At 40.0% G+C, this 69,919-nt stretch overlaps 6 protein-coding genes across 7 annotated transcripts in view; 5 read left to right on the top strand and 1 right to left on the bottom strand.

Annotated features, from left to right (window-relative positions):
• zbtb3 (zinc finger and BTB domain containing 3) overlaps positions 1 to 4,918 on the top strand; it is an 8,488-nt gene extending 3,570 nt beyond the window's left edge. Inside the window, exons 3-4 of one of the 2 annotated variants that reach the window (XM_062426100.1) lie at positions 1 to 159; positions 1,362 to 4,918. The exon at positions 1 to 159 is cut by the window's left edge and continues 671 nt beyond it. In XM_062426100.1, the coding sequence (XP_062282084.1) occupies positions 1 to 159; positions 1,362 to 2,439 (1,237 nt within the window). In that variant the 3' untranslated portion in view covers positions 2,440 to 4,918. Of the gene's footprint in view, positions 160 to 1,355 lie in introns of both variants that reach the window. The other variant, XM_062426098.1, reaches the window with a different exon arrangement.
• A 182-nt stretch (positions 4,919 to 5,100) lies between these two features.
• rnaseh2c (ribonuclease H2, subunit C) lies at positions 5,101 to 7,560 on the bottom strand. The gene is made up of 5 exons (XM_062426101.1): positions 7,523 to 7,560; positions 6,701 to 6,855; positions 6,507 to 6,619; positions 6,208 to 6,327; positions 5,101 to 5,607 (listed from the first exon to the last, which is right to left on the bottom strand). Exons 2-5 carry the CDS (start codon positions 6,852 to 6,854, stop codon positions 5,584 to 5,586), a joined length of 411 nt encoding a protein of 136 aa, XP_062282085.1. The 5' UTR covers position 6,855; positions 7,523 to 7,560; the 3' UTR covers positions 5,101 to 5,583.
• A 3,399-nt stretch (positions 7,561 to 10,959) lies between these two features.
• On the top strand, positions 10,960 to 14,907 carry LOC133986063 (seipin-like). The gene is made up of 9 exons (XM_062425839.1): positions 10,960 to 11,217; positions 11,306 to 11,384; positions 11,524 to 11,667; positions 11,795 to 11,830; positions 12,638 to 12,772; positions 12,952 to 13,049; positions 13,424 to 13,553; positions 13,757 to 13,838; positions 13,927 to 14,907. Exons 1-9 carry the CDS (start codon positions 10,967 to 10,969, stop codon positions 14,070 to 14,072), a joined length of 1,101 nt encoding a protein of 366 aa, XP_062281823.1. The 5' UTR covers positions 10,960 to 10,966; the 3' UTR covers positions 14,073 to 14,907.
• An 11,947-nt stretch (positions 14,908 to 26,854) lies between these two features.
• On the top strand, positions 26,855 to 37,070 carry nxf1a (nuclear RNA export factor 1a). The gene is made up of 21 exons (XM_062425578.1): positions 26,855 to 27,090; positions 27,699 to 27,909; positions 28,619 to 28,772; positions 28,860 to 28,943; positions 29,135 to 29,239; positions 29,506 to 29,586; positions 29,994 to 30,063; positions 30,168 to 30,256; positions 30,446 to 30,553; positions 30,663 to 30,772; positions 33,248 to 33,284; positions 33,712 to 33,780; positions 33,930 to 33,985; positions 34,218 to 34,325; positions 34,803 to 34,861; positions 34,956 to 35,071; positions 35,163 to 35,205; positions 35,302 to 35,380; positions 36,298 to 36,480; positions 36,581 to 36,641; positions 36,724 to 37,070. Exons 1-21 carry the CDS (start codon positions 27,063 to 27,065, stop codon positions 36,760 to 36,762), a joined length of 1,890 nt encoding a protein of 629 aa, XP_062281562.1. The 5' UTR covers positions 26,855 to 27,062; the 3' UTR covers positions 36,763 to 37,070.
• A 1,331-nt stretch (positions 37,071 to 38,401) lies between these two features.
• atg2a (autophagy related 2A) lies at positions 38,402 to 63,682 on the top strand. Its single transcript, XM_062425330.1, has 42 exons — positions 38,402 to 38,917; positions 39,309 to 39,471; positions 40,664 to 40,813; positions 40,975 to 41,077; positions 43,827 to 43,971; positions 44,474 to 44,707; positions 44,976 to 45,075; positions 45,833 to 45,997; positions 46,483 to 46,625; positions 47,279 to 47,357; positions 47,600 to 47,849; positions 48,191 to 48,332; positions 48,816 to 48,914; positions 49,328 to 49,483; positions 50,387 to 50,660; positions 51,297 to 51,369; positions 51,588 to 51,762; positions 51,848 to 51,990; positions 52,273 to 52,394; positions 52,523 to 52,677; positions 52,859 to 52,991; positions 53,130 to 53,314; positions 53,410 to 53,490; positions 55,041 to 55,147; positions 55,242 to 55,334; positions 55,430 to 55,500; positions 55,583 to 55,659; positions 56,436 to 56,606; positions 56,954 to 57,080; positions 57,239 to 57,459; positions 57,610 to 57,839; positions 57,964 to 58,099; positions 58,353 to 58,580; positions 58,721 to 58,822; positions 59,035 to 59,119; positions 59,491 to 59,644; positions 59,794 to 59,863; positions 59,977 to 60,059; positions 60,195 to 60,316; positions 60,433 to 60,587; positions 60,862 to 61,020; positions 61,790 to 63,682. The coding sequence occupies exons 1-42, from the start codon at positions 38,747 to 38,749 to the stop codon at positions 62,024 to 62,026; spliced, it is 6,069 nt and encodes a 2,022-aa protein (XP_062281314.1). The 5' UTR covers positions 38,402 to 38,746; the 3' UTR covers positions 62,027 to 63,682.
• Positions 63,683 to 65,667: 1,985 nt separating this feature from the next.
• trmt112 (tRNA methyltransferase activator subunit 11-2) lies at positions 65,668 to 68,690 on the top strand. Its single transcript, XM_062425895.1, has 4 exons — positions 65,668 to 65,823; positions 66,870 to 66,971; positions 67,160 to 67,252; positions 68,287 to 68,690. Exons 1-4 carry the CDS (start codon positions 65,749 to 65,751, stop codon positions 68,386 to 68,388), a joined length of 372 nt encoding a protein of 123 aa, XP_062281879.1. The 5' UTR covers positions 65,668 to 65,748; the 3' UTR covers positions 68,389 to 68,690.
• Positions 68,691 to 69,919: the final 1,229 nt, after the last annotated feature.

Raw genomic sequence — 69,919 nt, 5'->3', positions numbered from 1 at the left:
CATGGACGGCCCTCCTCTGCTCCCAGCTAGAGAGCTGATGCAGGGCCACACCTCACGTCAGTCTGCCCCGGCCTCTGGAGGGCACGCCAGGTTGGGGACTAGCAGTCAGGGTGAGGGGTCAGCACTCTGCAGCCCTTGCAGCACCACTGAGACATACAGGTACAGGTCTGTTGTGAATTTCTAGACTATTGATAAAAATAAAAAGACAAACACTACAAACGTTTGCAGTGATTTGCTGGTACGGGAACCTCAGCATCACTAATAAAAATCAGCTGGGAAGTATTGTTAAACTTTGCCAAAAAATCATTGGCACTAGCTTGCAGCAGCTTGACAGTGTTTATCGAGCAAGAGCCATTCAGAGGGCAAAGGTCATCTTGGCAGACCCTAATCACCCTCTCCATGTTGAGTTTCGACTTTTGCTGTCGGGAAAGAGGTGTACCTTTTCTAAGAGGGCCAAATCAAATGGACACCTCAGATCATGTGTTCCCTCTGCTGTAGGGTTTTTAAATAAGCTTTAGGCTGGTGTTCCTGTACTATGCATCCATGGTCATTATAACTCACCTGATGAGTTATAATGACTGCTGTTGCAAATCAAATTGCCCTTCGGGGACAATAAAGACTTTCTATCTATCTATCAAAAACAGCAGTTTACTCTAAACATTAAATTGGTGGACTGTGGTTGTAATATTTGTTGGCAGCCTGAAATCTTTAGTCCATGTCTTAATGACGACAGTAACAGAACGTAAATAATTTGCTTTGAGCTTAAAGCAGAATTAAAGTCAAAAGAACAATAATTATCTGAATCAGAAACTTAATTCAATAATGAAGTGTTTGAACAATTCAAGAAAAAATTCAGAACAGAAAAAAAGATCAATATATGACCTAAGATAAGAATTAGGAAATGAAAACAATCAATCAATCTTTATTTATATAGCGCCAAATCACAACAAAAGTTATCTCAAGGCACTTTACACATAGAGCAGGTCTAGACTGTACTCTTTAATTTAATTTAAAGAGACCCAACATTCCCCCATGAGCAGCACTTGGCGACAAGTGGCAAGGAAAAAGTCCCTTTTAACAGGAAGAAACCTCAAGCAGAACTGGCCTCTAAGTGGGCGGCCATCTGCCTAGGCCGGTCGGGGATGAAAGAGAGAGGGGGGAGAGGGGGAGAGAAGGAAAAATAAATAGGAGAAAGGATTACTTTGCGGTCTTATGTGATAAACAACAACTCAACATGTGATCCAAGCAGATATTATGATATTCATTAATATGCTCCTATATGTACTGACAGACTTTTTCTTGATTTGACATTACTAAGACTAGTCATATCCTCCCTTTTGTCTCTCTTCTACCAGTCACAGCAGTAACCAGTTGCCCTCCTCCTCTTCCTCTCTGGTCCCAGTGAATCAGGCTGGTGGTCGGTCAGCAGTCGCCCTTCTCCAGTCAGAATCCTGCTTTTCCCCCAGCCCCCTTCATGACACATCCCGACTTCCCAGTAACAATAACTCTGTTAGAAAACCCTCAGAGACTGACCGCAGAGGTACATCAGACGACGAACAACAGATGGTCATGTTAATCCACGCATCAGCGCCACCCTCACACTTACAAACCAACCTGACGCAATCGTCGCCGCTGCATTCACATCCCCAGATCCAAATCCAGAGCGCTGTGTCACTCCAACTCCGAAGCCCAAACTTTGACTCTGCTTCCCAGACCCAAATGATGACAGGACACAGAAGGGAGACGGGAGTTTCACCAACAGTTAGGGATCGAAGATCTCACCCTCATATGGGCAGGGTGAGGATGGAGGACTATGACGGAGAGAACGTGAAAGTCAAAGTGGAGGCCATTGTTATCTCTGATGAAGAGCTAGAGGAAGAAAGAGATGAAGGTGGAAAGAGTGAACCAGTGATGGAAGTGGACAATGATTTTGACGATGACATGCAGGAAGAGGAGCTGAACAGCCCTCAGCATCTTTCCTCCCGCTCACAGGGCCTCTTACAAATGGCCTCCCATTCCAATGACTACTCCTTCCCACTCTCCCCTTCCTCCTCCTCCTCTGGTGCTGGTCCTTCCTCCCAGGACGCTTCCTCTTACACTGCCTCCCTCATTCCTCCATCCACAGCCCAGCAGCATTCAGACGCACCTGCCTACTTTCAGGATTTCCAGGACACCATGGGGAACTTTGTAGAGGATGTCCCGACGTGCGGCGTGTGCGGAAAGACTTTCTCATGCACATACACACTAAGACGCCACGCCATTGTGCACACAAGAGAGCGCCCTTACGAGTGCCGTTACTGCTACCGGAGCTACACACAGTCAGGCGACCTGTATCGACACATTCGCAAAGCTCATGACCACACCCTGCCAGCCAAACGCAGTAAGACGGATGTGGAGCACATCCTGCCACCACAACCACCACCACCACCTCTCAGCTAACATACAAACAGACACTTTATTGAATTTCTATACTTAAACACACACAGCTAAACTTTGAGGTGATATCCCAATAGTTCAAATTCTCACTTTACAGGACGGGTTCACAATTTTTCAAGTCTCTTAAAACAGTCAGGTGTCCAAATGAACATTGAAACTGGATTTGCTTGCTGTCCTCCTGTTTAACTGGCTAAAATTAGTGATGGAGGATAAAATCCACTGTCCTCCCTTTGCACAAAAGTGTATTTAATAGTTTATCTGAAACTAATATGAAGTTTTCATCATTTTAAGTTAGTCAAATGAGGTACATATCTTTCGCAGTTAGTCTTTTTAGTAAAAAATAAACCTTCTGTATGTCTTGACAGTGTTTTCCTGCTCAGCTGCAGTGGAAGTATACTGTAATAACAAAAATAGGGAATTTGGCACTAAAAATACTTTAAAGAGCCTATATGTAAGAATTTTAGCTTAAAACAAAACATAAATTAATGTAAATTACCAGAATGTGAAGAAATAAGTTTTGACATTATGTCAAAGACATCCATGTATTGTGTCTACTTAAAGCGATGGTTCGGCATAATTTCGAACTAGCGTCATATGCACCATGAGGTCTATCTAATCACAGCCTCAGCCCTTTTTTTTCATTTGGTCACAAAATAGTGGAGTTAGAGCCATCAGCCGAATGGCTTAGTACAGGCGCTAACGGAACCACCAGTGTATCTCGAAAATTACCCCACTAATAATGCCTGGATTGTTATCAAACTTCTACAGTAGTACCAATAGGGTCTTTACTCATAAATCGATTCATTAGAAAGTTTGTAAGTACACCGGGAGTTTATTAAAATAAACACTTACCTGATGGCTTTTACTCTGCTGCTACTGCTAAAGCTGTAAACATCTTGCGCGATCACTGAAATACTGTGTGGTTGCGCGAGATCCCGCACAGCACATCTAGAGATCTGTGACGCTAGGTCGAAATTACGCCGAACCATCGCTTTAAGTTATCATGCTAACCAGCTAACCTCGACCTGTCTGACCACTTTGTACCTCAAGAGGCAATTGTGAGTCACTCGGTGAGCGAGGATACAGGAGCAGCCTCCATGGAAGTCCTTTACTGGCCGACACACCTTTATTGATTGATTGGCTGTTGCAGCTGATCAGACTGATCTACAAATTACTGCAGTTTGACACTGAAGTGAAGACAGATTACAGAATAAACTCAAGTGTGTCACTCCAAATGATCTTATCACTTTGAAAAATGACCAGGGTATCTGCAAGTCTTCAAAGTATAAATTAGTTTCAGAAATATCAGACTATAATTTATGCCCTAAATTCAATGTAAACATTTTATCTTATGTTATTCATTCAGTTATTTTAAGTCTCTACCTAATGTCCCCCCCAATGCTTACCTCGATACTTACATACACTACAAACTTTATACTTGCTTGATAGCATAAGGTATAAAATGAAATGAAATGACTGAGATTACTGAATGTGAGCCCATCAACAAGTCTCACTCTCTATTTAAAAATGTGCTTATCGGCTCAAACCATCATGCTCAATTTGTGCAAATATATATACTTAATATTTTTATATTTTCAACCACAACACAGACACTCGTTTTATTCTACTGAGGACATTTGAGACCACAGGTACAGAAATACAAGAACACACACACGCACGCACACACACACACACAGAGTGAACACCAGGGGTGTGGCATCAGCATCAGCACTCATTTATCATACTTTATGTTAATGTTTGACTGTTTCCTCCAGTTTGTCTCCATAGAAACACTTAAACTGATCTCATATGTGTGCTGTTGTACTACTCTTTTTACATTTAGAGAGGCGTTTTTAAAAAATATCTTTATTATTCGTACATTTATACATTTAAACACTTTTAACACATTTCATGACTGTCAGAGGTGATCATCCAGGAGAATTATGTTTCACATTATACACAAAGGGAAAAATCTATTATCTATCCTGTTGTATGATGTTATTTTATCAAATACACCAATTTTAATTTGTTTGACTGTCTTATTGTGCCAGCAACGTTTGACTGATTGCAGTTGTTGTAGTACTGTACGGTTTAATGTTTTATTTAAAGGAAAAAAAATATGTAATTTTCCCTCATATTGTCAAATTAGATCCATTTTCTAGGGGCTTCACCCTTTTTACCATCAGTTTTATATCCGTTTTTATAAGGCCACGTCATCAATAGCGCACATATATTTTTGATGAAGTAGCGAGTTAATTGTACCAAACGGCCTCTGATTTGCCTTCTCAACTCCTAACAGGGGAGTCAAATCTGATTAGGAAGATTTCTTACTGAGACAAAAATATAAAAGTGGCAGCAATAGTATGATGCTAAATCCTAAGGAAAGGTGCTTCCTGTCTTTTTTAGAAAACAAAAAACAAAGGTTGCAATTTTACAATCCTTTGTTTCAGCAGTGACAAACTACTTCTATACATTAGCCTTACTTCATATGATTTCTTCCTCACATATTTCATTGAACATTGTTTACATTTTCAATCAAAAGTTGAGATTTAAAAAAAGTCAGTATCTTAACTACTTGACCTGTTATGACATCAGAGGAAGTTAAAGGAGGAAAAACAAAACGAGTATCTACCCTGTGTGATTCATTTTGCCTCTTGGTCATGTGACTTTTTCTGCTGCATGACAGGAGAACATTTTAACAGTAACGCAGTAATTCTGCCTTCTCTTAAAATGTTTTATTTCAAGCTTAAATTGTGCCTATATGACTGTTTGACACTTTTTTGTTGTTTCTACAGTTTTTTTCATCATGCTGAAAGTATCGGTGTTACCATACAAACCCAAGAGTTTTTCACTGCATACTCGTAATGGACAGCTGATCATTTAGTGGTTGTCATGGTAGCCCGTTTGCTAAATCTAAATGTTAAACTCTGTGAATAAACATTGTTCAGCTGTAACAAATTGTAAATGTTGTAATGTTTCAGTGATGGACACAATGCACAGATTCAACATTATCGTTTTTTTTAATTTCACTACAAAAGAATATATACAAATATATAAACACTACATCATCCGTTTTTGCTGTGAACATTTTACTCCAAAAAACACTGGAGGTGAAGCCAGTCTTCCTCCTCTGAGTTGTCTTTTTCTTCAGTCGTCTACTGGCCCGTGAATCTGTGAAGACACCAAATATCAACATCCACTTCTGTGTCCTTGTGTTTCCATCCAGATGATATTCAAATGAAACACTGTTGTCAATGTAGCTGTTTTTGTCATTTTTGACTGAAGAGAAACAATAAAAAAGGACAGTGCCACATCAGCAAATCACATTTTTCATTGAATCTTTTTCCCCATTCAGATCACTAACGATTATGACTAAAAGACACAAACAGAGTAAGTTTTTGATTTGGGTAATACATTTTTAGAGCATGAGAGAAATACATTATTCTGCTTGACTGAGCTTTATCTGTGTACCAAGAAACCAAGAAAATGAACTTACTTTTTAATTACAGTCTACATAATGTTAGTTAGAGTTTTTATCTTTGATCTTAGGTAATACTTTATAATTGCATCATATCACTAAAGGTGCTTCAGGATCTTTGTGATATTGTCTTGCCTGATGATAAGACCAACACAAAGTTACACTTACGATTTAGTTACAAAGAGTAATTATATAAAAACAAAAAACAAGTATTAAGTGACACAGATTAGCCTCATCTTTGAATAAATCTTTTTTTTTTTTTTTTTTTTAAAGTCAGCTGTAAAAGCGCTTACCGCCTCAGCCAGCTCAGGCCAGTCCATTGCCATCACAATTGTATCATCTGAGTTGGGAGCCGTCTCCAGGTTCCAGTAGGTCACCTTGTCAAACACGGAGGACACCTTCACTGTCCTGTCCTGGACACACACACAAATTAATTTGGCATTAACAGACATAGAAACCAAATCCTGTCCAACACAACTATTGTCCCGCTGCATGATTTTATTCCCCATTTGGCCACAGGCTCAACCCATCCATGATTAAAAAAGCCTTCTGGAGCTTCTGTGATGTGACAGACAACACTGGTGGTGTTTACCTCCTGGTCAGAGCCGGTCTTGTTGATCTCCTTCAGCACAAGGCCGGTGTAGCCCTGTGGACAGCTGAGCTCCTGCCCCTTCAGCCCACGCCCCCTGAATGACACTGTTTTCTCTGTAATGGGAATGGGCTGAATAAACAATCTGACTCTCTCTTTTCAAAATGACAGACATCATACAATATTACTGAGTGTACCATATTTGCGGTCTTTCATGGTAGCAGTGAGGTATTGTGAGACTTGGGCTGGTCCATTGTGTTCAATCTCACAGGGCATTAGATGGACTGGCACTCGAGGTGTCTGACCCACCGATGACACATGAACACGAGTCACACTGCTGTTACAGGACATCCTGCAGCCAAAAGACAGGAGAGGACAAAACAACAAATTACACTCTGATCCTGTGTTCACACTAGAGCTGCAACAATAAATCGATCAATCGATTAGTTAATCCACAGAAAATTAATCACCAGCTTTTTTGATAATCGATTTGAGTCTCTGATTTCACCTACTCAAATACATTTTCTGGTTTCTTTAGTAATCTGTGACAGTAAGCTGAATGGCTATGTGCTGTGGACTGTTTATTGAGACAAAAAATACATTTAAGGACGTTAGCTCGGGCTTTGTGAAACAGGCATTGACATTTGTATAGCACATTTTATGGACCAAACAAATAATTGATCAATTGAGAAAATAATCAACTGATTAGATGCAGCCCTAGTTGTGTCAGGAGTATCCACTAAAAAGTGATCACAGACAGATTCAGATTTTTCAGTTTACTTTAATGTAAGACGGCTATAAGTATCCTGAAACCATCAAATATTTTGCCTGAAAGTGGCCAACACAATTAATCAATCTGTCAATCGAGAGGATTTATACTAAAATAAACTAAATAGATAATATTCCTCCAAACTAAAGAGTTATGAACATTCACGTTTTTCCTGTCTTGTATTAAACAATATGAACCATGTCGTTAAGAGAGTTAAATGGCCATGTGAGGAGAAAAGGTTCAATATTACCTCGCAGTGAAAAGTGAAGCAAATTCAATTATTTCCGGTTTGCGCCAGTCGCGATGTGTGATTGGTTGAATCGGTCTTCTTCTACGCTTGAATACAGTTATGGCGGGTTCCTTATGTCCTGTGGGGAGATGTCGACCTCTGTCGGTGAGAGCCACGTTAATGTCAAATTTCTGCGTTTTCTCAGTTTAAGATGGGATTTTACACATTTGTCTTTTCAATTAATTTGTTTTCCTTTATATCTAAATGTATATATATATATATATATATATATATATATATATATATATATATATATATATATATATATATATATATATATATATGAATATTTTCTTTATTCTTTGTTTTGTCCTTCCTGAACTTGACCATTTGTGTCAGTGCTGTGGTCTGTTTTATTCACTTCCTTGTGATTGAAGTCATAATTATCTAATTTTGTATTGGAAAATGATTGTGTCCATGATATCTTGTTTTTGAGATTTGTTTATATATTTACCAAAATCTATTAAGAAATCGCTCACAAAAAGGTTCTGTATTTCCATCGATCTGCTGATTCTCCAAACATCATATCATTTAAGGGTCCTGAATTTCTTTTTTTTCTTTTTTTTCTTTGTTTTTGAAATGTATTTATTTATTTCCATTTAGAAAAGTAGTGTAGGTTGTTTCATTTTAAGAGATCTTCATGTAACATGGCAGCTAGCAGTTAAATTATGTGAATGAAATGCATAGTCACAGCTCAATTTAAACATCCAGATGTCATCCAGATGTTTTTGATGTGATAACACCTTTTAGTGTAGTCAGTGTCACTTTGAACATTGTAAGTTACTGGCATATCCTGTAATCTGCAACCTGGGTATTTATTGTGCAGTGGATACTTTTTCTATTAATGCGCCTTCTCACAAACCCTGTCTTGATATATCAAGATCATAAGCTTGGTGCATTCATTCATATAAGTCAATTCTGCACACAAAAAAACATTCTCCAAGTGATGTCAGTGACATGTAAGATTAATGTTGAAGATAGTTTCCACACATCAGTGATGAACATTTTTGGCACTTGGGAGTGCTTTTGTGCATTATTACACTGGTTAACAGGACAAAAAAACAAAACACAAAAACAGAATAAACAAGAGGTCGACAACTGAGGTTCATAAATGTAACCCTAACCCTAACTTGCAATTTCAACATTATAGCCGGCTTGGGTAAGAGTATTGATTAGTTAATATGATGAGTAAAAAGGCATCAGCTGCTTTTGAGGTAAAATTATCCTCACTTTGTATTAATCAATCTATCTGCATTTAACCTCAAAAACAAAATATCAAGCAGCTTATTGTATTAGATCATGGGTTATTCATGGGAAATACAGGAAACAAGTCCAGAGAGCCAGAGGGCCATCTGGTAGAGTACATGATAAGGATCTATGGAAGATATAGTGTTTGGTGGGTGTTCGTGTGGTCGAAAACATTTGAATTTCCATGTTTTTACTATTATTGGGTTTCATTTTTATTTCTCAAATTGCATGTTTTTTATTTCCAATTCTTACTGTTAAATGTTTGTTTTATGTAAAGCACATTGAGTTACCATTGTGTATGAAATGCGCTATATAAATAAAGCTGCCTTGCCTTGCCTTGCCTATTGTGTCTCTGTTCTATTTAATGGAATTTATTTTAGTAGTTCTGAACATTTCTTATAACTCCTGTAACTCCTGTTATGAGTTTGTAGTGATCTACATAAAGTAAAACACCTAAAGTACAGTAGTTTGTGGCCTAACCTGCCATTTGAAGCCTCCTAAATATCGCAAAGTGCTCAAGCCTTGTTGTCAGTGTCTTGTTCAACACCAAGAACTCTGCTCCAGTTGGCAGCAGCAGCTGTCCTCATGTGGGATGGACTAAACCCTGTCCAATGACAGCTTTTTCGGAGCCAGGGATAAATGATTGTGGGGGTGTTTCTGTTTCAGTTCATAACATTTCATCAAGACAGCGTCAAGCTGTGGACCAAGACACTTCAGGGAAAAAAGAAGTGGAAAAGTTGATTTCCTAAGAACTCAGCATTGGCCAACAGAAACCAGAGGTGAGTTTTATAAACAGATTACTGTTGGAGGCATGCTGCTGTTGGACACCACATGTATTTTATTGTCCCACTGCATTTTTAATGTCAAATATCACATTTGGAGTAACAAACTCTTTATCCTTCTTTGCAAGCATAACTCTTGAACTGAAAATCTTACCAAGTGTCCCCTACCTTCTGCTTTATTCTGTTGTATCACTAAATATGATAAAACTTTCGTCATATGAAATGAGAACAAAATATCCTCTCACGAGGTACAGGGAGGAAGAAGGGCTTTAACAATCGGGTGTTTTCATGAATAATTTATGTATTTGTTCACTTATTTATTTATTTATTTTTTTTCTATGTTTTTGTAAATATGTATAGGAAGACTGATTGTTAATTGAGTAGTGGAGAAGGGGTAGGTTTAAATAAGCATATGCTTCATCCTACTCCTTTTCGGACATGTTGGGTTCACATTAATATTGTTGTTTTGACTATTGACTTGTTTTGACTATTCTCATTGGTTTTGTTTGTTTGTTTGTTTCTTAGATTACTTTTTTTTTGTTACTCATACATGTTCAAAATAAATCAAATCAAATCAAAAATCTAAAAAATCCTAATTTTCCAGATATTAGGAGTTTAGTGTGGAGAACTAATAAATATCTTTAGTCCGCCTGTATTTTTACACAATGCACATTGAGTCAAAACAGGCTGTTACACATTTCTTGGTCACTTCTCTGCTTCTTGATAAAAACAGACAGAATGGAAGTTGACTATTGACACAGATTTTAGTCATCTGATGTGAAAGGTTTTTGCTTGTGACTGAGATTGGACTCGGTGGTTTCACAGCTCTCAGTGCTCTCAGTGATGGTTTGTGTTTTTGGGCCTTGTGTGATTAAAGTATCATCAACCTCAGGCTGTTACACATTTCTTGGTCACTTCTCTGCTTCTCGATAAAAACAGACAGAGTGGAAGTTGACTCTTGACACAGTTTGGAGTCATCTGATGTGAAAGGTTTTTGCTTGTGACTGAGATTGGACTCGGTGGTTTCACAGCTCTCAGTGCTCTCAGTGATGGCTTGTGTTTTTGGGCCTTGTGCAATTAAAGTATCATCAACCACAATGAGTGTTTATGACTTTACACAATGCTTAAAGTGTTTTTTTTTACAGGAAAATGTGGACCAGATAATTTCTTGGAAGACGTTTTAATCTCCACCACTGTGAACTAAGACAGTATGTTTCTGTTGCTTATCCTAACTCACACTCATAATGTGGTTGCATTTATCTTTCCAAGCTGTTATTTTGTTTTCTACTAATGAACCCTGTCCTGATTTGTTTTTCATTAAGTAGTTATCATTAACTTCACTATTTGTCATTTTATTTAAAGATTTTTAGATTCAATGGATCAAACAAGCCATCTGCACTCAGGAAATGATGAAGAACCATCAGTCCTCATAGGTCGGGCGCTGCTGAGGCTCCGGGATGCTGCTGCCATGGCAATGTCACGTGCCCAACAGAGAGTTTTACAGGCCTTCGTTGTGTTCTCTGTTGTGCTGCTGGTCCTCTGGGTCGCTGCCTTTTTATACGGGAGCTTCTACTACTCTTACATGCCCAAGGCAGCTTTTTCCACTTCTGTGCACTATCACTACAGGTGTGTATGTGACATACTGCATCAGGAAAATGTACACTGTAGTCACTATGTACTCTCTCTCACTCAGTCATTCCTTTTTTGTGTGTAGGACAGACTGTGAATCTCCAGCCTCTTTTTTGTGCTCTTATCCAATGGCTAACATCTCTCTGATGAGAAATAAGAAACATGTATGTATGTATGTATGTGTATATGCATCTATATATATATACAGATGCTGTATGTACAGTATCTGTCTCTGTCTGTTAAATGTGCATCCATTCATAGAAATTATCCCAGGAGTGTGACTTTTAATAAATGTATTTTCAGGTGTTGACATTCGGCCAGGCATATCGGATCTCTCTGCAGCTGGAGATGCCTGAATCCCCGACCAATCAGGATCTAGGGATGTTCATGATTAAGACAACCTGTTTCTCTCGGGATGGAGGGCAAATTGCCTCCTCTGCTCGCTCTGTGAGTTGCTCTGTGAGATTAACTCAGCTCCTATGGGTAGCCATGTGTAAATACAATCAAACTGTGCTTCATTACTAGTTCCTGCAAACTCCAGTGATTCACTGTTGCATTGCTGTGTGTTTCTCAGGCAAGACAACTGCTGTCCGCCTCCAGCTCTCGCTTTGTGAGTACAGCGCTGACGCACAATAACCTTTTAATCACAGAGCCAGATTAGGACTGCTTATGCTTTGCAATGGAGCTACACTGCAACAGAAGGTGATCTCAGTACTCAGTTTAAGTGAGGAAAGATTGTCCAGGAAATTTAGACATGGAAGGGATAACATCAGTGACTTTAATTACTTCATTAAACACTGAGTTATGAAGTCTGAGATTATATCAGAGAAGTGTTGATGTGGTTGTTTTTGAGTCTGGCTTTTGTGGTGTTTTTGTATCGGACTGCATTATATATTTTTTTACATATTTGTTAATTAGATGGCCAGACAATTTTCAGTGCACATTATCCTGTCTGATATAGCAACTCCACAAAGTGCAGCCTCAAAACACTCTAAAACTGAATCAACACAGACACAATGTAAATTTCAGGCTTGATAAAAACTGTACCTTGCAGGGCTGTTGTGTTGCACTGCATTAGATTGTACAGACGTTTCTAATTTTCTAATCACTCAATATCCGTCATTGAGGAGATGAACTGACTAAATTTGAGTAAAATCTGAATCAGAGTCCACTGAGATCAGCTCTTGTTGATTTAAAGCAGAGCACAGAGTTGCATCTTTGAGTCTTCAAGAAGATTAAACTTTTATATCCATTACATCATTTGCTCTCCCAAACATTCATCGTGACGTCACAGAAAACATCTTTTTAACCCTTATCTGTGTTTATAGCATCATCTACAGTATGTATGAGAGAGGTAATGTAATTCAGGTATTCAGGTGTGTAAGTCAGGCTGACTGTGATGTCCTGTTGTGGTCAGAGTATGCTGCGATACCGCTCAGACCTGCTCAGGACCATGGGAACATTGCTGTTTCTCCCGGCGTTCCTGACTGGAACAGTAGAGCAGAAACAAACACTGGAGGTGGAGCTCTTCCCAGACTACACCGACGACCCTGTGAGTTGTGACTGCTGTGTGCTGTGTGAGTGAGTGTGAGAGCATACTTGAGGCCAGAAGTGCAACCAGAAAGAGGCAGGTTTTACATCTATCATGAGTTAGACGTTCAAGTATGTGAGTTTGTGGCGTTGTGTTTGTGCAGGTTAAAACCTACCTAACATGTTTTTCCTCATGGATAGTATGACCCTTCAGTCACAGCCATCATTGAGATCATGTCTAACAGGGTGCAGATCTACTCATCTCACCTCTACGTTCACGCTCATTTCACTGGCATAAGGTAAGAGTCACCTACATGCTGCAGAAAAACCTGCACTAAAACTGATGTCTACACCACACTGAAACATAAAACAGATTATGTCACATTACATATCCCTGAAAAAAGAAGGAAAAATCCATATTTCAATGAGACTGCAATAGATAGTTTGTCTGATTTCTTTAGAAAGTTGTCCAAATTCCTATATTTGTAGCAGCAACTATCAAGAAAATGTGTTCGAAATCTCTTTAAGCATCAAAGTTTGGTGACAGTCCTTCATAAAGTTCAATAGCACATGTAAAGATCAGTCACAGAGGAGGAAGAGATGCTAACTTCTTCACCAGCAGTAGCCCCAGTAGATCACAAAACTGTTTTCTTTCTCTGTTTCCCTTCATCAGATACATCCTGTTCTACTACCCTCTCCTATCAGCCCTGGTGGGCGTGTCCAGTAACTTTATCTTCCTCAGTGTCCTCTTCGTCCTCAGCTACTTGAGACTGCTGTTGAAAGTGGAGTGGAGACCAGGGCAGGTGAGAGGAGAGACCCACAGTTTAGCGTTGGACATATCCTTGGTTGTACTCACTGCACACAGCATCCTGTTTCTAACCGCATGGCTGCACACTTACATAATTAGTTTGTGTTTAAGTGAGTGTGGATTATTACCTGGTTCCTCTTAGGTGTTACAGCTCAGACTAAACAAGCTCGGACTGCTTGTTTTCTTTGTTGTTTACAGCTCAGAACTGTTGGACCGCTATTGGAGAGGGAAAAAAACACGGACAACACCCAGGAAGCGAATGAAGAAGATGCTACTGCAAGTACAAAGACACACAGACACAGAGTTTTTCAGTGTTATTCAAGTTATATGCATTATGTGTCTGACTGCAGAAATATATTCTTTGGCAGGTCCTACCGAGCTGCTGGGTCCCCTCCAAATAACCCCCACAGAAAGGAGCCAGGAGAAACGTCATATTCACTTTGGTGACAGCGGAGAGCAGCAGAACAGACACACACTCAGTGAGAGTGAAATGAATGAGTCAGAGGCAGACTGAAGCCATTCATCAAGAGGAGGGAGAAAGTGTAAAGAGTTATCTTGTATGTGAGATGTAAGGATGAAGATTTAAGATAGATATATTGTTGAAAATGACCAGAAAGCACCTACTGACAAACATACTGGGTGCTTGTCTGTCCTGTTGGATCTGTAGAGCTTTAAGGTGACCATTTCCATTCCTACCTCTGTGTCCCGGTATTTCAGCATTAATTGTAACCCTGCAATTTATGAGATTGACATACTACCTTCATCACTCCAAAGAAATCTCACATTCACACACTCTATGTGCTGTACTGTCTTGATATGGGGATTGTTTCAGAAAAGTGATTTGCAAAAATCTTACAGCATTTCAAAAATGATCACTCGCAATTAGACTCACAAATTGTAGATACATTTGTGAGCTCTAAAGTCTTCTAGTATGGGGTTTCTTTTGATTTGTTAAACACGTCAAAATTAAAGCAAGAGAAAATAATCTCCTGTTGCAAGCTGTTGCTTTCATGTTGCACATTTGGTGAAACGGGTCCCTGGTGTTACTTATGTCAAATACCTGCACAAATACTGAAAAATGCTGCTGACTGTCAATTTCTTTCACTTAACAAATTAACTGTTCAAAAGCAACATAATAGTTAGAGAGAACATTAGGATGTTGTGTTTACTTTCTATTTCACAGGTTATAAAAATATGACAAACTTAAGTAAATACAATGAGATTTAGTAAATTAAACAATAACATAAACAAAACTTGAGAGTAAAAGTTTCATTTACATACTTTCTTCAAGGCAATCGGTTTACTTGTACAATAAAAGGAACATGTCATATTTTACAGGCAGATGTAATCTTGAGGAGTTGTTTTCATTGCCACTACGCTATGCTATGCTTACTGAAATGTTGTCAACACTTTCATCACTTGAAAAAAATTAAACATGATTAAAGCATGTGAGACAAAACTGTGTCTTTTTTTCAAAGTGCAAAAACATTTGGCATTGTCACATAATCAGGAGAAATGCCTTTGGGCTATTAACCCAAAAGGTTTATCACTGATGGAGGACGTGTGACTCCTGCTTCCATCTAGACATCAGACACAGACAGTGTCATTCCTGGATGTCGTCCTGCCCTGTGACACTGTTGGCAACAGTCCAGCAGCTGGCCCTGGTTGAAGCTTTGGAAACTGAATAACGTCACTGCATGCAAAATACGGCACCAGCGCAGATAATGCAGGAACAGAGAGGCATGTAGCTCATTGTCAGAGAGCTTTCTACGATATCTCTGGTGAGGTAAGGTAGGTTAGACGCATGTTTTTTTTAACCTTTATATCAAAATGTGTGAAAACTGCTTAACATTACTGATGCTTGATCAACTTGCATCAACAATGCATTTCCTCAAACGTTATCCAAACTTTGCATCTCTAAACATTTCCCTGTTTTGTATAAGCACATGCTGGGTCCAGAGTGGAGAAACATGAAGTAGATTCACAGCCTGCTCTACCCACTGGACACAAAGATGGACACTACAGATGGTCACTGCACGGAGGATGTTAAGATGGAAAAAAAGATGGATAATGACTTTTCTGCCAGACTATCAGATGCGACCCACCAGCATCTGTCGATCAGCGAAGGGCCTTCCAGCAGCTGCAGGAGGGTGAGAGGGAGATTGAGATCCAAACCCAGGCTCCAGACAACAAAAAGTTTTCCCCCTTACAGTCATTGTATAGGTGGTCTCGGAGAGGACAGTGACTCGGACAATGAGGTCAATTCAGAGTCAAACACTGCTCACCAGCCCAATCTCAGGAATAAAGAAACTCAAGGCACAGAAAGAAAAGAAGACACAAAGCTAGTTGCAAGGTGTGCAAGGGATGAACTGAAGGCAAAATGGACAATGAGGAGGAAGGAGAGGATGGGGGGAAGCTTTGAAATTGACACAGATGGATGGGAGAGAGGAAGATGGATTGGGAAAAGAAGAGTGGAGGCGTCCGGAAGAGAGAAGGAGAGTGACGATGAAGAAGGTGAGGAGAAACACAGGAGAGGTAGAAACCCAAATGCCGAGACAGAGATAAACGAAGAGGAGGGTAAAGAGAGGAAGAGCTCTGTTGTTTCAGACATTAAGGAAACATGTGAGGGGAGTGTTGAAACCCCAGGGGGGCAGAGCAAGAATGTTTTTGAGCCGCTGCAATTGAGAGAGGGCTCCACATCACGTCAGTGGTCCTCACCACATCCGATCCTCTCCAAGCTTTTGCACTCTTCCACCTCCAACTCCTCCTGCTCCTCCATCAACCTCTCCTCAACAGAGAGCGATGACGTCTTCACTGAAGGAGAGGATGCTGACTCCAAGAGGAAAGCATTCAGGAAGGTGAGATAAACACAAAGTGCATAGATGGAAGCAGCTACACATCACAGTTTATAATGCAGAATAACATTTTCACTTCCTAATCCAACAAGTTTCACACCTGTGCATTTCCACTGCTTTGGTTTTCCACAGAAGAGGCTACAAAACTATCTTTCTCAACTGTTCTTTGCGCCTGTGGTCTTGGTGATTTGCATGGGTTTCAAAGAGGACTTTGATATTGTCAAATTTGAATGGCATTTGCATGCCTGGCTGCTACAGATATGAGAGTAGAGGAGAGCAGACAGTGGGAGGAGGACTAGGGAATAGAAATTCCATTTTTGTCAGTGCAGTTTGTGTTTTGTATTGTCAGGAGCAGAAAACTGTACACTGCGTCCAATCAAATGTGACAAATTTGACATAGTTGTGCAAAAAACAGTAATATTAAGGATGCAAACATCTGCAATTTGAATGATTAAGTCTAAAATATCATATAGGCAAGAAATGTTCTTGAACCCTTACAAACTGCTCATGTTCTGACTCTTTACAGTTTCCCATCATAATTAGGTCTTATACCAAAAATCTAATTTTAATTAAGAAATACCTTATCAATCATTAAAAAATGGGTGATTAATCCTTGATTAAGCACTCAGAAAGTAGAGAGTTTTTTCTTTAGATTTTACATACAAAAACAGGGAAACATAACAGCTGTAATGATGTCAATTAACTTTATTGACTGTTGATTTTAACAAATATGGGTCAAATCAAAAGACCCTCTATGGCCAAATATTTTTTTAAGTTAAAATATTTCCATTTTTATATTCTGGGTTACTTTGAGAAATGTCATACAAGTTTAGGACAAGATATTAGTGTTTAGGGTATTTTTACTGCTCTGAAGTGGAAACATTTCTAAAAATCTGATCCGAACAGGATGGAAATGTATCCCCTTTATATTTTTATTTTATTTGTTTGATCATGCAAATTGCAGAACTGTATAAATATGGCAGGATGAATGAACCAAATTGCAAAACACGTAATTTGCTATTTAAAAACCTGCAATAAAGTAATTAGAAAACAGTATGGAAACATTAGATCCACATTTTGTAAAGATGTCTCTACTGATCTAGTGCAGCCTCCCTCGCTTTTCTGGTTTGTCACTGGCCTTGTTTTTATCTGGAATCAGCTGTTTTGTGTATATACAAAACAGATCATAACTGTTGAGGTATACTCTTTTTGTAAACAACAAACCGAAATGAGAGAGAGACGTAAGTGTACGATACGCCCTGAAAATGTCTCAGATGTCATTTTCAATTAGGAAGGACTGAAAATTATAATTAAAGTTAGTTATATTAGTTGTAGGATCAGAAAAGCACAAAGACTTACTGTGACCTCACAGTAACAAGGTCCTGGATTCAAACCCGCTGTCTGACTGGACATTTTCATTTACAAGCAGGCTTAGGTGAATCACAAGCTATAAAATGCCTGCAGGTACATATGTCTGTTTGGTTTACACCTGTTGAGCTGTCCAGGGTGTACCGTACCTCCTCCTCATGCCTCTATAAACCCAGTGATTCTAAATGGATGGATTGGTATAATGGTGAAAATTCACATCCTCAGACAAAGCTCTTGTAGTGACTCATATGAACTCATAATTCAGACTCCATTTTTAGGATCTACCTTAGGGACCACAACATTGAAAAGATTATTGGAGGTCAGCCCTGCCTCAAGAAATTTCCTAACACTGACATTTGTTCTCAAGGCTCTGTGGAAAATATGTCTGTTTAACATCATCCTCTGCTCTGCTTTTATCTCCTCAGTGTCGTACCTGGAAAACATACCTGACCATGATGCACTGGTCGCTGCGGCGGCAGAGCTCCTGGGTCCAGCTGGCCGGACACCAAGGCATGTGTTATGATTCAAAACACACACACACACACACACACACACACACACACACACACACACACACACACATACACACGCGCACACACACACGCACACACACATCAATATCATTGCTGCTGTGAGAGTCATCTTTTTCAGGAATCTTATCTTATATGTATTTATTATTTATTCAGAGTTTTTTAGAATAGATTATATCAGACGAAGGATCCTTAAGTGAGGGATCTCATTGAGGATTACAGTACATAGACCTAAGTAATGAATCACACAGTATGTGATATACAGCTTCAGTGAAGATGATGATTTTGTTGAGGCAAAATACATCATCACTCCATACAGTTTATTTAGTGGAGTGGTCCTGAAATCAGATAATATCCAGTCTGCCTTCTTGCTTTTCTGAACTGCCAAATTATTCTTCATCCCTTCATTCACGGTTGCTGCTGTCACCAGGTAACCTGCAGCTGAGCGAGGGAGGGGAGGTGCTGAAACTGTACAGTGAAGTGGAGGCCACATGTCTGGACTGCCTGATGAGGGACCCACTGAGACCCTTTGTCCCGCAGTACCACGGCTTAATCACCAGGGGGGAGCACTGCTACATCCGCCTGGAGGACCTGCTGAGTGGCCTCAAGAGACCTGTGATCATGGACTGCAAGATGGGAGTGAGGTACGGTTGTTATGGTGCTTTCAGTCTTGTCACATGATCTTTATCAGCATCATCAGTAATCCCCCAGATGTCATCAAATCCATGTTGGCTTAAATGCTGAGGTTCAAAGTTCATTCTTGACATTTGACTTTGGAAACAGCAGTTGTCAAAAAACAATCTCACTTCAAGGTCCATTTAGCAGTTGCTCTAGATTCCCGATGAATTGCCTTAGATCATCTGTTTTTTTAATCAGTCTAAAAATCGAACTCAAATTCTCAAAATTCTATTTGTAAATGTGTATTCATTGAGCCAGTTCGGCTCTAGTGTGGCTGTTCAAATTATCCCTAATTGATCTAAAACTAACAGTGTTTGTATCGGCATGTTTTTCTTCACAACATCCCTTATGAGAGTTTCTTTTTAGAACATACCAGGAGGAGGAACTTTTGAAAGCACGGACAAAAGCCACCCTGCGGAGTGACATGTACCAGAAGATGATTAAAGTCGACCCATCAGCTCCGACAGCAGAGGAACATGCACAGAAAGGAGTAACCAAATGGCGTTACCTTCAGTGGAGGGATACAACCAGCTCTACGTCCACGCTGGGCTTCCGAATTGAGGGTGTCATGGTAAAATTACTGCACAACTTATGTTACCCAATGTTACCAATTTAAATTGTTTAATTTGTAACTGAGCAGTTGTATTTCTCTCTCTCGCTGTGAATCAGATGGAGGACGGAAGTGTCCAACGAGACTTCAGGAAAATTCTGACCTTAGCTCAGGCCACAGAGGCCCTGCTGTACTTCACCAGGAGTCAGCTGGTTATCCTGGTCAGTTGTGTCATTGACATTAGTTATCTTATACTGCACATACCTTACATAAATGTGTCCACAAACCTAGAACCAGGTGTCACTCTGTGTAACTGTGAGAGTGTGAGGATTGTTCTCATGTTAATAAAGATACAAATTTTGACCATCAAGAATAAGAAAAAGATATATTCTAAGTGAAAAGAGCTTTAGGGTTTATAAAAGGATTGTACAAGATATTGAGCAGGAATGTGCAAATGTTCACAGCAAAAACAGTATGAGGACTGCAACAAACAATCTCAATCAAAAGTCAATTATTTTCTTGATTAATTGATTAGTCATTTGGTGAATGGCTATAGAAATAGTTAAAAATGAAAATCGCTATTTCATAAAGCTTAAGATGTAACTTCAAATGTCTTCTTTTGTCCTAACCAACAGTCCTCAACCCAAATATACTCAGTTTACTGTCCTAGAGGACCTAGAAAACAAGAAAATATTCACATTAAAGAAGCTGGAACCACAGAGTTTTGTGCAACTAATCGACTAATCCTTGCAGCTCTAAATACTATAAAGACGTACAGTATATATGTACGTGCGAGAAAACACATTTACCATAACAACTAAATTGAAGTCAAACATATATGAAAATAATATATATTAAACAATCTATTGTTATGAATGTAATGCTATCAGTTTGAAAACCAAAAAGACACCAAAAGAAAACAAAGCTGATGAAATTTGTACAAATGCGTTTCTTTCTTTCTCAGTTTTCTTTACTTCATTAATCGCTGTTTCTCTCCACCTGCTGATTTGGCATTTGATGTCTCTTCTCATTTCATCACATGGATTGTTTCACCCTGCGTAACACTGCTTGTTGCCGCTAAACCTTAATTGTATTTCCACCTCTCAGAAAGCATACCACTCCAGACTCCTGGCCCTGAATAATGCACTGAAGAATTCACCATTTTTCGGAACCCATGAGGTTGGTTTTCATACAGACACAAATCTGCCCTTTGTAAAAATGCTTTAAAATAATATTTAATGAAAGTGAAAAGGATGTAATTAAATAGCAGCAACAGCATGACTGAGGCAAAACAGTATGGTATAAATTATGATCTATTAGCTGCTCATGTATTAACAACAATTTATATTCAAGTCTCTGGAATCAAGTCTTAAGTTCTTATAATGAATCTACGTCTATATTTATGTTGACCTGATCAGGTGATTGGCAGCTCGCTTCTCTTCGTCCACGACCACAGCAGCAAGGCCAATGTGTGGATGATAGACTTTGGAAAGACAAACCCGGTGCCTGACACAAGAGAGCTCCGACACAATGTCCCATGGGCTGAAGGGAGCAGAGAGGACGGCTACCTCATCGGTCTGACCTCCCTCATCTCTTCTCTGAGCCAAGCCATCAGTGTGGCCTCCTGGCAGCAGGAAAACCACTCTGAGCAGGACAAGACTGGGGGGTTAAACAACACTCAAATTCAGGATCAGGTGGACCAAATGGCTGCTGTTACGCTTTAAATGGTTGCCTCATTTCACTGGAAAAGACAACAGAGAAAGAGTTGATGACAGAAGTGGGTTTAAATACAGGGGTTTTGTCTTTACAGGTGGAGGAGGCGGTCCAGTTCAGCTAAAATGAATAGAAATGTGATATTGTTGTTGTGCTTTTGTACATCTGGCATGTACATACTATAACAGAGATAGTGCTTAGGCTGTACGAGGGGCAGGAGCGAAAGAATATGGGCACCAACGGGCCCCCATCAGTAGAAAACAATAATGCATGTTTGGTAAAGAGGCTACATCCCTAATTATGATGAACATTTTATATGGTGACTCAGAATATAAAGTGTTGTGATACTGTTTTAAAAAGGGTTTACTTTTTAAATAATTATTTTGCAAACATCTTTGTCGTAAAATACAGGGAATGGGTTTTAAATGATTTTTCTCCAACACATTAGCTGTTTTGAGCAGGCTTGTCAGGGAAAACAAGAAGCAAGATCAGTGAAATCAAAGGAGGATTCTTTTGGCTGTGAGTTGGTAAATATTAATGATGTCATTATGGTCAATTAGGACTTCCCACTCAATGGACAACAGCATGAGATCTGAGAGTCTCTGTTTCTAAGCTGGGTCTTGATCAGCTTCAGTTTGGAGAATGATAATTCGTCACTGCAAATATAACATCTATTTTGAGGAGGTTGTCTGTTAGCGGGGTTACTCAAAAGTTTCCTTTCCAGATTTCATAACAGAATACATTTGTAAAACATATTAATAGCAGGTACTGACCCAGGATTTAGTTCTACTGGGCATCCTGTATAATTGCTCATTTCTAGTGCTAATGTACCTTTATCTCTCCCATCTCTTCCTCACATTATTATTATTTTTTATTGTGTTCAACTTTCAGGCATTCTGTAATCATGAGGTAACCCAATGCTAATCTCCCTCTCTACAAGTGCAAGGTGATCCAAGCTGAAGTGTTGTAAACACATTTTGAGAATAAAATACTCAGATTTCCTTTTACATTTTTCTACACCACAATGTTGATTTCCAATTTGTAGCAAATATTTAGTATACAGATGGCTAAGTATCTAGCTAGCTACTATCCATCAGGCATATTGTTTAGCATGTTACAAAACCAACTTAGAAAATACAGTCTACATAGATGAGTAATGCATCCCTAATAATATTTAATCTATGAACTTGTTTTAATTGCAAAAAAGCCTTGATATGTGACCTGCCTCACTAATTGCAGGATCAAGGTTACAGCTCAGACTGTACCGACCCAAACAATCTAAATAATGTGTGAATGAGCAAACTAGTGAGTGATGCTGTACCAAAATCAGTTGAATGAAACAATGTCAGCAACAACAACTATAACATGCTTTTACAGCTCCTTTATTTTCCTAATGGTCAGCCTATATAAAGTATACATCAATTTTTACCATAACAGCCAGTTAACTCCATCGTAAAGGCATCTTGTACGGAAAAGTATCTCATGTTCTTCAGTGGTAGAGCGCCATATTTCTTTTCCATACAGCATATTGGAAGGGCACCCAATTCTGCGCATTAGTATGTTAGACTTAAGGGAATCTTAAATGACATCTTTTACACTTTTTTACACTGGAAGGGGCACCAATACAAGCACCTCCAGCTCACCCCATTACAGCGGCAACTAATAGGGCACTATGTTACATCTTGTGGGGAATCTTTACAGGGACTGTCACATTTCCTTCCACTGAAAGTGTACCAATCATTCCAGACGGTCACATACAGAGGCCTGATTTAACCCATATATCCTGATTTACCCATAACTGAGACAGCATCTACAACACTTTGATATGCTTTCTCCTTTGTGTGGGCACCTCAGAGGGACTTTTACCATGTTTACTCTACTATGGGGGCAGTAGAGGTCACTTTCCTGGCATTTTGTTGGTTTTGTGTTGTTTTGTTACAAAGACAGACTCTTAAATTGTAAGAGACTTTTTCCTCCTTTTTTATCATCTGTTGAAAACTAAATGTGTATGATCATCCTCACTGACAAGGCTGATGAGTTTTGTGGGTGTGTGTGTGTGTGTGTGTGTGTGTGTGTGTGTGTGTGTGTGTGTGTGTGTGTGTGTGTGTGTGTGTGTGTGTGTGTGCGTGTGTGTGTGTTTGACTGCAAAGGTCTCACTTGTGTTACAACTCAAACTAAGCTCATTTTATTCATAGTGAAGAAATTCACAGTGAATCATACATATTAACAAGCACAAACAGTTTATACAACCGAACACTCTTCCTGTAATAAGTCAGTCTGTCTTAAAAAGACTAAACATGCAAATAAAGGAGTCTTTAAAATACACATGAAGATATTGATAAATTATTATGTTGTATTAACAAGGATTCAAAAATGTTTTTGTTTAATGTTGTCTTTTCTTGGTCTTACAGGCTGTACTGATAAATGATACAAACAATGTCCAAGGTATGTGATATCACTTCTACCTGCTCAGTCTTCATACAGTATATCTACATCACAAATCATTTTCTTAGAAGCCATCCATGCCCACTTTCAGTATAAATAAAAATAAAACAAATTCATCAAATTAATCAATTTGTTGTTGGGTCTATAAAAATGGTGAAAAAAGTTGATTGCTATTTTCAAAAGGCCAAGATGCAACCTAAAATGTTTTGTCTCAACCAACAATCCACAACCCAAATTGACTCAGTTTATTGCACTCTAAAAAGCCCAACTTCAAAATTGTTGTTCTAACATTTTATTCAAAGTTGAGCAAACAAATAATTTTGAAAAAAGTTGAACTAACCCAAAATTTAAAGTTTACTAATAAGTAGTGCAATCCACTGAAAGTTTTGAGTTGAGAAAACCTCGGCTAGTGGTTTGGGCATCTGCTGAGGTAGCTAATGCACAGGTAGTACACAGGTAGATGTTTGTTAATAAGACTTGGGAGTAGTGATGTCATGTCACATTATCAAACAACATGTACATTATGACAGCATGGGCTGTGCAGCATTCTGTCAAGATCAGTCAATCCTACAAAAAAAGTAAAATAATTGTTTAGGATTTAGATAACTTTTAGCAGGACAAGTCAACTCAATCAAGTTTATGAGCCACCTTTATGTCGGCCTATACTTTTGAAAGTTTAGGCCTACCTACCTTTCTTCCTACCTACCTTCCTTCCTTTCTTCCTACCTACCTTCCTACCTACCTCACTACCTTCCTTCCTACCTACCTACCTTCCTTCCTACCTTCCTTCCTACCTTCTACAACCTTCCTTTCTACCTAACTACTTATCTTTCTACCTACCTTCCTTCCTTCTTACCTTCCTTCCTACCTACCTTCCTTCCTTTCTTCCTACCTACCTTCCTACCTTCCTACCTACCTCACTACCTTCCTTCCTACCTACCTTCCTTCCTACCTACCTTCCTTCCTACCTTCTACAACCTTCCTTTCTACCTAACTACTTACCTTTCTACCTACCTTCCTTCATTCCTACCTTCCTTCCTACCTACCTTCCTTCCTTCCTTCCTTTCTACCTACCTTCCTTCCTTCCTACCCACCTACCTACCTACCTACCTTCCTACCTACCTACCTACCTACCAACTTTCCTTCCTACCTGCCTTCCTACCTACTTACCTTCCTACCTACCTACCTACCTACCTTTCTCCCTACCTACCTACCTACCTACCTACCTTCCTACCTTCATTCGTACCTACCAGAGCCACGCTGTATATTTTCAAACTGCGGCCTACAGGCATTACTTCAGGTCAGACAGCAGGGGGCGTCGTGCTGCAGAAAGCTGAGCGGGACAACGCGACCGACATCAGCCGATAGCAGCACGAACAATCACCGTTTCCAGTCGTTTCACAAATATCACGGTAAAAAAGACAAGTAGCAGTTAATTATGAAATACTGTCAGGTTGTGTCACTAGGTCCAGCGTAACAGCTCGCTAAGCTGACTGTAACGTACCGCTCATCTAACGGAGGTGAAGCTGAAAAAAGCTAGTTTGTCTCAACAGCGAGGCTAACTAATTTAGCATCAGGAACTCTTATTTTTGGGGGGATTTTTTAGCGCCACAGTAAGCGGCAATAGTTCCTCGAAGGCTGAGGACGACTGAAGAACTTTCTGGATGGACCGGTTGCCTTTCTGTCGGGGCAAGTACCCCAACCTGGCCGTGGTGACCCGCGTGTTGAATCACAGTAAGTTTAATATTAGCTCTTTATCATCACGTTTGGACACCTTTGAGTCAAGTAATGAGGGTTTATGGTTGAAAGCCCTGGTACAAACTACCTGCTCACACTGATTTGGCCTCATGGAGATTGCAGCTAAAATGTCAAATATTTAAACATAATCAAAGGTTAACTGTAGTCACTGGAGACCATGTTTACCTTTTCGTATGTACACTGAAGTTAACTCTTACATACTGATGATATTCAGACCCTGCACAGTATTCACTCATAATTAGTCTCACTTGTTACATTATTTGTTACATAAAATACAGGAGAACATAACTTTTTCAATTAAATATATTAAATGTGAATGCAACATTATTTTGTAACGGTGACGTTTGAATTTGAATAAATATGGGTCACATACTCTACAAAAATGTGTATGAGCTGCACGGAATTTTATTTAAGTTAAGTTCAAATATTTAAATTGTTGTGTATTCTGTGTCACATTAGGAGAAGTCCTCAAATTTCCAGGTAAAAGAAAAGTATTTGAGTCTAATTTGACCCTGAAAAAATGACCCTCCTGACATATTTGAGATGTGTATAAAATACTCTTTGAATATACATAATTTATATTGATATATATTATTATATATATTGAACATATTTATCTACCCCTTTTCACTCATTAAAATGATAGAGTTTATGAATACGCAAATGTATTTCATTTCAGAAGTTTAACTGCAGGATTCAAGATGTTTTCTACTTAACTGTGAAGTCCATTTTCAGTGTGTGTGCACTGGAAGCTTCAAGTTTTTTACATCACACTTGTGTAAACTGCATATTAAATCAGATTGACTCCACACTAGTTGTGATAACACACATCATGCTCACACGCCCACTCCTTAAAATCAGATTTCCAATTTGGCAGAGGCAGATGAAGCAGCACTTAGTAAGTATAATTTCTAATGAAGGAGAAGGCAAGGGGGTTATCTTTTTTAAAGAGGATTTTAACAAGATAAGAGGATTTTAACAAGATAATTTAACTTTTTCTGTGCGGGGAAAAAACATTAAGCACAGATTATTTTTTCAATGTACAGTATTTTATATATGTCTTAAAACATGGCTGGAGGGGATCTTTAAGAAACTGAGTGTAATGTCCAAACTCAGTGAATATACCAGCTCTTCTGGACATTTATTTAAAAAATGTAATTAAATTTAAAATATATATATATGTGTGTGTGTGTGTGTGTGTGTGTGTGTGTATATATATATATATATGGGTTTTTTAAAGCTGGAGAGACTTTACGAATTACTTTAAAGGAAATGTGCTTAACTTTATTGGCAGTTCCTTGTAGTTTACACTTGGATTGAACCGCGTCGGTTACGTCCCCCGGAAGAGGAATGTGCGTAAACGTAGTAGTTCCGTCGTCTTCTCGTCAACACGCAGCGAGCAGGAAGGCTAAGCTAAGCTAACCTTAGCAGCTGGCCAAAGAGCACTCCCTGTGTCGTCGCTCGCCTTTGTGTCCAACGACTTGGGATGTCGGAGTTTCTCCCCCAGCCTAGTCTTTGTGTTTCGTGAGAGAGCGACGACGGGTCCTACATATATTATTTTTGTCATCCAGTGTTTTGTTTTTTTAATCTAACACTATTGCAGAAATATGGCGGATGGCGGGCATTACTACAACGGTAAGGAACCAGCTTCACCACAGCATTAATCTTACATCTTGCTACCTGTGCCGTTAATTTTCAGACCGTGGGGAGTTTTTGGTGAGGAGAGAGGTCAGGAGCACTGGCTTCATGGTCCCAGGAGGTAAAATCATGTCTGTGGAGCACTGTCGAGATCTAATCATCTTACTTTTATAAACATTAGTATTTCTCCATAAACGTTATGTTTTTGTTTTTGTTGTTGTTGTTATTGTTATTGTTATTACCAGTATTTATTGGTATTTGAGTAACAGTGTGCTTTAGAGTTAAGACAGAATACATAAATGCATAGGTCGTGTTGTGTGTAGGCCTTTTAAAAGTGAGCGTTGTGAATAAAATTCATATGATTTAAGATTACTTTTTCTCCCAGACAGCAGTGTTTTAAGATTTTAGTTTCCCCAAACTACACTGCAAGCAATAAAAATGCACAATTTTGGCTCCATTTTGCCATTATCTCATTGTACATTTCCGAGTGAAGTTTATACTTTGTATTGTCCACCTTTATTTGGACTTAGTGCTTTTTGTTTGCTCATGTATGCATGTGATGTGATATGAGTAAATTAAATAACTTGATGTATATTCTCTATCAGAGCACGATGATAGAACCGCACCACAGTTTCGCAGCCGCAAAGGCAGAGGATCCAACAAGGGTCGGTCATTTGACAGGTCCCGCAGGGAACGCCAACGGGGGAACCACTCAGGAGGCTTTGGAGGTCCGGGACCAAGGTCTAGGCTTGATGATCCCGATGGAGACGTAACCATGAGCGACAACTCTCAGGACAGCAACTCCCAGCATAGATTGTGAGTGTGGCTAATGGGTCAGTGTTGAAAGGTTAAAGTTCCCAAGCACCATGCCTGTTTGAGGCATAGATCAGTTCTAAATTCATATAATGTTCAATTCAGGACATTGTACACATTTCCTCCTGGACAACTTTCAGGCTCACAAATATCTTCTTGCTTTAATCCTTGTGGGTTATTTGTAATTTAACATAGTGTTGATAATTTAACTCATCAGATATTTGTTAGAGTGGGATTCATTTACAAGCACCAATAGGGCTTAAAAAAATGTCAAATATCTTGACAGAAGTGCAATAATAAAAACTTTAAAGTAAAATGAATCACTTTAATCTAAATACTGTCATATTGTAACTTACTGTTGACTTATTTCACACGCACCAAAAGACCCACTGGGTGACATGATATACATTTCGACTACAGCCGAGCAACAATTGGTGTTGGTAATGCACCATAAAAGGTAACAAGGCAGTCATTAAAGAGGAGGAAAAGGTATTTTCCTTGATGTTTTATGAGGTGAGAAGTGCATTCAAAATGTTTTTAGCACCTTAAAAGAAACTTGCCACTTTGAAAATTCAGAAACACCACAGGAAGCTCTGCCCTTTATAATCCTTGTGCCTAAAGGTCAAAACAGAGAAAGGGTTCCTAGAAATATTCCTGTGTTGGAAATGTGTAAAATGATGGATTATTTATATCCCTGTCTTGTCTTTTTCAGCAACCCCTATAGCAGGCCCTTTCGCAAAGGAGATGGACGGTTTGACAGAGACAGGCGACAAGGCAAAGGGGGAGGAGGTGGCAGAGGAGGCGGAGGAGGCTTCAGAGGAGGAGGAGGAGGAGGGAAAAACCGATCAGGCTGGTACAAAGTGACGGTGCGTATTACATCAGTCACTACAGGAGATCCATAATTGTACTTTCCAACTGGTTGATTATTTTTTCCCTTCATGTCCATTTAACAGATACCACACGGAAAGAAATATGACAAGAAATGGTTATTGCCAGCTCTTCAGAACATCTGTACAGTACCATACACACCTGAACAGGTACGGTTCAGTCTGATTTATATAAATGATTACTAGTAATAGAATAGATTCAGAAAAGCCGTAAAGGGATAGTTTGCTTTTTGACTGGTTGTTGGTGTGTTTCTGAGGCTTTGATGAACTAGGGTGTAGACAATATCCTTACACTTTAGATGACTGTTCATTGTGTCTTTGTCTCTCCCCCATCTGTACAGTACCATGTTGACCACAACAGGGCCCATTTCTATGTGAATGATTCCTCTGCTGCAAATGCTTTGCACAAATGCTCTCACAAGATCACAGACACAGAGGGTTACAAGGTACGTTGCAGTAATCCTGCAAATCTTGCTCTTACTGGTGCAGAAAATTGTCTGGCAAAAGTCTGACATCCCAAATGATCCATCCTCTTGCATGCATCATCAGATCATAGTAACACGCTACACCCTTCTATGCTGTAATTAAATTCTCATCCTATTCACTTCAAATTAACTGTCACTTACCCACCATTCTATATTGTGTTTACCAAGATTCAAACTAATCAGCTATTTACTAATCTCTCATGTTACCTGATGTTTGTTTCCTGAAGGTGGAAGTGCACGTCAACCCCAGCGCTCCACCATCCTTCCTCCTCCATGACCTGAAGCCTGAACATTTAGAGCATCTGAAGGTGAGCTAGAGGAAGTAGTAAACTATCGGAAGGGTCTGAATGGCCCTCAAAAAAAATGTTTGACCCTTTGAACTATTAAGTACATCATAATATTAATAAGAAAAATATCCTGATTGAGCAATGGACGATTTTTGCGGTAAGGTCCATCAGTTAATTTCATGCACTGCACTAACCGGGGTTGGCTTTGTCTTGAATTTGACAAAAGTGGAAATTAGTTCCTGAAATAAAATAGTATGGTCTGAATAATCAAGTTTGATCAAGGACACCGTTTTTGGGTCTGTTGGAGACTATTTTAAAGCCACAACTCTCATTCAAAGTTGATTGTTTTTTCCTTCTGTCCATAAACCCCATCATAATAATCTGTCCTGATGAGATCTCTCACGTTAGCTGTCTTTAATCTTTCACAGCAATGCATGGCAAAACGCTTTGATGGCTCCCAGCAAGCACTGGACTTGAACAACATTCGCACAGACCCAGGTAATTGCTCTCCCATCCTTTTCACACATCAATTGTATGGATTGAAAAGAACACAAATTTCAATATTTTAGTATTTTGGTTGCTAATTTTATTTTATGTGACAGACCTGGCATCCCAGAACATTGAAGTCATCCTGAATAGGAAGACAAATATGGAAGCTGTCATCAAGATAATTGAAGAAAACATTCCAGAGGTGAGAGTGACACATTTTTCTTGCATCCTTTTTTCCTTGTTTGCTGAAAGAACTTGATCATGTGGTATTCAGCGTGCCATAAACTATTTTCTGTTGACATAATGTTAACACAAATCCTTCCTGCTAGCCAACAAAGTGGTTACTCAAACTAAATGTGCTTATATTGATGCCCTCTTCTCCTCTTACCAGCTGGCGAGCTTGAACCTGAGTAATAATCGTATTCACAAACTGGATGAACTCACTGAATTAGTTACCAAGGTGCCTAATCTGAAGACCCTCAACCTTTCCCATAATGAGGTGAGTGGAGAGTGGAGAGTCTCTCAGTTGAGAGTTTTTCAGACCTTTAACTTTTTGGGCTTTTTAAAATATAAAATGTGTATTTCATTGTTTCCATGTGGCTATACAGCTGAAGACGGACCGGGAGCTGGACAAGGTGAAAGGCCTGAAGCTGGTGGAGCTGTGGCTGATCAGAAACCCTCTGTGTGACTTCTTCAAAGATCAGGCCTCATACATCAGGTCAGTCAGCGATTCTTGGGGGTGAGAAGTTTTTATGGAGGGGACACTGATGTGACTGTGTGTGCGAAGGGTGTGTCCAGGGTTCTAGCCTGTATGACAAGAGTAGCAGTGTGCTACAAAAGAAGATGAAGCAAGCCTTTGGGTTTTGTGTTAAGATTTCTGTACGGTAACTGAAACCATTTCTCCAGCAGTCAAGGATGAACTTTTGGATTGAACAGAGCCAGCTGACACCAGTTCACTGTTTGTGTGTGTATGTGTTTATTAATGTGTGTGAGCTAAAAGAGGGAGAAAAGAACCACAGTAATTCATTTCAGTGTTTATGGCAACTGATTCTTCTTCTTTCTTTTTGGTTTAATTTTACACAGGGTGTTTCTTCCTACCTAATGATTAACATTTCTGTTTCACTCTGCAAATTAAAAAACATTTCTTACTTCCAAAAGTTGCTAAGAGGACATCTTAAAATGATGCAGCTCCATATTGTTTTCTTATCAGCTTGCCTTAACTCCACAGTTTGAACAGCCATCTTCTCTCTGCTCTCAGCTTCTCTGTGGCAACACCCTTTCAATCCTACGTCTGCTTTGAGGTTCTCAGTGACGCTGTACCCAGCACTCCCCTGGTGACATCCTGGTTAGTCATCTCATGAACTGCAGTAAACACCATCACTCTGTTGATGATATATAACTCCAAGGGTAGACTGGGTAATTCTTAAGAGTACATTCAGCATGACAGTCCACTAAGACAAATTGATGTGAACTTCTATCAAAATATGTCAAGGACATCTCTTGAGCAGTACTGTGCAACAGTGTAGGTTGTTTATTGGAGAGAAGGCACCTCAATTGTCTAGACAAATGTTTGGATAAAACAAAGAAAATCCACAGCCAGTGCTTTCCCCCTACCCTCATAGCACTTGCCCACTCTGCAGCCTATGTCAGGCGAGTATGGAAGGCTGGATAGCCCATGACGGGTAAGATCCCACCTCGAAACCCCGGGACAACCTAAGGCAGGCACAGTCACGATTACTCAGCCTTAGTCCCTGTGAGCGCTGCCTCACTGAGAACGCAACGAGAGGAGATGGAGAAGGCGGGACTACACAGGAGAAGCAGCTGGGCTGAGGCGCAGGGGGATGTGTGTCATTATCAATGACCAATGATGACCCAAAGAAAAGGAAAAAACAGTCTGTCTCTACTCTTCCACTCAGTTGGTCCTCCTCAGCCTAAACGGGCCCCGGCTGTTCAGTGGAAAGAGTTTGGCAAACACCCGTAACTAACCTCTGAGGGAAATATTTTCCTGAACTGGAAATTGAAGTTCAGTTTTGCCTGAAATAGGCCAAATGAGAAAAAAGTGAAAACACTTCCTCTTCCAATTTGCTGATGGCTCTGATCAGTACAACAATCAGCTCAAATATTAAGCACAGAGGGCAGGGAAGGCAATTATCATTTTAGTCAAATGTTTCATGATCTCCCTCTGTAACAAGAGGCTTCAACTCAAATTAAACAAGTAAAGGGTTTTAACCAAGGAGTGCTGTTACTGCTAGTGCAGGAAGACTCACCTCAGAGTTGGTGGTGGCAGTTATATAAGTGAACACATGCTGCTGTGCTTGTGCAGCAGGGGAAAGCTCTAGGATGAGTGGTGAGAGCTGGGTCCAGCTCACTCTGAGACCCGCTGTCCTTTCTGTTCAGCTCTATTCTCAGGTTCTTTTGCTGATAATCGTGGACTGAGGCACCAACAAATTTGCACACATGATGAGTAGTGAGTGGCACTTCCTCTGAAACTAATTTACTTTTTCTAGACACATTTCTATGTGAATTTAAAAAAAATTATACCCAGCCCCTGTTTTGTTTTTTGGAGATGCAGTCTCATCTGTTCTCCAACATCTTGGCCAGAGTTTGGGTGGAAGTTAACACGAGACTGGCGGTAACCACCTCTCTCCCAGGAATCTTTTTTTTACTGATTCAGAATGGATGTATCGGCTGGTTTCCTGTGCAGTCTTGTAGACTGCAGGTATTCGCATGATTGTGAGTGTGTGCGTGCTTCTAGAAAAGTATGTTTGTGTTGCTTCCCCATGTCAGATCTGTGTATACCTCCATAGTGGGGGAGAGGGTGAGTATACCTGCTGGTAAGTACACTTTGGGGTGGGAGAAAGCATGAAACTAAAGGGAGGAAAAGAGTGTTTATGTTAGTCCATTTATGGATTCTACTTTTCTTACAAAGAATATTACATCCTGTGCAACACTGGTTTTAGTTCTGATGATTTTTTCCCCAGAAATGTGTAAATGATTGCATTCTCCCAAATGTCTCTAAAATTACATCAGCTGAACAGTGACAAAAAGTGGATCAGCAGGTGTGACTGAGAGTGGTATCTGCAGTAATGAGCATCATTTATGTGCTTGTGGGTCAGTTTTTGATGATAACTTTGTTGCTCTTTATTTTTTGTTTTGTTTTTTTGTTTGTTTTTTGTTCCTGTTCCTGGACCAGTGCTGTGCGGCAGAGGTTTCCTCGTCTTCTCAAACTGGCAAGTCTACACATTTATTTCCACACCATCCTCCTCCTCTTCATTAGGAGTGTATTTTTGAGCACTGCATGTTCTCATAGTTTTTTCTGTAATAATTATATTTCTGTAATGCAGTACTACAACAATTTTACATCAACATTTTAATTAGGTGAATGTAAAACTGTACCCTATTACATGAAGATGCTTGATGCCAAGCAATAGTGAATGAAGAAAAAGATCTCCATTTTATCCATTTTAAGTATGTAAATGTTTTGATCCTCATGTAATTTAAATGACTGTATATATATATATATATATGTGTTGAAGTTCATCAGCAGAATTTTGGATGTAGAAATGTCCATATCCACAAAGAATTGCATACAAAATGGTAGAGAGGTTCAGCAGTGCTAATTTTTCTCTCGTCTTCCTCCTTGCGTGGCTTTTTTAGGATGGTTATGACCTTCCCCCACCCATTGGATTCGATGTGGAGACGCCCACCACCATCCCCCCCTGCAAGGTTACTTGTTTTATCTCATGTGACTGAATTGTACACAATGTACTCAAACTGACATATTGATTTGTCCTCTGGTGTACTTGACATTCAGTTTAAATGCTCCATGTGGTAATTTCTGTACCTGACTGATATTTTTTCATTTGACCATCCAGGGCAGCTGTTTCGGTTCTGATGAAATTAAGGCTCACATCCTTCGATTTCTGCAAGAGTGAGTTTCTACTTTTTTTTCTTCTTCTCTTAACATTGAGTAGATCAGTGCTCTTGTTTAGGTTTAACTCACTGGTAATGTGACCCTGCTAGTGACGTGTAGTACTTCCAGTATTACATTTTATACAACTTGTACATTTCCATAAAAGGTTTTGTGGGCAAGAGAGAATTAAAGGGTCAAAAAGGTTCCAGTATGGGAACACTAACTCATGTTGCACTTGACTGTGTTGCAGGTACTACAATATATACGACTCAGGGGACAGACAGCCTCTCCTGGATGCTTACCATGATGGAGCCTCGTTATCCCTCACAACACCTTACTCCACACAAAACCCCTCCAGGTAAGAACACACAGACAGACACGTGCATGTATACTAAAGGTGTCAACCTTTAACTGTTAATCTGTTCACCACCAAGAACATTTTTGACAAGTTACACACGTCAGTCCACGGGTTAATTTGCAAACACGCTATGCTAATCTTGCTGCTAGCTTGCAGTCTAAGGTTAAAAACTGTAACTTGGTGTGGGTTAGAGCTAGTCTAGTACCTTTAAACAAGAGTGTGTTATGCCATAGAGAGCTACTGTGACTGAACACATTGAAAACACTAAGGAGAAGGATGAGTTTTATGTTAATGTTATCTGGTTAGTCACTGGTTAATAGGGGTCTGCACTAGATGTATAACTTGAAATTTGAGTTGTTCTTTTAAAGTGTATTTATTTCATTAGCTCCATCCATCATTTGATTCTTTTTCACTTTCATTTAAAAATTTCAACAGTATTCAGAGTGATCACATCTGTCCCTTTTCTCTGGTGTTCAGATCCAGTCTGGGAGAGTACCACAAAGACAGTCGAAACCTGAAGAGGCTTAAAGACTCCAGTGAGTTTACTTAATTAGCTGTTGACCTGTCATGGGGTCTGAAAACAGAATCTTGTTTGCTGATGTTTTCCTCTCTTAAACTTGCCTCCTCCAGCGGTACGGTTCAGACTACTGAAGCACACGCGACTGAACGTGGTGGCTTTCCTCAACGAGCTTCCCAAAACTCAGCATGACATCGCCTCCTTTAACGTTGACGTGAACACCTACACAGTGAGTTCACATTTGTTCTCTTCAGTCTTTGCCAATCACTGCTGTAAATCACTTCTCTGTTTTCATTCTGCAAAATGTTTTCCATTTTCAGAACACGCTATTATCATTCACTGTGAGCGGAGTCTTCAAAGAAGGTGAGTTAGTTTTTGTGTAAACGTGATTCAGATGTTATTCTCGTCCACTGCCAGAGGATCAGTGTTGACTTTGTTGCTAATCTGTTTGTTTTTCAGTTGCTGTCGATGGTAAATCCCGAGACTCTACCATGGCCTTCTCTCGAGTTTTTATCACAGTCCCTGCAGGGAATTCTGGGTAAGTCCAGTGAGATCCCAGTGCTTCCTGTTGTCCCTCATATATTCCCTGTTGAATTGTCTGTTTCATAATACTTGGTAACAATTGCTGCTCATCAAGGAAAGGAACTGGACATTACATCATTGAGATTTACCATTTTTGATATTTGACCGTTTTTATTGAACAGTTTGCAATGTAAGCAATAGGCAGAAAGAGGGTGTAACATGCAATAAAGGTCCCTTCCCAGAACTGAATGGTGACCTTGTGGTTAGAGGGTATGTAGGCCATCTGATGCCCCAGATTCATCGTTTCTTAATTGCTAGCATCTATAATTCAATGTGGTGACTTTCTATAATGTTTTCGACTTGGTCTTAAATTCAGTTTCCTTATGGCTTTAACTTTCTCAAGCATGCAGGCACCCAGATGTATTGTCCTAAACTGAAGACCTCTCAATAAGAATAATGATTAAAGTGAAGCCTTTTTAAATTATATTCATTTGACTGACAGGTAGGGCCTGAAACAGTAAACTTCACTGAGAATTGAATAATTATACATAACTGTAAATAAAAACAGATCAAAAAATATGTACATATATATTAAACTGGAATTAAGAAAAAGTATATAAATGCTGCTTATATAACTTTAAAGATTATTTTTTGAATATATTTCAGACAACATACACACTGATACCGATGTATCTGTGCAATATCAGTTGGGCTCTACACACAGGCCAAACACACTTGATTGCAGGTTTATTACACACACATTAGTAAAAACTAAAGCAATCTATTAGGTAGGAAAGTAAGATTTATTGCCGATATATTGTTTCAGTTCTACGTAAACAGGAAAAACAGGAAACTTCACCAACAAGCCAGAAGGAAGAAGACGCACAGCAGTCAAAATCTCACGGTCTGTTGACTCTGCTCTTTCTCTGATAGTTTGTGCATAGTCAATGACCAGCTTTTCATCCGGATGGCCACAACAGAGGAGATCCGCCGAGCCTTTGTGGCTCCCGCCCCAACTCCATCTTCTAGCCCCGTCCCCACCCTCACTGCATCACAGCAGGAGATGCTTACAACCTTCTCACTGAAGTCTGGCATGAACCTGGAATGGTCCCAAAAGTGAGTGTTTTAATGTTTTGTGGGCTTTTTTTATGCAAGTTTATTTTTTATATTTTTTATGACTTCATTTAAAATGTCTCAACACTTACTCTTCATCCAGGTGTTTGCAAGACAACGAGTGGGACTTCAACATAGCGGCCGGAATCTTCAATAAGTTAAAGGTGACGTTTATTTTAATGATTGGTATCTATCATCATTATTATTGAAAGGCACTAAAATGCTTTTTCCCCCCTTTTGTTTCAGGCGGAAGGAAAGATCCCCGATGTTGCGTTCATAAAATGAGAGGCACACTTCTGTGAAATAAAACATGAAGTATTTTTATTTATCCTTTTATTATTTGCCTTTTGTTTTATTCAAAATAATGTAGATCAAGCCAACATTTGTGTTAACCTAGATCTGACTGTTTGACCTGAAGACTGATGTTAAACAGTTTTGCTTATTGTTAGTCATTTGTACATACATCACTACATGTTTTCATAGGAATAAAGACACATTACCAATGATTTAACTTGTTTTCAATTTGGTTTGTTGTGAGCATTTAACAATAAAAATTATTTTGTTCACTTAAAGCCACAAAGAATATGAGTGTACAAGTTCATTTTTGACCTTGGAAATGGGAATTTAACGCACACACACACACACACACACACACACACACACACACACACACACACACACACACACAAAATAAAAGGTCTTTCTTTTTTATTTTATGGAGTTCTCAACCGCATCCATCATGGAAAAGGTAGCAAGTTAATGTTGGATTACAGCTTTTTTCTTCACAACATTGTTGTTATGAGTATGATTTAATAATTTAATTATTACAAAACAACTTACTCCACCAAAAGAAATTCAAGAGGTGAATATGTGACAGCCACACAGCAAAAAAAGTAAAAGTTGTATAGCTGGCAGTTATATCACAGCTTGCTTGCTTTGTGATAAGATGGCTTTCAATGTAGCTTCAGAGTTTCAGCTACAACTAACGACTATTTTCATTATTGATTGATCTGTTGATTATTTCCTCAATTAAGGCATTACTTACTCGGTACATTAAATATGAAAACGGTGACAAACTATCCACAACCCGAAGATATTTAGTTTAGTGTCACTGAGGATCAAAGAAACCAATAAATATTAACATTTGTGAAGCTGGAAATTACAGAATTTGGACTCAAGGCTTTTAATCAATTATTAAAATAATTGATTAGTTTAATAGTAGGCAACTAATCAATTAAATAATTGTTGCAGCTCTAGTAGAAGTCCATATTACAAAAGCATTTAAAGCAGTGGTGGTTTTTAGCTATTGAAATGTAGAAAGTATGTGTGCAGATGGATTACAAGGTAATTCAAAGTCTTTGAAACAAAGTATGAATATGATATTTCTGACATTATTTACAGTCATAAAAAACAATTTATATGGTAAAATAAATTGATTTGCTAAAGCAACTAATTATTAACCCATGTATGGCCTAAACCTTTATTTAGTAGCTGCACTATGCTCAAGTATACTTGTAGTTTATGAGCCTAAAGTATAGCTTTATTATTACTGCCTACATAACGTATAATGTTGAGCAGACTGATGTTGAAGCTTGACTGAATAAAAAAAATTAAATGTCTCATTTTTCAATCTTGATAATTTAACTTTTTTGTGGAAAAACTATCAGATACAAATTAAACAGTAGAGTACTTAATATACATCTTTAACCATGTCTGGGGGGTCTTTTAATAAAGTACTTTGATTAATGTACTTAAGTTTCCACCATCGTGTTAGTTTCATGGTTGCCTCAGATAAACAAAAACTGTAGACCTTACAAAGATGGCGCCTGAATTGCGTCACATCTTAGTCTTCCGGGTTCTGCGCCTCGTCGCGATGACGCGTTACGCACTTACGTCTACACCATACCATCAGTTGGCGTATGATAACAATAAACAACCCTGAAACAAGAGATACGCACGAACGGGACCTGTCGCTCCAATCCGACATAAACTAAGCGAAAATATGAGCCGAGACAGCTACCTACGGTTGGAGTAACGTTACGTCAAGTAGCGTGGGACTCTCATCTGTCCTGACAAAGGATTTCCGAGCTTTAGGGGAGAAGTAGAGTTACGGTTTTCCCCTTTCCTTAGCCCCCATGTAGCTAGCAGTGGCTCATTCCTTGTTTCTGCACACTTTGTGTTAGTCTGTTATGCAGTTGCTAGAGGACTGTACTCGCACTCGTTCTCCTCCGCAGCCTCTTTGCTCCCTCTCCCCTCTCTCTCTGGCCCTATGTCTCGCTGGCTTTTCCCTTGGTCAGGCTCAATCAAGAAGCGGGCCTGTCGGTACCTCTTACAGCACTACCTCGGTCACTTTCTGCAGGAGCGTCTGAGTCTGGACCAGCTGGGCTTGGATCTGTACAATGGCAGCGGTGTCATCAAGGAAATCAACCTCGATGTGTGGGTGAGTTTTTGGAAGAAACAAAAGGGAGCAAAGCAGCTGGCTGTCAACTTTCTGCTACCACCACCACAAGTGCAACAGCAGCAGTCATCGTGTGTTTGTGTCGGGCTCATGCACCCTTGACTGTTTCGCAACTGCACTCGAGTTCAATAACAGTCTCCAACGTCATGTCTCATAGCCTAGCTCGCATTTCTTCGAGGAAATGCACTTAAGGGAAGCACATTACCACCAGCACTAAATCAGATGTGTCTGTCTCCAGTGTCTAAAGATTCTGCATAGATGTATTTCATCCACTATGTTCTCAATTCTTTGCCTTCCAAGTCTACTCAAATGTGAAACCAATTATTCCCCCTTTCTTTGTCACTCCTGACTCACTTCCTCTTCTTAAATCCAGGCAGTCAATGAGCTTCTGGAGTCTCTCGGGGCTCCTCTGGAGATAGTGGATGGCTTTGTGAGCACCATAGCGGTGACCATCCCCTGGCAAGCTCTGTTGACCGATCACTGCACCTTAGAAGTTTCTGGTCTCCAGATAACATGTCGACCCAAGTACCGGACCAGTAAGTTCACTTTAAAAATCTAATGTCAACTTCGGGGATGGATCTCCCTCTAGGGTCACTAAGAACATAGCAGTCATCCACAGATCGAGCGAAGGCTGAATCAGTTTTCAAGTTGCTGTACAGTTTGAAGTGTACACTTTCACTTCATTACTGATATAGAGCTGATGTTGATCTGCAGACATAGAATAAAATGTATACATGTCAGGTTGTGAATGAACTTATACGCACAATGGAGGACTCCAACAATCCAGACAGAGTTTATCGTCTTTGGAGGTCTCCAGGTGCTTTGTAAGCCACAGCAATGGTCTACAGAAAGCTCAGGAGGTGCACCCACATGTGTGAAATCTCTTTTTTTTTCATATATGACTCTGAGAAATTCACCTTAATGCACATCACTTACACTAGCACTGTGTCTGAAATCTCTCTATTGAATATACAGTGCCCTATATTCCCTGTCTGCCATTTAGTTTGAGTTAAAAACAAAAAAGTGCTGTCAACAGCTATCCCACTAACCCACAGCGCAATATGTCACATATTTATAGATGTAAAAATTAAAGCCGTACAGCAGCGCACCTGTCAGTGATGATGCAAAATGACGATTATTCATAAGCGTTAGAAATCTCAATGTGCCATTCAGTATAAACCATTATGCAGTAGGGAGGCACCAATCTGACTTTTTCAGTCCCGATACAGATAGCTGGTCTTTTGATATGAGCTAATATCGAGTACCAATCGAATACCAGTGTTTGATTAATAAGCTGTATACTTCACAGTATGGAAGAGACTAGGATCATTCGTTTATGTGTAAGGAAACATCAGATTTGTCTAAAACATTGCTTTCCTAACTATAAAAACATTCTAACAGATAAATACATAGATATAAATGTGTGGTAAATAGTGGTATCGATAATGCTGCCCATTGTCACCGATACCTGATCCAGCTGTTTGAGTCAGTATCAGACCAATATCCAATATTGGTATCGATGAGTTCCTATAATGAAGGGAATAGTGATTGAGTAAATGAGGGAGTGACTTCAGACCCAACCTAAGTGTCTGTCAAAATACAGAAAGAAAACTGCACATAGCCGATGTTTTATGATTATTCATCATCTTTCTTTAGTCATAAATAATCTTCACAGTAGCTCTGAGGTAAGTAAATCCCTGACTCCCATATGGTTTTGTTTGCACTCAGGTGGGGGTTGGGACTCCCAGGGCTGGTCATCAAGCATGACCTCCAGTATGCAGCTGGCTCAGGAGTGCTTGAAGGACCCCCCAGAGGCGTCCGAGGAGCCGCCTGCCCCGCTGGAGGGGCTTGAGATGTTTGCACAAACCATTGAGACGGGTGAGTTAAAGCTGCGTCAGTCCTCGTTATGTACAGGTGACAGTGACAGCAGATGACCATCACAGTTGTACACAGTAATAATGTTTACTCTAAGAGTAATAGTGGGGATATTTCTCAAATGGAAAACCAGTCTGAATTTTTTTTCCTGTGTCTGTTTGCAGTCCTTCGTCGTATTAAAGTCACCTTCCTAGATACTATTGTCCGCATCGAGCACCAGCCCCTGGACCTGGAAACAGGCGTTGCCTTAGAGGTGCACATCAAACGGTAGGTTGCAGCTTCCTGTGAGGGTGCATTTGAAGAAAATTTGATGCAGAAAACAAAAATAGCATCAGTTTTTTCTTCATGTTGTTGTTTACTGTATTCAGTTTGATCCTACAGTTATATCTTTTTTAAATACATTGTTATGACATTATTTTTCACATATTTTGAAATTCTAAACAAGCTCATTAGTGGTGTCAATTTTTTGCTAATAGCTAATAACAACTCACAGGACATTTAAATGCTGCTTAAAATGTCACTTTTACAGTTCATTTGGCAGTGCTATATTTATCGAAAATCCTTCCTGGATTTGCCTTTAATTAATTATTCTTCACTTGAAATATGATGGCAGTCCGCTTATATTTGGTTTATTCTACAAAACTGAACTGTAGGAATCACTGTGTTGTTTCTTTTGTTTCTGTTCGTTTATTTGATCAGTTCTGTTTCTTTTCAGGCCTGAGCAGAACAACAGCTCATTGTTCATTGCAATTTTAACTTAAAAAAGCTTTAACCATGACTCTAAACAGCTTGCTAGCTATAGTTGAAATCAAAACGTGATCTAGAAAATTTAATTGTTAAATTCTACAATTATTTCAATTATTTTTACATTTCCTGTCTATAAACTGATACTGCAAATTGTATTTGTTGAATGCCAAAGTGTGTGCTCGTTTTTCCAGTTGCAACAACAGGATAACACAGTTATGTGGACCTCATTTGTCAAAGTACACGTGTGAACAAGGGCTATTATAAATGGGCCATGCTCATAAAGCCATGGTCATAAAGCACCCTGCAGCCCTTGATGGGGCTTTTTTCTCCTTTTGTCTGTTGCTGTGTTTTACTTTTTATCACTCACACCAGCAAACACTAAAAAGTGTCTGCATGTGATCAGTAATATTGTAATACTCCCACAATAGCATTTATATTACAGTCAGGGGAGTCAAGAGGAAGCAAAATGGTAGTCAAGAATTAGATTTAATCTTTTCTCGGCTCATTTAGTGTCAGCAGATAAGGCGACGAGTTCCCTGCACAGTTATGAACTCCTTGGCTTTGTATTGTCAGACAGCTTTGGTTGAAGCTCATTTTAAACAGGATCAGTGTTGATGAGGTGGTCCACCTGAACGAGGACCATCAGCGGCTGCACTTAAGGTGTCGACAGTATGGGATGTCAGGGGAGTCGGTGAAGTTGCTGTAATCAGCCAGATGATCAACTATGTGTATGACTATAGATAAAATAATAATAATCATGTCTCATACAATCATGCAATTTATTGTAGGCAAATATTATTCTTGATTACTTCACACATTGTTTGCTGACAAACATGTTGACTATCCTCAGACAATGTTAAAGTCTGTCCTAAAACAACAGTCAGGTGTCCATATGAACACTGAAACAGATTTTCCTACTGTAATCATTTCTCCTGTTCATACTGACAGTTAAAATGGGCTTTTCCTTGTGTGGTGCAAGAAATCATTAAAAAGTTTTAATAAGGCTTGCTTGAATCTTCAGCAGTCTGAGTTAGTCATACAAAATGGCTGTCTGCCACATTTACAGTCTTTTTAGCATCAAATTCCCTTTGGCACTAAAAAGACTGTAGTGTTGAAAGATATTCTCATAATTTGACTAATTTGGACAGCAGAAGCTTTGTTATGGCTTCAGTTAAAATGTTAATGTGGCAGTGTGTAGAATTTAGTGGCATCTAGCAGAACAGACTTGGCAGAAATGGAAAATAATATACCTAACTATGTTTTAATTAGTGTATAATCATCTGAAAATAAATATCATTGTGTTTTCATTACCTTAGAATGAGCCCTTTATATCTACTTAGGGAGCAGGTCCTCTTCCACAGAATCCGCCATCTTGCACCACCATCTTTTACGGTAGCCCAGAACGGACAAACCAAACACTGGAGGGGACCTTTCATGTTTATTTGCAGGTTTCACGGCCACCGTATGTTCTCCTACACTTGAAAGTTGAGGGTGAGGGGAGGGGTATTCAGGCCACTCACCACGAGATCCCACTAAATACTGCATACTGGTCCTTAAAGTACATTTTTGTGAAGAAGGATGACTGGATTTTGGCCCCCATGGCTTACACTCTAAGTACATCATGAGGGGATCCCTTAGTAGTCAGTATGAAAAGGAGGAATCATTGCAGGAAAAAGGACAAGTGCCAGTGTTCACTTGGGCACCTGACTGTCATTTTAAGACAAAAAAAGTGAACCTGTCCATTAAAGTTAAATTTGCAATTTGACTTTTAGCTGAGATGGTTTACAAATTCCCAACTTGTCATTCACTTGATCATCACCAGGTCACCACTGTTAGTTTCCTGTGTTTATATCCCACATGTTTCATGACTCTTCTGCCATTTTAAAATATGCGTTACTGTTACACTGTTGCACCCTTTTGGTTTTCCTGGTATTTTGACAAAGTTTCTCAGGATGGCTGTGACCTTAAGGCCCAGTGATCGCAGTTATGGTGGTAGTGTCTGATCACCAGTGGGTGACACTGACATATTTCATGTGCTATATGTTGACTTTTATAACATCAGTATGTATTGTCATGTACATTTATTTTCATACAGTTATATAATTTCCTTCATCAACCTGCTGTTAATCCTCTCGGCCTTCTAGTAGCTTTTCTAAAAAATTAAAATCGCAAAGCAGGTATGATGTCTTCCTGACTGTGTTAGAGAAACTGCACCTTTTCTTCATTCTAGTTCTTAATATCTACATCTCTCATTTATGATCTGCTCCAGGCTGGAGTACTTTGACGAGGCGGTGCGGGACCCAGCCAGCCAGACTGCCGTGCCTGTCGACATCCACCAGCCGCCCGCCTTCTTGCACAAGATCCTCCAGCTGAGCATGGTTCAGCTATTCTACGACAGCACTGGCACAGCGCAGGTGATGGACTGGTTGATTATGGACACAAGTTTTTATTTCTCCTTTATTTATCTGCCTGTGTCTGAATTTGTTTCTTTCACACATTTGTGATATATTTACACATTTAATTTACTTATTCAAAGATTTATTGAGGTGTCACAAGAGAATAAGCAAATTTTTTCTAAACTAACGGAATGGGTAATAGAAAGTCTTCAAGTAGTAGCCAATTTATCATTTTGTTAAGTTAAATGCAAGTTTATTTGACATTTTACCCAGAATACATACTTTTCTTAAGTTGTAAACTTGGAAGACACTGGTCTGGATCTTTTTGCTCTTCAAAAGTGGAATTTGTTTTTGTGCACGAATAAATGAAAGTAAAAATCTTATGTGAAAGAAGGAAATGTGCCATAATACAGGCTGACTGTGGAAACATCAGCACAACAACAGGGGAAGCAGGCAAACGTCTTTTAGGTTATGTAGATTGAAAATTAGAAATGCTCAAAGAGCTGTTTTGATTTCTTAGAGCCCTCCTGGGGAGGAACAGCCAGATTCCGCCACGGCTAGTGAAGGAGAGGAGGATGAGGAAGATGACGACGAGAAGGAGGAGGAGGAGGAAGAGGAAGAGGAGGAAAAAGAGGTGAAGCCCCAGGCCGTTCCTCCGTGTCCTCCATCTCAGCCACTGCTCATAGGAAGCTGCTCTGGTTTCATCGAGACCACCGTCAAGATCAAGCAGAACGACATGCTGCCAGGACCAAAGGTGTGTGTGTGTGTGTGTGTGTGTGTGTGTGTGTGTGTGTGTGTGTGTGTGTGTGTGTGTGTGTGTGTGTGTGTGTGTGTGTGTGTGTGTGTGTGTGTGTGTGTGGTGTGGTGTGGTGTGGTGTGGTGTGGTGTGGTGTGGTGTGTGTGTGGTGTGTGTGTGTGTGTGTGTGTGTGTGTGTGGGTGGTCAGCAGCTCTCTTATGTGTACTAATAGATTATAACATCCAGTTTTTCTCTTATATTGAATTGTAATATCCTGTTTCTCAGTTGGAGTTGGATGGGAAGGTGGGCTGTGTCCACATGCTGCTGTCTCCAGATCAGATAACTCATCTGACAGACCTGCTGGCAGCTCTCTGCATAGACACTGGTACAGTAAAACAGCCACTGTGATACACTGGGCACAAAGCAATCCTGGACAATCCAAGTTCAACTTCTCATTTGAAAACACTCTAGATCCCAGTGCCTTTTGGACCACACTTTACCCTTTAATCATAACTCTGAGAAATCTGAGATTGCAATTACCTCTCAGATTCTTGAATTTTATTGGCATTAAAGGTTATGCTTAATGTATCGTGATGGTTATGGCACGACACAAGATGATAGGAGCTTCTGTGATTTAAAAAATAATGATTTGGCTAGCTTAAGGTGGTCGATGGCAAAAAAACAGTCAAGTCATAGCAAGGCCTGTTGTAAATAAATGAAAGTCATGACATGAGCTTTTTATGCACTTTTATTGTTCAGAAATAAAATTGCTTTTAAAATGTCCTGTCTACTTTGAGATCAATGGCAAGTGAACCATTCTCCAACCTTTGTGCTTATGATGAGTATTAGTAAAACCCTAAAATCTCACCACACATTTACATCAAATATGCATAATTATTACTTGTGTGAGTGTAAGAAGCACGAGGTAATCAGATGCCTGAAGGCTTTAGCGTTGCATACTGTAAAATTCTTTACAAGCAGGAGGACTGGACAAATACACTTTGACACAGACAGTAAGTCTGTACTGTTTCCTCTGTAGCCAGGAGCAAGAGAGGGAAGGTCACTCTGAGATCTGTAAATTCCTCATAAATGTAAGGTCACGCACCGGTAAATTCATCTCTGTCCTTTCGCCTCTCCCCCAGAGACAGAGACTAAGTGTGGGGGGGTACACAGCCGTCCTTTGGACTCAGATGACCTGCGTATGATTGAGGAGGACCTCAGCAAGCAGCTGGGCTCCAGTCCCAGAGACAAGGACTGGGACTCTGATTCAGAGCTGGAACCCTACATCACCGGCTTAGAGAACGGAGGTACATTTGGACAGCAAAGGTCCACTTATAAACTGTCTGTATGAAACACATGAGAAGTTCAGTAAGCATGCTCAAAAATGCATTTAGTTCATTTTCATCCCAGCGCCTCAGTGAGCTTCTTCCAAAATGATGAATGAACTGAAAGACAGACTTTCATCCCTTAGTGTTGAAATCGAATTTTTTTTTCTCCTCTAAGTCAAAATGTAGCAAACACAACCTGATTTATCTCACACATATAAGGTGCCTGTACTCAGGCAGACTCAGCTTTGGATTTTGTCAGTTCTATCTGGAGCTGTGATTATGTTGCTTTTAGTGCTGAAAAAGAGGAGTGGAAAAAATCTTTTACAGGCACCTGCTGCTCCTTACCTTGCTGTAAAGTTCCATAATGTGTTTGTGCACATTATCATTTTTAACTTATTTGTCTTACACTCAACTTATTTGTTATTTGTGTGTTTTTGTGTGTGTTTGGGTAACTGTCCCTGCAGAAATGTTTTACTCCATGGGTCCTGCTGGGATGAACAGTAGCGTGACATCTGTGCGCTCTGGCAGCGAGCTGTCAGACAGCGATATGGAGTCTTCTACACACAGTGTAGCCAGCTTCACACAGCCTGCGGGGCTATCTGCACAGGTACAGTGTGGGTGTGTTTTTACAGTTTAAGCATTTAGCAGATGTCCTTTTTGTTGTGTATAGAGCTCAATAGCAAAGTAAGCTTTGATTCTTAATTCATCATTTTTTTGTCAATAGTGGCATCTTCTATTGGTAGTATCGGGAATAGTTTTACTATTTGCAGGGCTCATTTCTTATTTTCTTTATATTCTCATTTACTTTGCCCCTTTTTATGTTTGATTTTTTTGTTTGATTTTATAATCAAAGGCCATGTGCATGTGTTTTTGAAATGGCAAAATGTGTGTAGCAAAAGAAAATTTATGCAGTTTCGGTCTTTGCTTTTTTTAAACCATTATTTATTCAGGGAAATTTCACACAGACGCAGCCTCTCTTTTGCAGGAACAACCTGATCACATTCATATAGTTAGATACATTCACTCCTGTAAGCTGCCCAGTATAACCACCATCTGATCTTCTGGCCACTGAGCAGCTCCACTGGAGCAGTTGGGGTTTAGGTCTGGGGACTGAACTGTCGCCCTTCTGGTCACAAGCTCAATTCTCTAATCTTTAGGTCACCACTGCTCTCAAAAGAACCACAACACAGAACTTCCAGATGTCCTTATCAAATCACAAGTGCTTCGATAGGTAATTTTCAACTTTGTTTTCCCTCCCAGGGCATAATGAACTGTCCCAGGAGATATCCTGTAGCGGGCTGTTTGTCCAGTCTACCGCAGTCCAGCGGTCGTACCAGAGGTAAAATCCCATAAGTGCTGAGCAAACAGTTTGTACATCACTATGAAGAAATCTGCAAGTACTGAACATTGTTCTCTTTTATGAGAAATACCAGTCAGATAATAATCTTGCAGGATGTTTGTGCAAAGTTTCATTACCAACCTGCATGTCATCACTTTACACACCTGTTCACTTAATCGTCATTATTTATGTTTCAGTATTTTCCCAAATGACTCTGAACTCTCATGATGTACTGTTTGTAGGACGTTCACACAGCGGCCAGGCGGAACAGATGAAGCCTGACGCTCTACTGCGTGTGACACTAGGCGGGCTCACCCTAACTCTGCTGCAGGAGGACCCACCCACTAAAGCTGAGGGAGCCTCATCATTGGCTCAGGTGTCTCAGGTGTTCTTCCGGGAGCTCGCTTTCTTTAAAGACAGCATGTTCAGCGAGAGAGACTTCAACCACCTGAGAGGCGGCTTCGCCAAAGCTTGCCCGCACTCCCATCTCAGGTAGAGAAACACACACGTGTTATCATTCTTGAGTTTAATTTTATGGTCACGTCTAATTTTCTGTTAGCTCAGCAGTTGTAGATTTGAGAATACTTATTTTGGACTTTTTATAAATATAAAGAAAGTGGATGTTTCACTCAAAAGTGACAAAATTTAGTTGCTCAGTAAAGAAATGCTAGTAGAATTGGATAATTCTAAATAATCTGTATTAATGAGGAACGTGTTCCATGTCTCTGCCTCTCTGATAACAACCCACTGTTGTTGTGGCATCTTACATGGTTCTCCGAGGTACATTTTTTTTTAAGTGTACATTTTCTTTCTCCTTTCATCCTCTCTCCCAGACTGACAGGAGCAGCAGTGCAGGTTGCTTGTGAGATGCGGAGCGGGAGGCGTCACAGTCGGGCGGTGACCTCTGACCTTACCTTCAGCAGACTGGAACTGTTAGAGTGCCTCTGGGAGGACAGCAAGCCTCAATACTGCGAGGTACAAAAAAATCTGTCATTGCTACTGCTATTGCATTACACCCCGTTTTATATCATCAAATAGCTCATTAAAAACAAATTAATCAGAAATTAGTTCATTATACTTCTTCACTTTTGAGCAGCTGTCATGGCTCCATATTTATATACAGTAAATGTTTCAGTCACAGCATCCCTTATTTTTCTATCATACTAGAACTAACATGATATATGTTTGATTGCCAGCAAGAAGTCAAGATGAATGTCAAGTTGGAGTGACATTAAACAAAATCAAATGAATTGTGAAATGGGTGTTGAAAGGAAGATATGTTGTCACAAAACAAATATTCAGTGGATTCCAAATCAGAATTAAAAATGTCAGATTCAGTGATATCTTTGTCATGTATGAGTTAACTTTTACCAGTTGTCTGAAAGTAGTTTGTTGTTCTCTTACTAAGCTCATAAGGAAGATATTAGAGCACACTCTTTTTGTCTCTTTCTTTTCTAGTTGCTCCAATTCCAGAAAGCTGGTCTGTTCACTATTGGAGCTGCAGCCAGACCGTGTGCCCAAGTACACTACAGCCTCACTGAAAAACACCTGCGAAAGGTACGACTTTATACACAAGCAAACACACACAAACTGCATGTCTGCCTGATTAAGGGGGAGAAGTTTAAGTTTATCTCAAATTGAAGATGTTTTTTTTAGTTTTAATTTAACTTTTTTTAAAGCACGTTCCATTTCACTCTAAAAAGTGTGCTGAGCAAACAATGTTTGTTTGATTAGTGTTGTAGTAGCGTAGTTTACTGTTACAACACTATCATAAAGCTGTGACAAAGATTTGTGTTTGAAGGATGGCTCTGAGGACTGATGGGAGACAAAAGGAAACTACTAAAAGAAAAATTAAGTTTGAAAAGCAAATCAACTATTTATTTTATTGCATTAAGAATGTTACAGGATATAACTTTTTTCAAAGTCACATGTCATGAAAAATATTCAAGCATGTTTGTGTGTTCTTGCAGGGAAAACAGCGGGTGGTGCGGCGGGACAGTGTCGTGCGAGTGGAGCTGGCAGAACTGAGCGCTGAGCTGGACCTGGACATCCTCAGTCGAATGGGGAACCTGAGCAAGGCCTTCAGCTACTGTCCCCGACAGACAACCGGACCTGGACCCATGCAGGTGGATACACACATACATTTTATTCCATCATAGAGAAGCTAATTGCATGAAAAAACAGACCATATTATAATCAGTAACACAATTAAAACACAAGCCGGAAAACGGAGTGTAGAGAAGAAACATGTGGTGACGCTATCAGTTGAAAACACAAATCAGCATGTTTCATTGCCCTGTTTAGTCATATCATGAGTAATGCTATGACCTATGACCAGAAAAGAGGGCAGGTTGTAATGAGTAATAATAATAATAATTGAATAATTCAAAGGGAGTCTTGTAACCAAACTGAGCTACACCGCTGTCTCCAAGAATGAACAATTCGTGTTTCATATTTATCTCATGACATTGATTTTGAGGGCAGTATTTGCAGTCAAGAAACACATAGAAACTGTTCTATAAAATTCTGACAGGACTTGAGAATTTAATAAATGGTTAATAATAAAGGAATATAAGCTTTGGTTTTGTATCTTGTACAAATTATATTTGATTTGCTTGGTTGTGTTTTATAAACCGGACTGCTCATATCTGAACAGAAAAGGATTAAAAATGAAACATAATTTTATTTTGGCTTATGGAAGTACTCCAGTATGGTTGTACAGTGTCCTGATTGTTTACATCAGTAACTCAGTGAGAAACCTGAAATAAACAAAGGTTTTAAGAGATAATCATGTCATGTCTGACCCAATATTTGTTCTGACACAAACATGAACGTAATTGACAGGGATGAAATTAAATAAGCACTTCAGATTGCCCGACATCTCCAGTAAAGCCTCTCAGTGGCCAACTCTCAGCACAAATGTCTGTGACTCTTTGACTGAATCAGCTCCTAAAATTCACATTCAGCCAGCTTTCTTTTGGTGAATAGATACTTAATTATTCTTATCTTTCTTTCCTCCCATCTCTCAGACCCAGAGCAGTGAGCTTTGGTCCTCCTTCTCCCTCCTCTCCCCTCATGCTGTCCTCAGACTTCGTTTCCCCATACCAGACTTGCGGCCCCTACCTTTGCGACAGCCTCCTACTGTGAGGTCAGTGCGGCAGGAGACGCTGGTGCTGGAGCTGACGGAGCTGGAGCTGAAGCACCAAGAAGCACCAGATCTGCAGAGCGAGCAGCCTGCCTTGGGACAGTTGTCAGCTCCCTGCCTCACCCAGCTGCTGGAGGCCTCCTTCACCGACCTGCATGGTGGGAGAAAACACAACCCCACTCATTTTTTAGAGTTTTAACTGATCATTCATTCATTAGAAACAAACAATAAAACAGTAACATAATATCCAATAGTCTATGTAAGCCTGACAGTAGGCCTAACAAACTTTGCTGTAGAGCTGCAATGATGGGTCATTTAATCAATGAGTTGATCCACAGAAAAATTCATCAGCAAAGATTTGGATAATCAAATAATGATTTCATTCTTTCTTTAAAGCAAAAATACCAAACATTTGCTTGTTCCAGCTTCTCAAATGTGAGAATTGGATGTTTTTCTCTGTCATTCTTGATAGTAAACTGAATAGATTTGGGTTTCAGACTGTTGGTCAGACAAGAAAAAGACATATGAAGATGTCAACTTGAGCTGTGGGAAAGTATAACAGCCATTACTGACATTTCATCACAAAACGATGAATCAAGGAAATAACTAGCAGATTGATGATGAAAATAATCACAGTCCTATTTTGCTGTTGAGTTATAGTCGTCCTGCTGATATTTAGATCAAAACTCACAATTTAAAGCTATGAGTTGCAGTCAGTCTGGATATTTGTTGTTAAAGCAGACATTTTAAAATGTAAAACGCAGTTAGGGAACTGATGTGTTTTGTCTCAACAGGGTCATACGAGGGCTGGGAGGGAGGCTCTTTCCCCTGCATCAGAGTGAAGAAGAACCGTGACTCTCTGCCCAAGTTAGTGCTGATGATCATGATGATATAGCGATAGAGCGGATAATAATTCAAACAAACTTATGTTGGTGTTTCATAACATGCTGTAATACTGAAATCAGCCCGTCTTAGACAAAGTAGCTGATATTGCATCATTCTTGCTCATCAAAATCAAGTGTACTCAGTATTAATCAATTAATGAACTTTCCAAAATTGATCGGTCATCATCCTTCTCTGGTCAGGATATCAGTGCGTGTGCGTGGTGGCGAGACTCAGGGCCCGGCAGCAGGTCTGGGCGGGATTAGCCTGGACCTCGCCAGAGACCTGGGTGCCGCCTTCTTTGAAAGCCACTGTGAAATCCAAGACAAAACCAGCTCTCCATTTTCCTCCAACCGCACCATGTTTGAGACTGAGGAGGTATGATGACATTCGCGCGCACACATACAAAATATTCAGCTGTCTTATCTTATCAGCCCTGACTTAGTCCTCCTCCTTGGTTTAGATGGTGATCCCAGCTGACCCAGAAGAGATGCGTCAGTTCCAGGCTCAGTGTGTCGCTCAGTGTCAGTGTGCCGTGGACATCAGCCTGCCGCTGGCCTACATCCTTTTGCCCAGCAAACAGGCCTTCCAGAACGTCTACAACAGGTATGTCAGTACAGCTGGAGGACTGTGAGTGCGATCTGATACGCTTAAATAATCAAGGTATCCTCAAAAAAGTTGGAAAATGTTTTAACTTATGTACATGAGAATGTTTCAAACAAAAAGAATATATTTATTTTTTCACCCTATAAGATTGCATTGTGCTCCAAGTTGACTCATAGATGAGCACAGAGCCAGGTTGAGTATTACAAGATGAACCTAACCTGTCCTGTTGTTGTTTTTGATCCTCTGCATCGTAAGTAACACTGTACCCAATCTCCTCCAAAGAATCAATAATGACCTCTTGATGTGGGAGCCACCTCCTCCTCCTCCCCCCTCGGCCCACAGCCCCGACCACTTCCGCCATCACCAGGACGAGTTCCAGCTCTGCAAGTCGGCCTTTAGACTTGGTGAGTTGGACTGCAGCATTTGATTGATTTGATGGAGAGACTCAAACCAAATTCAATATTTTTTTTTGCCACTTTTGGGAGTATAACTACTTACTGATGTTATTGTTTTTTCTTGTTCAATTTTCTAGACTCTGACTCCGAGGAGGACGAGCCTCAGTTCTACTTGGCCAATGAACCAACTGGAAGGACTAAATCAGCCTCTCACACCAACCACAACCTCAGCCTCCTCTCCCTCACTGTCCTTATCAACAAAGGTCGCCTCCAAGCCAGGACAGACAAGAAGGTGAGCCAGGTGGCTGCTAACCACAATATTAGAATGCACTGAATTTCACATGGACTCATAAGCTTAACTGCACCAGATCTTTAATATTTGTGTAACCAAAAATGTCTTTAAACCTATATCAATTTTTTATCCAGTAATTTGTGCGTTTCTAAACCGTTTTCATTACATTTAATTACTTCAGGAGGACCAGAGTCATGGAGAAATTGTGCTTGACCTGGAAGGAGGGAAGATATTCAGTGTGGCGCAGCACCAGAATGACCCCAATCTCAGTTTCCTGTGTCTGGAGAGCAGACGAGTGGAGCTCTACCATCGAGGTGCACATCATTCTGTCATTTGCAAAATTTTATTACAACTTAATGAGTATTTTCCACATCAAATTTTGTTCAGTAGTACATTTAATTTACATGTTTTACATCATTGAGCACAATTTCTTTCCTCTTATACCTCTACAGCGGTGGTAAAAGACACCCCCATCCCACAGCGGTTGGAGATGCCCGTCTTCACTGCCCCAAAGCACTTGGACCCTACCATTTACCCTACAGAAGTGGGAGTCAGCAGTGTGAGCGGCAGGGAGGGAGAGCAACAGATGTTGTCCACAGCCATTAAAATCACTCTGGACCCTCAGAGGAGCGTGAAGGTATGCCCCCCTCATGCACATCATTTTACAGCTTGAGCAAGATCAAAACTAAACAATGTTGGAATTTTTGTTGTTGTTTTCTCTTCTCTCTGTAGGAATTCCTTGTTGCGCTTCGACTTCAGGGTGCCACTATGAGACATTACATGACACAGACCAATCACAGCTGGCATGAGCAGGTGAGATGATCAGTACAAGGAAGGTAAAAGAAACAAGTTTTCCTGTCTTCTTAAGTGATGAAGGAAGAAACCCTCTTAAAACACTTAAAAACAAGTATTGGCAATATACTTTGCATTTATCATTATTTTATTATTTTATTTTATTAATTTAATTTCAAGGCATTTCAGGGTGTTTTTCTTATTTCATGCATCACTTGCCTGCTTTAAAAAAAAATTGACAATGCATTAAATATTTGTGTTACAGTGGAGGGAAACAACAGAACAATTCTCAGCTATCTTTGAGAAAAATGTCTGATTTAAAGATGTTTTCAGTCTCTCAGAGTCAAAAAGAACTCGGTCTCCGTCTAGACCAACATTTTTGACATTCCACATTCACACAGAAATAGAAATATCTGAATGTGGAGAATGTAGAGTACAAGACACAGGATACCCTTTTCTCCAGTAGCAATGGAGAGTAAAGTAGTATTGTAGTATTTTGCAGGAGTCATATAGATGCTTATAAATTCTTTATATTATAATTTAAGTAAAATATAAGACTCTTGATCGTCCTCTCTAATCACATAAACCTGCAGATGCTTTGGTAGATCTTAAAGGTATTTTGAAAATGGAAATCACTGATGTAGATGCAGCACATTTAGGAAAGTGAAAAATAGGTTAAAAAAAATTGACGACAAAAAATCTTGGACACTGATTATACATAACAGGTGAATAGCGTCCTAGAATTTTTCCCATCAAGAAAACGTAATGGATTAAAGAAGAATCTAGAGAGATAGGACACAGACGACAGGTCACATCTCACTGATGGCGGTTTTTGTCTACTCTCCCTCAAAATGCCCACAATACACACTAAATCACCATCCAGGCCATAAAAGCAACTTTTCTGCTTTTCTTGCTCCCAAAGATAACATGGATAAATGCATACCGTACAATAGCTACAGAACAATACTTCATTATATGTATATATATATTATATAACTTATATTTATATAGATATACGGTAAGTTCTGTAGCCAAGCAGATCTGTAACTATTGTTACATTTTAGAGTGGTTGCAATTTGTTATGTTTTCTAGCTTTATGACTCTTACAAATTACAACAAAAACAAAGTAAATTTTACTTATGTTTTACTCAAGTCAAACCATGTAGCTGAACTTTTTTACTTAATAGAGGTAAAGAGTGAAAACCTAGAATGTAAATAGTTTGCTAAAGCATCATAAGATACAAATAATAGACAAAACCTTTCAGTGAACTCTTTGCAATTAGAAAATGACCAAATTTTAATGGGCTCATGCCGTTTGGATTGCCTCTGACAAAGAATGTTAAAACAGACTGGGATAGCTCACTTTTCTCATGAGGACCAGGACGATAGATATGATAAGATGGTCCTAAAGTTGGCGCAACTGATAGGGTTTTAAATAAAGGTTGGTAGAGTTTGTGGGGAAAGCACGAACCACACTTGTCGTCCACACTGAAACTTACACACTTAGGTGAAAAGATTTGAAATGTTTCACTTCTTGTATCTCCTTCAACTCAGTCTGTTTCTTTTCACAGCTGGTTGACTTCTTGGATGTCATTGACGACCCTATTCTGGGATACACAGCACCTGCAGTCATCACTGTCCTCCACACACACCTCGCTACCTGTGCCGTCGACTACAGGTTTGTACACAAAGATTGTTTTTTTTAAAAATTGTGATAAAATCATAACGTCCATACTTTTCTTACCCTCACCGTCTCTGTTTCTGTCTTTCAGACCTCTCTATTTGCCGCTGAGGGTCTTGTTCACAGTAGAGTCTTTCTCTCTGTCCAGTAACATCATAGTAGACACGGCCACCTTCCACCTCAGGTACAGGTCACCTCTAACTGAATGTTAAAGAGTGAAGTGAAAGAAATCACACTATGAAAATCAGTGCATTCAATATTTTCTCATGTTGCTGTCAGATTCATCCTGGATGACTCGGCTCTCTACCTCTCCGACAAATGTGAGACTGACACTGTGGACCTGAGGAGAGGTAAGGCGTAGAAAATACTTAATGTTTTTTGTGTCATAAGTAGATATAAATGAGTTTATATTCATTTCTTTGTGCCCCACAGACTATGTTTGTGTTCTGGACATTGACCTGCTGGAGCTCGCCATCACCACATGGAAAGGCAGCAATACGGGCAAGCTGGTGAGTGCGCATCATCTTTTTACTTCCCCACTGCCGCAGAAAATGTGAATGTAAACAAAACATTATTGTTCAGTTTCCTTCAAAAACCACTAACAAGCGCGGCCCCGTGTTTATAAATATTTGTTTTACCATAATGAGGTTTCACCATAATAATAGACTTGCAGTTGAAGAGTAGGGTCATTTTTCAGTTGGACATGAAATCCAAACTGACAAACATGTTGTCGTTCCTCAACAGTGATGCAGTTTAAAGTCTGTTATGTAACAATGCAAAAAAAAATTTCTTGGTATACACTCCTCCAATTCATCTTCTGTATACACTGTTATGTTGTTATTTAAACCTATTTTGTATTCTTAAAAAAATATTAAATATTGTGTATTTGATGGGGAAAGACACACCAGCTCGATGATTATTATCATTTTACTCGACAGACCGGTGACAGTTAGCAACTGATGGTTTTTGCTTATTTGAGAATTGGAAACTTGCTAATGAAGTATGTTAGTGTATGAATTACTTTTAAGTGAATTTTAAATGTTGGAAAATCAACATACTTTTGACTCATCTTTATCATGTAAATGGATGTGGAGCTAGGTCCTTGATGTTTTGCTTATTTTTATGTATAATATATGTATAATTTTATTCATGCATGTTTATTTTTTCAACTGTAAAATGCCCCACTCACTACATATGGTGGTCACAATGCACCATAGTGTATATATTAATAAATATTGATGTCAGTATTGGTCAGGCTGTAATCTTAACTCTCTTTGCTCTCTAGTCTCAGCCTCTGTTTGAGCTTCGTTGCTCCAACAACGTGGTTCACCTCCACACATGTGCTGATTCCTGCGCCGCTCTGGTCAATCTGCTGCAGTACTTGGTCTCCCAGGGTGACCTGCACCCACCGCCACGACACGCCTCACCCACAGAAATCGCTGGCCAGAAACTACCGGTGAGGCTTGTGTATTCATTGGACAATTAATAGATGGATAAGACTTGAATTGTGCGCTTTTTGAGTGTGTGAAGTTAATTTGTTTATATAAAGATAAATTACAAATTAATTTCAGAGGGCTTTACGACATCCTCTATTCATATAACTTTTAGATGAGGAAAAACTTAAACTTAATGTAACAAAACATACAAACCTCAGAAGAATGACCGAAATAAAAGCGCCCTTCTAGGATGAACAGACATTCAACAGATCGTATATTTACAGGGATGACAGAAGTAGCTGTTGTATAATTACAATATGAAGAAATGAAATTGTTTTAACTTCTGTGTAATATTGTATCTTATTAGCTGTCAGAGAGTCCTGCGTCTATTCTGCCCTGCCCTCCAGCTGAAACTGCTGAGATCAACCAGTATGATCTGGCTGATGCCTTAATTGACACAGAGAGGAGCCAACGAGATGACAGTTTAGACCAAGGTAAAGCAGAGTTGGTTTCTTTTTTTTATACTTTACATCCCATCAGGTGAATAAACATGAAACAGCCCAAACGCTGGTTTACCAGATTTAATTAATTAAATCCTCAGGAGATGTCAGACTTGTTGCTAACAGACACTTGATTCTCTGCATTTGTTTAGGCTCCTCCATGCCGAGAGGCTCGCCCGTCTCTGTCTACCTGTTCCCCGGCGAAGCCTCCAAACGCAGCCCCTCTGTGCTGCAGGGGGACGACTCTGACCTTGACGGTCTGGTTGCCACAGCAACAGAGGCTCAGGCAGATATGATGTCAGAGGACGGGTCTGAGGGCTCCACCGACAATGACGACTTTTGTATCCTGGAGGCTCCTGGCATGGGCATCCCTGTGAGTCTGAGTCTCATTGCTTTTGTGCTCCTGTTCTGTCTTTCTTGTAAATTCTCTCCTCACAACTCCTGTAGAAATCATCTTACTGCTTATTCAAAAAATGTCCACACATGAGATTTGTTTCTAAATGATCCGTATCCTCCACCACAGCCCAGAGATGGAGAGCCCGTGGTGACAGTTCTGGCTCAGGGTCCCATCCGGGTGAAGGACAGCCACTTCTCGAGGCCGAGAGGCAGCTCAGACTTGCTCCGTGCCCCGAGCCGCTTCCCAGTGCCCCAGAGCAGGGTGGTGCTGCGGGAGATCTCTGTGGTCTGGCATCTCTATGGGGGCAAAGACTTTGGTGGCAAGTCCTTGTCCATACACGCCCAACATGCAAACAGGTAACACACACACACACACTCACCAGTAGTCAACCCACAGAGAAAGTATTTATCATGTAATATAATTTAAATACAAATGTTATTCTGTTGCTTTCATAACTTCTCTCTCTTCTCTTTCCTCCAGGGGTCGCTCAGTCCCTGCTGGTGTGCGTGGCTCCCCATCCCGCTCTGTCACTTCCTCTCGTCCACAGAACTCCTGGCGATGGGCTGGTGGCAGCGGCCGCCAGCACAGCCTGCTAATGGAGATCCAGCTCACCAAGGTGTGTGTGTTTGTGTGAGAGATCTGGACAGAGATGAAACTGACTAGAAGAGGTTGACAAAACAATCTCATCACAAGGTCCACTTAGTAGCTGTTCTGGAGCTTTTGACACCCTCTATCTAATCGTGGACCCCCAGTTCGGATGAGGGAACAACTTCCCCAAAAATCCATCGAAATATGCAATCAAATATCTTTGTACTATACATTTTTAACAGTGCTCTTTTTCAACATATTCCTCATGTTTTGTTCCCCAGGTGTCTTTCCAGCATGAGACCTACCCAGCGGCGGTGGCTGGACAGGATGGGGAGGGGTCAGTGGCAGCTGTGGTCGGTGTGGGTCCAGGTGGCGAACAGCCGATCTCCAGGCAGGTGTTTATTGTCCAGGAGCTGGAGGTTCGAGACCGACTGGCCTCCTCACAACTCAACAAATTCCTCTACCTCTACACCAGCGAGAGCATGCCACGCCGAGCCCACTCCAACATGGTGAGATTGCAGAAAGATGTTGGAGGTTTTTGTTAGAATAGAAATTGACCCACCTGGGTTTGATTGCTTTACTTTAATGATCAAGTGAGAATTATTTTCTGCTGCCATTTTATGACATTGACTGTTTTTCCTTGTTGTAGTTGACAGTGAAAGCCCTGCAGGTGTGTCCAGAGTCTGGTCTCGGTGGTCCAGAATGTTGTCTCCGAATCAGCCTGCTGCCGCTACGACTTAACATCGACCAGGTACCTCCGATCACTGAGAATACTAACAGCTACTGTCAATTTGTTTATTGTAACTCAGTCTGAGCACAAGAGCCTTTAAACTGGCTGAGTAGAGCTCTCAGATCTGCAAGAAAACTTGGATTTCACTGCCTGCTTTGTTCTGACGGTCGTTTGTGCTTCTCCTGTAGTCTCTCCACATCTAACCAGCCTTTGTTTGTCCCTCTCCTGCTCAGGATGCGCTGTTCTTCCTGAAGGACTTCTTCAGTAATCTAGCTTCCTATGTTAACCCTTACATGCCTGTGGACCCTGCCGCTGAAGGTGAGCTGTGTTCATTTTTTTTCTCTGCACTTTTCATATTCAAGACATTAAATAAGATGAATTTTGTAGTCCAGGCTGATTTTTATGGATAAGTGATGTTTTTAATCCCTGCAGATGGATGAATTTTCATTGGAGTAAGAGTGATCGCTCAAGCTAATTATGAACACATTAATATTTGGCTGGTCATTTATTATTTGAGAACAGGTTTAATTCAGAACGTGTTTTCCCTGTGAATTTAGCTACTGCCTGTTTTATTTACAGTTTGTGAATTGTTCTTTCTGTTGCTTTATATTTTTCCTCTTCATGTTTTATAAGCCTCTCGGGTTCTTGTGTATTATCTTCTGCTTATTTTTCCATCTATACTTTCTCAGTTAAGGCAGACCTCTCCCAGAAGGTGTCTGAGGAGGTGGAGTCATCCGGTAGTCTGGGACCTGACCTCACAGCCTCTGTGGAAACTACCTACAGTGAGCAGAGCTCCTCCTCCGCTGGCTCCACCTCCTCCTCTGACCAGCCAATTTACTTCCGGTATGTAAACACAAATTCAACAGGATGAAGACGTATTTATTGAACTTCATCAAATATGAAAAAACGTAGCACATCTCAGCATAAAGGATAACATTGGTTAAGACAGAGAGAGTGTAAATGATGATTCATTAATAATACTGTTTTTTCAGGGAGTTTCGTTTCACCTCTGAAGTGCCTATCTGGCTGGACTATCACGGCAAACATGTCGTCATTGAACAGGTGAGAGGTCGTGCTGTCACGTTACCTGACTGAAAGCTTATAATAAATAAATGTGTGTATTTGATGAGTAGGTTGTCCAGGGACACTCTTGTAATCCTGCTCTGGTTTCACAGGGAACGTTTGCAGGGATTCTGATTGGCCTGGCTCAGTTAAATTGTTCAGAGCTGAAGCTGAAGAGGCTCTGCTGCAGACACGGGTAGAAATACTCACCTCTCTGCTGACACAAAAATCTCATTAGTTGCTTGAAATATATTTCTGTGGTCTGCGAAAGAGTTAATTTGGAGTTTTCTGTTGTAAATTTCTTATGTTTTTCTTCTGCCACACTTTGTAGCCTCCTCGGTGTAGACAAAGTGATCCAGTACGCCGTCACAGAATGGCTGACAGATATAAGGAAGAATCAGCTCCCGGGCATCCTGGGAGGTGTTGGTCCCATGCACTCTGTTGTCCAGCTTTGTGAGTTAAAACCGCTCTCTACACACTGTCAGCTCGGGTTGATGCATAACATTTACATCTTCCCTTATTCTCATCTCATCTCTCATTTCATTTTACATTTCTGTGTGTTTCTGCAGTCCATGGAGTGAGGGATCTGTTCTGGCTGCCCATAGAGCAATACAGGAAAGATGGACGCATTATTCGAGGTCTCCAGAGGGGGGCAGCATCCTTTGGTACCTCAACAGCATCAGCCGCTCTGGAGCTCAGCAACAGGCTGGTGCAGGCGATCCAGGTACACAAACATTAAACAATTTTCGGTGCAAATCATTATGACTGATTGTGAATTAAAGTTGTACAGCAGCCCCAGCGGGCTAAATTAAGGCATAGAATAAATTATATCTGCAGAAAGTACTTCAGACACTTCAGAGATTAACTGCCCTTTACATGTTGAGTTGATTTTATGACTCAAAGGAATTGACAATCTGTATAACATACCACTCCTAAGATAGTTGATTCAGATCGAGAATAACTGAACCATTGACGGTGTCTCCTTGCTTCTCTTACAGGCCACAGCAGAGACAGTGTACGATATCCTGTCTCCAACGCCGCCCCTGAATCGCTTTGCCATCACAGAGGGCCGTGCCCCCACCAGCCGGCCACGCAGAGCTGCCCAGCCTGCAGACCTCCGAGAAGGTGTAGCCAAGGCTTACGACACAGTCAGAGAGGTGTGTCCCTCCTTTTTCTCGTCCAAAGAAAGGAGCATCTGAAATAAACAGATCTTTCAGTTCACTCATGTGCACTCATTCAAGGAGTGTGTTCACCTGCTCTTATGTAATCCTGGTCTCCTGTGGTAATCTGATTATATGAGAGACCCATTTTTTGTAGTCAGGACTGGATTTTAGAGATGTGTGCAACCAGGTTTTTAATCTTTGCATCAATGTTCATTCGTGACCTTTTGGAAAAATATGTGATGATGAAAAATCTGAGCTTTAAAGGCCACTAATGATTCGGAGCTTTCAACTGCGTCTCATGTGTGATCAGTTCTTTACATATTTCAAACAGGGAGAGTATCACAGGGACAGGACTGTTCATAAGATGAAATGGGTGATCTTAACATGTAGTTATGCACAGTTCATGTAAAAATGTCTGATATAGAGCTGAAAGACTTTTAAATGATTTTGTCAATTATCAAAATGGCTGCCAATCAAAAATACCGAAAATGTGCTTCTTCCAGTTTCTCAGATGTAAAGATTTCCTGCTTTTCTTTGTCTTATAGGATAGAAAACTGAATGTATTTGAACTGTTGCTAACCAATTTATTGAATAATCAACAAAAGTATCAGGCAGATGAATAGATGATAAAAAAGAATCATTGCTAACGTATCATGATTTCTCTCAGTAGCCTTTTCTCCTGCGTGTGTATAAATGTACTAAAACACTTGATGCCTCGTTATACTCGGACTGAAATATCTCTGGACCTCTGTCTTCTTCACAGGGAGTGATTGACACGGCTCAGACCCTGTGCGATGTAGCATCCCGTGGCCACGAACAGAAGGGTCTCCCTGGTGCCGTGGGCGGCGTCTTGCGGCAGATCCCGCCCACCGTGGTCCGACCCTTAATAGTGGCCTCTGAAGCAACTTCCAATCTGCTCGGTGGCATGCGGAACCAGATCAAACCGGACGCCAGGAAGGAAGATTTCCTGAAATGGCGTACAGAGGAAGGCCAAGAATGATGACGACTTTTTGTGTATGTGTGAGAGAGAGTGTGTACGTGTGTGTATGTATGTGAGAGAGAGAGAGATTGCGATTTGGGAACGTCTCAGCTAAAGGAGAGAATGCAGAGGGTTTGAATGTGTATTTGCATGTTTGTACAGATTAATGAGAGTCAGTGTGTGTTTCAATGCAAAAAGAAAGCTACGACTAACTACTACTGCAGTTACTGATGCCCAGTGTTTTACGTGGCTCCATTATACGTGGATTTAATTATTGTGTTGCCTCCAGCAGGAGTCCATCCCCGCAGTACTACACTAGTCTGCAGATTCTTACCGTCAGTTTAGTGTGCAAACATATCGCCATCACTCTCATCTGGCTGCATTTTAAATCCAAACAAGGGCAGATAGGATTATCACTCTAAAGGTTTATTTGTTGTTCATAAGAAAATGGAACTTTATGTGTTTACAGTTGCATTGTTTCAAACTTTGTGTTCTAGTTTAATGTGATTTCTGGCACAACTTCACCCAATTACAAGGTGCATGAAAAAGGCAAATAGTCTCAAGCAGTCAAAACAGTTTAATGGACAAGTTAACTGAGATAAAATGTCTTTATGGGACTGTTTCACTGCACCATGCTCCTGTTAAGTAGGTTTATTTGAACATTTGGGTACAGTTCACCTGTATTGGGTGCATGATGTGATAACAGGTAACTCCAGCTATGATCTGCTTGTATAAGTTAAGTCTGATCTTTTCTGATGCTCGTAGTGGAAACAGGATGCCTGTTTTAGTGAAGTGTTCATTGCTAACACCCTCCAGAGTTTGTTAGATTATTTTAACTCATCGCAACACTGTTATCTGTGATTGGTTCAGTTTTGGCCCTACTATGCACCTGCTCCCCTCAGTGCTGTTATTTGTGCCATAAACCTTGCAGAGTGCCCTTTTTTAACTAGCTTGTGTTGCCTTCCTCAATCCTGCACCCTTCCAACTACAAGTATAATAAATCATACATACTGGTTCATATTGATTTGCATACCTGACGGAATAGTAACATACGAAGCCTCTGAAAGGTTCCACAAAGTCAAGCTGGACTTCAGTCGTCTCTCTGATGAAGTGAATCAGTAACTCAACAAACTGTCCTGATGTCAGCCAGTGGTTTTTCTACCTGCATTGCAGCTCATTCGTGCTTCTGTCTCCATGGCGATGTGGAGACGACCGGGGGCTGGGGGCTTTATTAGTCTGCTCTGTCTTCAAAATTGCTATGCCCTTTTCTTTAGTTGCCTTCCTGTGTTTTTATGTTTCTTTATTTGTTTTTTAATTTCTTTAAACATAAGTATTGTCATATTCAAAATAAGTGTTGAGAGGATGTGAATCTGGTGGCAATGGAGGATGAGAACTTTGGGTTTTGTGGTTTAAAAAAAAAGAGTTTTACATTTTTATCTTTTTTTTTGTTTAATAAATGTAAGGGATGTGTGTCCTGTCCGTGTGTGTGAGAGAGAGAGAGAGTGTGTATGTTGTGTGCGCACATGATACATGTCTGTGAGTGTGGCAGGTTGATGCTTGTCACACTCTTGTGTGTAATTACTATTTACTATATCAAATTGTATGAATGACCTGTATAATACAAAGACAAGGAGTATACAAATTAATAGAAAAAATAAAAAAAATTTGACTATAAAAGCTGAACGCCATCTTTGCCTTTCATCCACAACAAATATGTTGTTCTAAGTTTTGAAGTACTTGAGTATTCCCACTTTCTGCCAATAATTATTCTGCTGCATTGCACTACACTTTATTATGCTGCAGATTTAGATTTTAAATACAAAACATTTGTGCACATTATAAGATATGTTCCATTGGTATTGAGACTACCAAGAAATATTTGAAATTAGCTCCTTCGATGGCTAAAATGTGAAAGTGCTGCTGATACAGACATAAAACCAACATAAAGTGTCTTAATGTGGTGTTGGGCCACCATGTGCCACCAGAAAAATTGTCTTAACTCTACTGGAGGGATGAACACTATTCTTAAAAAAAAGATATTCCCTCATTTGGTGTTTTGATGGTGATGATGGAGAACGCACTTTCAGCCCAAATTCTCCTACGGGTTTCAGATCTGGTGACTGTGAAGGCCACAACACATGATTCACATCATTTCATACTCATCAAACCATTCAGTGACCCCTCGTGCCCTATGGATGGGAGCATTGTCACCCTGGAAGAGACCACTCCCATCGGGATGGAAATGTTTAATCATAGGAGAAAAGCGATCACTCAGAACAACTTTGTATTGATTTGCAGCAACTCTTCTCTCTAAGGGGACACGTGGACCTAAATCATGTCAGCAAAATGCCCCCCACACCATAACAGAGCCACGAGATCCCCTCATTGCAGGGCTCAAGTACTCACACCTGTACTGCTCTCTTGGTGTACGCCACACATGCTCTCACCCACTTGTCCAGAATATGATGATGATGACTCCTCTGACTATATCACTGCTTTCCACATCTCTGTAGACCAGTGACTCTGATTTTTGCACCACTGAACTCTCAAATGTGCATTCATCTTTGTAATGAGGGGTTTATGTACTGCAACCCTACTATAACACCCCTCTCTATGTAATTGTTGATGGACTGCTCTTGCTGACACAGTCTGATGTCTTTCTCAGATCTAAATGCAGATGTAACTATAGTCACTATTCAACAAAAAACCTCTTTCCAAGTCACTTGGATCTTTTCTTTTTGCCATCTTGATACAAAATCAGAATTCTTATACATGCCACAGGACATTATGGGATGAGAATTATTTAATTGCACCTGTGTGGAAGCATCTGCATTTGTTGTTTCTCCACTTATTTATTCAGGTTTTTCCTTTAATTTGTCATTCGTCTGTATGTTTAATCATTAGTAAACCTAATCCAATAATATAATGTACAATAATAAAATACTATACACAACAAATATGTTTTGTTAATACAAAGGGGATTTGATGCTAAAAAGACTTTAAATGTGACTGCTGAAGGCTCATGTAAGCTTCATATAAACTTTTAAATACATTTTTGCATAAAATTACTGTGTGGGCACACTGGGTTTTGGCTCCCATCACTTAAGCACATTTGAAGGGGATCATTTGAGGCATGTTGATTTCAGGACTTTAAATGCAGTATTTTAAAGTGTTATTGCTTCTTTTACTTTAACTAAAGATCTGAATATTTTCCAGAACTAAAGAATATAAACAAAGGCACAACTGTTAACGTGTATCAGCTGCTGCCAATAGGATTTTCAGGTATTGTGGTAAACTGGAAATAATAATATGTATATACTTGGCGATATAAGATATTCAAAATATCTCAAATAACGTAAAGGGAATTCTTCTATTTTACAATTATAATGGTGGAACCAACCTTATAGCAACAAGTACTACCGGGAACATTTTTAAGCGATGCACCTACTGCCTTTCCTTCACGCGTTCATTTTTTCCTAGGATGGCAAAGTCATGACCCGTCCTCGTCTGCTTCTGATTGGCTTACCTGGATATTTCAAACCAATCGCACTCTGCATGCCTAAACCTAACCAATAGAATTAACGAAAGCAACGAATATGAGCAAATCGGAGGTCGAGTAGGGCGGGTCTTAACTTCGCCATCCTAGGAAAAATAATAATGCTTCCGATTCACATGTAAACGCTACAGCGTGATTTTGAAGCAGACATTAAACAGAAACATTAACTCTGAGTATCTCTGTGATCATGAAGCTGCTCACGCACAACATGTTGACGTCTCACGTGAAGGGGGTCACTAACGGATACCCGCTGCTCATCAAGGTAAATAAACACCTGGCTGAGCGCGTGTCTGCTGCTCGCACCACAGTCCCATCAGTGTGGGTCAGATAGTTTCTGTAGGACTGAAATGACTATTCATTTTTTATCAAAGCGTTTAGTAATGAGCTCAGAGGGCAAACTTAACTCTCCCTACTGATAAAGAGAGTTTTGATAACATGTTCATTTGAAATAAGACTTCCTCTCATGTGCGACTGCCCATCAAATCATTTAAAGTCATTAATTGATTGTTAAAAACAAAATGTATGGGGTGACTGCTCAAAAATTGTACAGGATCTTTCAATTGCATAGGGCGGGGTAACATATTATATCAATATTGTCATATGGGACTATATATCTTGATATGGGACTAGACATCTTGGTATGGGACTAGATATGATGATAGATATGATGATATGGGACTAGTGATAAGGGACTAGATATCATGATATGGCACTAGACATTGTGATATGGCACCCCAAATGCCCTATGGATAGGGGCATTGCCAGCCAGCAAAATGCCCCCCAGAGCATAACAGAGCCACCAGATCCCCTCATTGCAGGGGTCAAGTACTCAGACCTGTACTGCTTTCTTGGTGTACGCCACACATGCTCTCGCCCACTTGTCCAGAATATGACGATGATGACTCCTCTGACTGTATCACTGCTTTCCACATCTCTGTAGACTCTGATTTTTGCACCACTGAACTCTCAAATGTGCATTCCTCTTTGTAATGAGGGGTTTATGTACTGCAACCCTACTATAACATCCCTCTCTATGTAATTGTTGACTGACAGTTCTTGTAGACACAGTCTGATCCTGCATTGACATTCTCAGTCGCCTGAATAAGAGTTGCTCTTCTGTTTTTCCTTACATATTGCACTAATGCACGAACATCACAGTCATCTAATGTGTGCTGGCAACTACAATTTCTTATTAACTGATGTCTTTCTTTCTCATAGATCTAAATGTAGATGTCACTTTAGTCACTGTTGTACAATCAACCCTTTTTCAAAGTCCTTTAGATATTTTCTGATGCTTTCTTTGTGCAGGCGACTGAGGTGAAGGTGAATGATGTGGAGTTCAACCCTGAGTTTATCAGCCGGATGATCCCCAAACTGGAGTGGAGCGCTCTGGTCAAAGCTGCAGAGGAGGTGAGTCAGACTGCAACAGAGACCAGCAGGACGTTCACTGTTTCAAACAGAGACAGCATCCGTTTAGTTTGTGGTGCTTTTGAATGGTGTTGTTGTGTAATTACAGGTATTTTGTTTTTAGAATTGGGGTGGACAAAATACGAAACAGTACAGAAAAATTCTTGTTATTAATCCTTTTCTCTCCGCAGTTGGGTCATCGACAAGACCTGCCTGGTGAGCTGGTGCCAGAGTACGAGAAAAACGAAGAGTTCCTGAAGAAGGTGCACAGAGCGCTGGTTGAGGTATGCGGCTCACAATCATTCCTGGTTGTCCTCTTTTATTTAGAAATGCCTGTTTTTTGTTTGTTTATAACAAAGACACACATTTGGGGCAGTTTTCTAATGTATTGTCAAAAGTTGTTCCTAACACTTGACTTTAAATCTTTGAAGTTGAAAAATAAAGTACTTTACATCATGCTTTCATTATTGGAAATAGTGATTTGCAACAAAGCTTTCAGCTGGTATTCTTGTGCACATTAGCATGCTCAATCATCCCCATTCAGTGGAAAGTTTTTTAGGGAGTTTGACAAGCCAGTTAATCTCTCCTGCACCAAAAACATTTATTTAAAGATCTGGTTTCGTGCAAATCTCCCCAAAAACGTATTAGGGCCAAAATCCACAGTCCTCATTTTGAACAAAACTGTATTAAAAGTTTATCTGAAGGTAATTGAGGCTTCTACAGTGAAAGTATAGTAACAAAAAGAGGGACTTTGGCACTTAAAAGACTATAATGTTGAACGATATCTACTTTGACTAATTTGGAAGCTTTGTATTCGCTATAGATAAAGTGCATTTTTACACAGAAGGACTGTGATTTTGTCTATTATTTGTCTATAGTATTATGAAAAGATCAACTAAAGGTCAATATGAACAGGAGGGATGATTATAGCCAGAAAAATGTGTCAGTGTTCATTTGAGCACCTACTTATTGTTTTAGGACAGACTTGAAAATGTGTTTACTTATCCTTTAATGCTATATAATGACTTTTTTTCTGCATTTGTTGATCTGTTATTTCATGTCTTCTTAGTGCTTGTTTTTTCGAAACCTTTATAAATAAAGTTATTATTATTGCCATGTGGAAACAGGAAAGTTTGAAGTACATTTTGAAAACTGTAGCATTAACTTTTCCCTGTGTGTGTGTGTGTGTGTGTGTGTGTGTGTGTGTGTGTGTGTGTGTGTGTGTGTGTGTGTGTGTGTGTGTGTGTGTGTGTGTGTGTGTGTGTGTGTGTGTGTGTGTGTGTGTGTGTGTGTGTGTGTGTGTGTGTGTGTGTTGCAGGTGGAGGTGGTAGAGGGCTGTCTGCAGTGCCCTGAATCAGGACGCGAATTCCCCATCACTAAAGGAATCCCAAACATGTTGCTGAACGAAGACGAGGTTTAGACTCTCACACACAACCTCATCCCACGCTTGTCAGTCAGACGGGACGGTGTGTGTTCGGAGAGAGAGGAGAGGCTGGACTCTGGTTTGAGTTGGTGCCATAAGAAAACAGGCCAAACTTTTTGGTCGATTGTAGTTCTGACATATAAGTGGCTGATGTTGACTCTGGAGGAAAGAGATTTGATTGAATCAGATGGAAAGGTTCCCCTGAGAATAATCCCCAGTGGTTTTATCTGTATTTATTTTTGTAACTTTTTTGGTCTCTTTCTTTTTCATTTTCAATAAAACTGTTCTAATTTCCATGACAGCCCAAATGGTTTTAGGTTTTTGTGGCAAATATGGATTCACTTTTATTATAGACATGCTAAAATATAATCCTGTGTGTGTGTGTGTGTGTGTGTGTGTGTGTGTGTGTGTGTGTGTGTGTGTGTGTGTGTGTGTGTGTGTGTGTGTGTGTGTGTGTGTGTGTGTGTGTGTGTGTGTGTGTGTGTGTGTGTGTGTGTCGAGGCCCTGAACCCCCTCTAGCCCTCTCTCAGAGTTAAGAAAGTGCTGAGGACCAGATGACGTGGCAGTGGCTTGTCTATATTTGGCTTTCAGGAAAAGAGGCAAAAAAAAGCAGCCAGGCTAGAAGTTGTTTTTGAGGACGTTTTTTTCTTTTTAAGATGCACATTACAGCACGCACACACTCAGACACACACACACACACACAACACCCCACCCTCACCTCCTGAGATCTGAGATTCCCCACAGTGCATCAGGGCTTTTTTTAAGATGACAGAAAAAAAAGAGTTGAGATCCACAGAAATATTAAGTGTCTTTTCTGTTTTTAAGATGGTGCAGCAGCAGTCAAGTTGAAACAGGAGCCTGTCTGTTCGTAGGCGGTGTTATCATTTTTAGAAAACCTTGCCAGGATTAACGATGAAGGAGGGGGTTTGCCCCTGACCAGAAGCCTGGAGGCAGCCTGAGTCTCTCCTACCTTTCCCTTCTACTTACAGCAATTACAGGCCTCCACCCGCAACTATAATAACGGTATAATGGGATGGCAGCAGAGCAGCAATAAAAGCCACCCCTGACAGATTAACAGTCCTCTCCAAGTCCTGAACTGTAATTAAAAATGAGACTGAAGAGCAACAGAGAGGAAAGAAAGGAGCTAGATAGAACGCTAGAAAAGAAAGATTTTTTTTAAAGGGATGGGCTGCCTGTGGAGTCATTTAATAAAATAAGTAATAAGCCTTTAGTTGTTTGCATGAATGAGCCAAAAGCTGTATATCACACAGAGAACATGACTAAAGCAATTGCTGGTATAGATTTTACCATTTTCGATGTGTAGGATTCTGGCAAAGAGTGAGATTAGAAAATCAATAGCACTTAAAGGAACAGTTTGTCGAATTTAGTGGCATCTTGCAAACAGACTTGGTAGAAATGGAAAGTAATATTCACAAGTATGATTTTTATTAGTGTATAATTACCTGAAAATAAGAATTGTGTTTTTGTTACCTTAGAATGAGCCCTTTATATCTACTTAGGGAGTGGG

This window comes from Scomber scombrus, chromosome 9 (genome assembly GCF_963691925.1).
Source record: "Scomber scombrus chromosome 9, fScoSco1.1, whole genome shotgun sequence".
In the NCBI taxonomy this organism is placed as follows: domain Eukaryota; kingdom Metazoa; phylum Chordata; class Actinopteri; order Scombriformes; family Scombridae; genus Scomber; species Scomber scombrus.
The sequence above is the reverse complement of the archived record's forward strand: the minus strand, read 5'-3'. Positions and strand labels throughout refer to the sequence as shown.

What these genes read in the sequence shown, in the direction of transcription:
- rnaseh2c (XM_062426101.1), bottom strand. Translation starts at nt 6,854, where the DNA reads ATGTCCTGTAACAGCAGTGTGACTCGTGTTCATGTGTCATCGGTGGGT. An exon ending in AGACCGGCTCTGACCAGGAG is followed by an intron (nt 6,328 to 6,506) that starts GTAAACACCACC and finishes GTGTGTGTCCAG; the next exon opens with GACAGGACAGTGAAGGTGTC. An exon ending in GGCCTGAGCTGGCTGAGGCG is followed by an intron (nt 5,608 to 6,207) that starts GTAAGCGCTTTT and finishes GTGTCTTCACAG; the next exon opens with ATTCACGGGCCAGTAGACGA.
- LOC133986063 (XM_062425839.1), top strand. Translation starts at nt 10,967, where the DNA reads ATGGATCAAACAAGCCATCTGCACTCAGGAAATGATGAAGAACCATCA. An exon ending in TGATGAGAAATAAGAAACAT is followed by an intron (nt 11,385 to 11,523) that starts GTATGTATGTAT and finishes ATGTATTTTCAG; the next exon opens with GTGTTGACATTCGGCCAGGC. An exon ending in TTGCCTCCTCTGCTCGCTCT is followed by an intron (nt 11,668 to 11,794) that starts GTGAGTTGCTCT and finishes TGTGTTTCTCAG; the next exon opens with GCAAGACAACTGCTGTCCGC.
- nxf1a (XM_062425578.1), top strand. Translation starts at nt 27,063, where the DNA reads ATGGCGGATGGCGGGCATTACTACAACG. An exon ending in CAGGCTGGTACAAAGTGACG is followed by an intron (nt 28,773 to 28,859) that starts GTGCGTATTACA and finishes TCCATTTAACAG; the next exon opens with ATACCACACGGAAAGAAATA. An exon ending in GATCAGGCCTCATACATCAG is followed by an intron (nt 30,773 to 33,247) that starts GTCAGTCAGCGA and finishes TTCCTGGACCAG; the next exon opens with TGCTGTGCGGCAGAGGTTTC.
- atg2a (XM_062425330.1), top strand. Translation starts at nt 38,747, where the DNA reads ATGTCTCGCTGGCTTTTCCCTTGGTCAGGCTCAATCAAGAAGCGGGCC. An exon ending in TGCCCGCACTCCCATCTCAG is followed by an intron (nt 47,850 to 48,190) that starts GTAGAGAAACAC and finishes CCTCTCTCCCAG; the next exon opens with ACTGACAGGAGCAGCAGTGC. An exon ending in ACCTGTGCCGTCGACTACAG is followed by an intron (nt 55,148 to 55,241) that starts GTTTGTACACAA and finishes TCTGTCTTTCAG; the next exon opens with ACCTCTCTATTTGCCGCTGA.
- trmt112 (XM_062425895.1), top strand. Translation starts at nt 65,749, where the DNA reads ATGAAGCTGCTCACGCACAACATGTTGACGTCTCACGTGAAGGGGGTC. An exon ending in GATACCCGCTGCTCATCAAG is followed by an intron (nt 65,824 to 66,869) that starts GTAAATAAACAC and finishes TTCTTTGTGCAG; the next exon opens with GCGACTGAGGTGAAGGTGAA. An exon ending in TGGTCAAAGCTGCAGAGGAG is followed by an intron (nt 66,972 to 67,159) that starts GTGAGTCAGACT and finishes TTCTCTCCGCAG; the next exon opens with TTGGGTCATCGACAAGACCT.